Genomic DNA, 57,769 nt, shown 5'->3' with positions numbered 1-57,769 from the left:
TTGCAGTCCAAGGGTATGAAAATGTAAATGCAGACTTCTAAGCAGAAATAATTTTAAATAGATTGGGAAATGATAAACAAATAAAGTTGTCCATGAAAAAAAATGCAAAAATTATAGAAAGCAGGAGTGAATTTCTCCATCCTAAGAGCAATTTCCACAGGGGGAAGTAGCTATCTTTGTATTTGGTTTTTGCACCCAGAACGGGGCATATTTTAGATGAAACTCTCTGGAGTTGAAATTCATTCTGACCTTGACCCATCAAAGCACATACGTGGGGGATAACATTTTTTTTCATCTAAAACCAAATGTTTTTCATGAATCTCCAGTTTATGGATTCCCTTGATTTGTTCCCTTGAGGGACAAGGTGACAAATCGGGACAAGTTGAAATGTTCCACTTTCCAATTGATGTCTTCTCCATCTTCAAGATGGGAGGGAAAAGCCACTAAGGATGTGAAAGAGGAGAGATGTAGGAGAATGAGTGGCAGGACTTGGGGGTGGAGTTAAAAGAGGGATCAGCCTAGAATCCCTGTGTAGCCACAAGCGACGTCCAACCTCCCTTGAATTCCTTTGACCCGTATCTAACGCCAAGCAGATGCTAACTGTTAGTTGAGAAGATTCCTATGCACAGGCATGAGTAGTAATAAATCAGTTTAATTGGACCTTCATATCTGAAACTAGGCTTTCCTGCCTAATAAGGGGATAAGGGATGTAACCCTAGCATTTCCCTAGAGCAGTGATGGTGAACCTTTTAGAGACCGAGTGCCCAAACTGCAACCCAAAACCCACTTATGCATCGTCGGGTGCCAGGTGGGTGTGGCCCATTGGCTGGGCGTGGCCCATTGGGTGGATGTGGCCATTGGGTGGGTGTGGCCAATTGGGTGGGTGTGGCTGCGGTGGTAACGGCAGACTGGGTGAGACTAAAAAGTTCAATCAATCAATTCCAACTTTACGAGATCTTTTTTTTCCCCGCGAGAAGTTGAAATTGACTGATTGATTGAACCATTTATTTTTTTTTGCAAACGGCGGCGGAGGCCTAAAGCGGAAAGGTTTTATAAAACCCAGCTGAAGGCCTAGGACTGGGGCGACGGCGCTCATGCCCACAGAGAGGGCTCTGCGTGCCACCTGTGGCACATGTGCCATAGGTTCGCCACCACTGCCCTAGACCAGTGTTTCTCAACCTTGACAACTTTAAGGCATGTGGACTTCAACTCCCAGAATTCCACAGCCAGCTATGCTGGCTGTGGAATTCTGGGAGTTGAAGTTCACATGCCTTAAAGTTGTCAAGGTTGAGAAACACTGCCCTAGGCCCTTATATTTACGTTTTATTGCCTTCATTTTGCAGAAACCTTTCCTCTCGGAAGAACAACGAGTGGACTACGTTCAGGTAGACGAGCAAAGAACTCAAGCTCTGCAAAACACGAAACAGGAATGGACAGATGAGAGGCAATCCAAAGTGTGAAGAAGAGAAGGCACGGATTGGTCCCTTGGTTAGGTTTTTTTTTTTTTTTTTGCACACCGAAATCAGGTCATTTGAACGACGGAGCAGAGCCTGGAATTGCTGCAGAGCAAAAGTCTGACGGCTGCTTTCCTCCTGCCGTGAGGATGGAGTAACGGAAGAAGTGGGTCAGCTGTAAAAAGACTGGGACGCGGCGGATCGTAACGGCGTCCCTTCGTCGTTTCCTTCACTGCTTCTGCCAGTTTAGGATCCGAATGGTACCCATTTTAAGACCCGAACTTGGCTTTTTTGGACACGAACGGGAACAAAAGCCTCGCAGTGTCAATATTAAACACTGTAGTTACTTGTGACTGTTTTTTTTTCTCTACATCCTGGCTACTTAACAGAAGCTACATCTATTACAGCAGCTGGTACTGATCGATGCTAGGAAAATAAGGGCTAAATATTAGAAGTTAGGGAAAGCAACTTTGGTGGGCGGGGAAAGTTTAGGTTTTTTTTTTATATATAAAATGTTTGCCATTTTCTTGACTAAATCCGAGAGTGTAAATACAGTGCTACTTCTTTTTGCCAGTGGAACTCGTCTTTGGAGAGTAAGATCCATCCATTTGTTTGTAAGAGCCCTGGCGGTGCAGCGGTGAGAATGCAGTATTGCAGGCTGACTCTGCCCACAGTCTGGAGTTCGATCCTGACCCGCTCAAGGTTGACTCAGCCTTCCATCCTTCCGAGGTCAGCAAAATGAGGACCCAGATTGTTGGGGGCAAATTGCTGACTCTGTAAACTGCTTAGAGAGGGCTGTGAAGCGGTATATGCGTCTAAGTGCTATTGCTATTGCTATTGTCTCCTCACTTGGGCAAAATTGCCTTAAATTGAACATAAGCTGTATTCAGAGGCTTCCGCGTTGTCCCTTTCGAGAGAAACGAAGGGAAACTGTTGAGCTATTTTTGTAACTCCGTCATGCTTGGAGACCACCAAAAGGCTGTGTCTGTGCTGCAGGGAAGACAATGCCAGCCAGTTTCTGAATTCCAGTCGGCAAAATCCTACTGGATTTCTGCAGGGAAGTATTTGGTCAAAAAAAAAATCACAACGAGGGCTATGATTGTGTGTAGAAAGTCTTGTCCCTTTTTAATGTGCATTGTACCTCCCACTTGATTTTTCTTTTTTTCTTTTTCTTTTTTGACCCCCGGCAGATATTCCTGGATCAGTACTTGAGATTTTGTTCCTTTGTTGAGTGTCACTAATGCTAAGAATTCTTGCAATGAACCTGACTGAAACATTTAGCATTAAACTATTTACTTCCGATTTAGTGTTCCCGTAATCAAATAAACAGAAATATGAATTCTTCGATATTTTTTGGGGAATAGCTAGTTCGCTAAATTCCTCTCCTCTCCTCCTCCCTCTCCTTTCCTCCTCTCCTCTCCTCTCCTCCCTCTCCCACTCCTTCTTTCCTCCTCTTCTCTCCTCCTCCCTCTCATTTTTCCTCCTGTCCTCTCTTCTCCTCTCCTTCTTTCCTCCTTTCCTTTCATCTCTTCTCCTCCCTCTCCTCCTCCCTCTCTCCTCCTCTCTTCTCCTCTTTCCTCCTCTCCCCTCTCCTTCCTCCTCCCTCTCCCTTTCTTTCCCTCTCCCTCTCCCTCTCCTCCTCTTTCCTCTCCCCTCTCCCTCCCTCCTCTCCTCCCTCCCACTCCTTCTTTCCTCTCCTTTCCTCCTCCCTCTCCTCTTTCCTCCTCCCTCTCATTTTTCCTCCTCTCCTTCTTTCCTCCTCTCCTCTCCTCCTCCCTTTTTTCCTCCTCTCCTCTCCCTTTCCTCCTCTCCTCCTCCCTCTCCCTTTTCTCCTCTCCTCCTTTCTTCTCCTCTCCTCTCCCCTCTCCTCTCCTCCTCCCTCTCCTTTTCTCCTCTCCTCTCCTCCTCTTCTCCTCCCTCTCCCTCTCCTTCCCTCCTTTCCCCTCCCCTCCCCTCATGCTTACAACCCTCCCAGCATCCCACAGTCACATGATCAAAACTCGAGAGCTTGGCAGCTGGCATGTATTTATGATTGTTGTAGCATCTCGGGGTCTAGTGCTCGCCATCTGCAACCTTCTCAGCTGGCTTCCAACAAACGACGTTAATGAAGGGAGCCGGATTCGCTAAACAACCGCCTGATTCATTTAACGGCTGCAGTGTTTTGTTTAACAACCATGGCAAAAAAAAAAGGTAAAATTAGGTGCGGCTCACTTAAAAATGGCCCTGCTTAGCAACGATCATTTTGATCCCAATCGTGGGCCTACGTGGAGGACATCAACCGAAACGCACTGCACAAACCATTGTTAGAAATTCACTAAGAGGTGGGGTGCATGGTAGGAAGTCAGATGGCTTCCATATGTGTTTTTCTGGAGGCATAAGAGGAAAGGTAGCTCATTTCTGGCAGTCGTCGGGTGCCATGACTGTTCCTCACACTTACGAACGTTGCAGCAACCCCGCAGTCCCGTGATCAAAATTCAGGAGCTTGATAACCGGCAGGTATTAAAATGGTGGCAGCATCACCATTTGTGACCTATCCTCTCTTTAGCATGAATAGAACAGCATAACAGAGTTGGAAGGGACCTTGGAGGTCATCTAGTCCAACCCCCTGCTCAGGCAGGAAACCCTATACCATTTCAGAGAAATGGCTGTCCAGTCTCTTCTTAAAGACTTCCAGTGTTGGAGCATTCACCGCTTCTGGAGGCAGGTGGTTCCCCTGATTCATTGTTCTCACTGTCAGGAAGTTTCTCCTTAGTTCCAAGTTGCTTCTCTCCTTGGTCAGTTTCCATCTTTAAGTCCAAAGAGAATCAGAAAGTTGCATCTGGTTTACATATTTACAATTGAAAGAAAGATTTAAATCAGACAAAAAAGAGTTACGGGTCAGATTTTTGGCGAAAAATGAGATGGAAATCCTACTGTGCGATAGTGATGAGCATATCATTGCCAAAGTCTATAAAGTGTTATCGAATTTGAATTTAGAGAATGAATATGTAAAGCAGTGCATGCTTCAGTGGTCAAGGAGCTTTGGACATAATGTAAGCTTGAACATTGGGCGGATACGTGGACAAAAAGTTTAAAAATTACCCCTAAATTATAACTTAAAAGAAAACTTTTGATGTCAGGGAATGCATAAAGGTACTTCAAATGAATGTTGTAAATGCAAAAGGAAAGGGGGCACCTTTTATCACTTACGGTGGGCATGTGACAAAGCAAGGAAATATTGGAGTAGGAGTCACAACTACACAATTCACTTAATAACTGCAGTGATTCACTTAACAACTGTGGCAAAAGGATCCTAAAATGGAGCATGGCTCACTTGCTTAGAAATGTTGGCCTGATTTGCGGTCATAAGACAAGGACCACCTATACCGTATTAACATTTTCAGAAATATTTTGAGACTCCTCATATCTCAGCCTGAAAGTTCAAGAATAAAAAAAAACAGTGAAACGTTCGGCTTTATTCGGCAATCGGAGGCCGCTAGCAAAACTTTCAAATACGTGCTTTCTTTTGTGTTAGTGTTTCCTTTAACATTCGTACCGCAAAAAGGGAGAACAAAGCTGCTTGAGCTCAGGGTATTTATTTTAACCAGTCAAGCAAGTTTTTTTTTCTTCCTGATGTATATTTTGCTTTGTACATCAGGAAAGTAGAAGCATTGGGCATAATACGGAATGAGGAAGGAAGGGGACAAGAGAAATGTGAGCCGAACTGCACATTTTGTAAAGCGCAATCTTGCAGTTTGGGTTGTCACTCTGGCAGAAGGCAACACGCGAAGAGAGTCTTCTCATTAGGGAGAAAATTTAAGCAAAATATATAATGACCACTAAAGTTGCTTTCTTGCCTTTGTTGTTCTCAATAGGGGCTTAAAAGTTTTCCAGGTCGACCCTGCTGGTCTCATTGGGCTACCTGGATTTCTGGTATCATCCTCTTTTTGGTTATTAATTATATTCTGAATTATCTCCCATCACAGCTAGCTGAGAATGTATGAAATGGCTACTGATTGTTATCTACAACGGTTGCTGTCCGAGAGAGGATGACTGCTTTATTAATTCAGTGTTGATCCTTCAAGTTGGTCCAGAGATAATAACAGAATTGGACGGGACCTAGTCCAACCTCCTGCTCAGGCAGGAAACCTTATACTGTTTCAGACAAATGGTTGTCTAGTGTCTTCTTAAAAACTTCGTGTTGGAGGATGCACAATTTCTGGAGGCAAGGAGAACTTAAGGAGAAATTTCCTGACAGTGAGAACAATTAATCAGTGGAACGGCTTGCCTCCAGAAGTTGTGGGTGCTCCAACACTGAAGGTTTTCAAGAAGAGATTGGACAACCATTTGTCTGAAATGGTATAGGGCCTCCTGCTGGAGCAGGGGGTTGGACTAGAAGACCTCCAATGTCCCTTCCAACTCTGTTATTGTGTTAGACAAGGCAAAAATAAACCTTTGTCCAGTTTACAACTAATCTCCAGAAATGGATCTTCTGAAATGTAAAAAATGTTGGCAATGTGAACAAACAACTTTGTCTTTATCACAGGATTTAAGAGCTTTTTCTTAAGCCAATGCTGGCGAGAAGGGATAGGGAAGGCGTTGCCTTCATGCCTTATGTGCAAGCTTCCTTTGATCCGATTGTGAAGTTGTGGTTGGGTTGCTTCACAATGATTAGGAAGAGCCATGGCCAAGTCCAACCAGGAAGCACTCTTTACGGGTAATTTTGAGCTAGCCGCTATGTGGTTTATTGAATAAGCACAATTGGCTGGAGTTACCCATCCCATCCACAAGGGCTGGCTCACAGAGCCATTACATGAAACCAAAAAAACCACATTATTGCTTACTTTGAACAGCCAAGGCTGAGGCAATAGATAAATCCCAAAAACAAATACATGAAATTCATGAAACCAGATATAACCTAGTCGTGCATATATTGAACTGAATGGTAATTAAAATGGACCGTTGCGCAAAAATCAGTAGGAGTCATATAACATACGCAGTCGTAAAACGTGGTTTATAACAATGACAGGTTTTACAAACCGTAACTTGGTTTGCTAAATTATATATTTAGCAATCAAGGAGAGAACCAACCTAGAACTTCCTGAGAATGAGAGTAATTTCCTGAGAGTGAGAACAATTGATCAGTGCTTGCTTTCAGAAGTTGTGGGTGCTCCATCACTGGAGGGTTTTAAGAAGAGATTGGACAGCCAGTTGTCCAGAATTGTACAGGGTCTCCTGCTTGAGCAGGGGATTGGACTAGATCTCCAAGGTCCCTTCCAACTCTGTTATTGTTATTCTGTTATTTCCTCTTGTTATTGCACTAGCAAATACAACTTGTTTATTACTTCTGGCTCTTTCTGGGGATTGTACTCAAAACTGTTAGGGATTGTCTGTGGCCCTAAAATGTCAGTTTGCATGTTTCTGTCCAAGGAGACAAACATCGTCACAGGCAGACAGGAAGGACCATCATGCCCCAGAGCAGATCAAGGAATAATGCATTTGAACCTGTCCTGAAGTGTCTTTAAAAAGTTGCACTTGTTGACTTGAAGGGAAGGGGAACTAACTGCAAAATACATTTTTTGACAACTGTATGTCTTCAGCAAATAATGCTGCAATCAGGATCTAACTCAGCGGCCAAGTGAAGATGTCTTTAGCTGACTTCTGCTCTGGTTAAGGTTTAGCAATACAATTGCTCAACTGCTGCCTGCTGAAATGTTCACTTCCTTTTCCCTTGCACAACGAGAGGTAGGGGAACAAACCAAATATCTAACAGATCCATGTTAGTTAATCCCGGAGAGACCAACAATATGCCTGTAATATAATCAACACAAAAACAAACTCTGTGAAGCTCCCAAGAACGGTGCTGTGTAATCGGTCAAGGTGATGGACCAGGAGTAGAAGACCCAAGTCAAGTGCATTTTCAATTGTGCAAGCTCCCTAAGTGACTTGGGTGTGGTGAAATGTAGTCTGGATTCCCAAGAGGGAGGGGCTGTCTCCCTGAGGGGAAAGAGGCAGCAGAGCTTGGGAAGATCTGGTTTGCAGGAAGAGGGCAAAGGTGGACCCTCCCTAGCAATTGAGAGTACATCTATAGTTATATCTATAGCAGGGGTAGTCAACCTTGGCTCTTTTATGACTCGTGGACTTCAACACCCAGAATTCCTGAGCCAGCTAAGCTGGCTCAGGAATTCTGGGAATTGAAGTCCACGAGTCATAAAAGAGCCAAGGTTGACTACCCCTGATCTATAGTTATGCTGATAGTTGCTTTAGTCTGGAAAGATTTTGTCCGTAGGTGAACAATAATAAAGACAAATACATCGATGAAGATTCTCAAGTCATCCAGGTAAAGTTGTCTGAAGGTTGAGTCATGGCAATTGGGCTTATAGGTCCAGTTGCCATGACTCAATCTTCAGACAACAATAAACTACTTGGAAGTAACTCCACGTGTCATTCTTGGGCAGTCACAATCTCTGAACTCAATATGGTGATTGTTGGAATAGAAGGAAGGAATCTGATCCCCCATAAGACCCTTGGATGGCCAGACTATAAACCTAATAAACAGATAAAATAGGTGTGTCTACAGGTTTCACACTGCTTACATAAAGAGCCAAACTACAGTGAAAGTAGCCTTGAGTTGTATTTTGCTCACTGGGTCCACATCATCCATTTGTTTCCTGGTTCCACCCTAGCTATGTTTTCATATTGGGAAACATCATAAGGAAAACATCTACGTTTTTCTCATTCTCATTTCATCTGATAGAAGGTAAATAATTTTAATTTCCTCCACTTACCAACAATAGCATTTCAATAAAATATTAATAGAAGGGAGGGAAACATCTTGTTTTTCATATTTCCAGTGGCAATAATGTAATTAGGATTAGTAGAGTCTCTGGTACAGATTATGCTTGTCCAATTCTCAGAGACTGCCTGGATAATCCTTGCAGGATTTTTGGCAAGAATTTTCAGATGGGGTCAAAGGTCATTTGCTTCCTTCCTAAGGCAGAGAGAAAGTGACCGGCCCAAAGTTATCCAGCTGGCTTTATGCCTAACTAGAACACATGGTCTCCCAATTTCTAGCCTGGTGCCTTATCCATTATACATCACATGCCTGTTATTAACAAGCAATGCAAATAAAACCCTTGTTCCATTCTTCTGTTTTCAAGTTTACTGCTCAGAAAAGAACTGCACAGTTCAGAAAAATGAGCGAACTCTTATTTTTGATGAGCTTTCTCCCTATTTCACATGCAGCTGTTAAGAAAATGCTGTAAAGCAAAGCAGTGCCGTTCATTGTGTCTTCCATAAGAACCACCAATTTGTTTTGCAAGATCCTGTTTCATTGCTGTCTCCAGAGATGCTAAAGGCAGCACTTTAATGTAAAATGTAGAGAATGCAGCTAGTCTACACATCCTTTTGAAATAAAAAAAGATTTACATTTTGTTACGCAGTCACTAAAGAAGTGGTAAAGAAAAAAAACTGCAATTACCGGAAGAAGAAGAGACACAACACAAATACAAATTTGAATATCCCAACATATTCCTGATATGATCACCTTGAAAAATTAAATGCAAGCTAATTTTTTTTTTAAAAAAGGCATTGACAGTTCTTCTGTTGTTTTCTCTTTTGTGGTAAGAAATAGACAATGGAAACAGAATGTGTAGGTTATAAATTGAAGATTTGGGGGGTCTCGTTTAAAATTCTCCAAAGGACAAAAGCAATTGTAACATAAAATCCTTGCTCAGACATTATCTTTTGAGTTTCTGTTGGTTGACATATGACACAAGGCAACTAAGTGCATTAGCCATGAAATCAGTAATTGTTTTTGCATCAAAGATGTTTTCTTTTAGGAGCAGAAACAAATTATATCTGAGTTCATTTCTGGGATTATTTGATCCAAACAGAGAAGAGTCTTCCCATTACTTCCCCACACACGGCTGCTCTCGTGAAGCTACTGTTGAGAATATCAGTTGAAGAACACAACTTGCTCTAAAACTGTTAAGTTTCACCAAATTTCTCCCTGAAGTTGACTTACTTGTAAGTTCGTGGTCAACCATCATATACTATAAAGCTCACAATATATAGAGAATTATGATTATGAAACTATATGTTGTTTGGGCAGCAATTACTCAGCATAGAGTCACAGCAGGTGGCAGTATCTAGCTAGCCCTGGTGATTTGGTGAAAGCTAAACAGCATTAGATCTGATTAAAATTTGGACAGATAAAAGCCATAGCTGTAAAGCCCACTAGGAAGTCAATATATAATTCTGAAGACACATTCTGATTTCCAAGGTTTTCCCTCTGGTCCAGCCAATAGTTTATAATTTGGCACTTCTTGAGAAAATCAACAAGGTATTGTTTTTTCTTCTTCTGTAAACTGCATGTGGCTATAATTTCTTGCACCACTCTACAATTGATTTCCTTCCTTCTTTCCTTCTCCACCCATAGTGCTTTCCATGGTTAAGCATTCATGGTTCAGCTGACAATCAATTTCAAAGTTGAGCTGACCTTAGCCAACAGTCTGTCTGTCCTCCATCCATCTTGGGAAAAAATGCTTTTGAAAAGTAACATTCAGGTGTGGGTTACTTTTTTTTTCCATCCAGTTTTACGCCAAAACTGTTGCTGTTATCATTAAACTGCAACTAAATTAGGGGAAAATACGTCCAGGAATGTGTTCTTTAAAAAAAACTGCAAACGAACCTGCTTTTTTTATCCCCTGATGTTGTCTAACTCTCTGGGCCCTAAGAACATTACATTTTAAATCATTCTCCAAAGGGGCAGTGGTCAGCCTTTTTCCAACTTTAGATTAAAACGATTTTTTGAGGGGGGGGGTTGGTCTTTTGTTTTGCTTCACAGTTAAAGATTCTGATGAACAGTTTCACAGCCAAACAAAAAGATCCTATTCTTGCCCAGGGTGTACTGAAGTCAGCTTTTCCCAGATGCAGTTGGAGTCTGGAAGCCTGGTCAAAGCAATCATTGTATTCTCAATACAAGCATTTGTGGGCGATTGGCACCAGCACTGTCACCAATAACCCGTCCTTGCACAGGAGCCAAAACCAAATGGGATGAAGCTGAATTCACTGTACTGTACTGAGGCTCATCTGGATGGCCAGCAACAGGCCTCTCCAACTTGCTGTTTGAGCTGGCCTTAGCCAACAGTTTATCTATACATCATTTATATTTTCTTTTTTTCTTTCTTTCTTTTTCTTTCTTTCTTTCTTTCTTTCTTTCTTTTTCTTTATCTATCTATCTATCTATCTATCTATCTATCTATCTATCTATCTATCTATCTATCTATCTATCTATCTATCTATCATCCCATTGCCAGGAGTTCGATCCTGACCACCTCAAGATTGACTCAGCTTTCCATCCTTCCGAGGCCGGTAAAATGAGGACCCAGATTGTTGGGGCAAATAGGCTGACACTGTAAACCATTTAAGAGAGGGCTGTAAAATGTTGTGAACCAGTATATAAGTCTAAGTGCTACTGCTATTATCTATCTATCTATCTATCTATCTATCTATCTATCTATCTATCTATCTATCTATCTATCTATCTATCTATCTATCTATCTATCCAATCTTTCTATCCAATCTTTCTATCCAATCTTTCTATCTTTCTATCTATCTATCTATCATTTATCTATCTATATTATCTTAGCTTAAAACCGTGGTGGCGAACCTATGGCACGTGTGCCACAGGTGGCCTGCAGAGCCCTCTCTGTGGGCACACGCGCCGTCGCCCCAGTCCTAGGCCTTCAGCTGGGTTTTATAAAACCTTTTCGCTTAAAAAAAAGTTCAATCAATCAATTTCACAAAATTGGGATTAACTTTTTAGTCCCACCCAGTCTGCCGTTACCACCGCACCCATGCCCACCCAATGAGACACGCCCACTCAATTGGCAACACCCACTCAATGGGCCATGTCTACCCGGCACCTGACGATACATAAGTGGGTTTTGGGTTGCAGTTTGGGCATTTGGTCTCTAAAAGGTTCGCCATCACTGGCCTAAAGGTAAACGTTTCTCCTGTCCAGTTGTGTCGGAGTCTGGAGTGGTGTTCATCTATTTCTTAGCCCCGAAAGGAGCCAGCATTGTCCAAGGACACTTCCATGATCATGTAGCCAGCATAATTGTACGCTGAGGTGTGTGTGGAATGCTGTTACTTACTTTCCCACCAAAGTGGTACCTATTTAAACACTCGCATCTGCATGCTTTTGAACAAGGTGGGTAGGAGCAGGGGCAAGTAATGGGAGCTTACCCTGTTGCGTGGTGTTCAGGTATCAAATCTGGACTATTAGCTTTCAGTTGACAAAATGGCTCAGTATCTTTAACCACTGAGCCATCGTCCCCCCCCTCTCTACCCACCCACCTACATAAAATCTGCACAAAAGAGGCAAGGAGTTAAAAATTCAACCTGAAAAGTGAATTAAAAGGCTGGGGGCTGCCTTCAGGATGCTAACCACCCCCAAGGGGGGTTCTTCTGAGCTCCCCACGAAGCTGCAGCAGAGCCGCATTTGCGGAAGGCCGGGAGAGCGCCAGATTGGCTCAGCCAGGCAGATCCTACGGGAGACACTCAGCATTAGCATTACTAACGCCACTAATGATCATTGATCCCTTTCCTCCCCCCCCCCAGCAGCTAAAAGGTGAAACACAAGATCCTTTCGCCTTCATCAGCATACCTAACTGCATGCACACACACCACAGACCTGGCTTGAATATAGCAGAGCCTATTTTAGCCGGGCAGGTTTTGCAACCCGACCGGGCGCGCAGCTGGAACCCAGGCCGACTTAAGGACTCCCCCGAAGCCCCCCCCCATTGCATGCAAAGTGGCCATCTTTTCCCTTCCCTCGGCGTTGCTGTGGCCTTCCGATTTCGCCTTGCTGGAGAAGACTCCTGCGAGTCCCCTGGACTGCAAGGCGTTCAAACCGGTCAGTCCTAGAGGAGATCAACCCCGACTGCTCTTTAGAAGGCCAGATCCTGAAGTTGAAACTCAAGGACTTTGGCCACCTAATGAGAAGGAAGGACTCACTGGAGAAGAGCCTGATGCTGGGAAAGATGGAGGGCAAGAGAAGAAGGGGACGACAGAGAATGAGGGGGCTGGATGGAGTCACTGAAGCACTACTGAGCTTCAATGGACTCCAGAAGATGGTAGAGGACAGGAAGGCCTGGAGGAACGTTGTCCATGGGGTCGCGGTGGGTCGGACACCACTTCGCAACTAACAACAACAACGTGCAATCTATTGCACTTCCCCCCCCCCCTCTTCCAAAGGGGGCTCTTCGGATTCCCTGCACAGAAACGGCTCCACCAACAAAGGACGGCTGGCCTTCCTCTCCTCCAACCGGGCGTGCAAAGGCAGCCGCCCAGAAGGGCCAGCCCGTCCCTACCCAACCCACCCCCGTCCCCGCGGCAGGGGCGATCCCAGCCAGGCGCCCCCCGAACACCCCCGGGGCTGGATGCCCAGATCCCAGGAGCCGGAGACCCGCCCGGCTCGGAGAAGCTTTGCAGCAGCCCGCGGCCCAGCTGCGCGCCGTCTCGCCTCCTCCGAGGCCGCGGGGACCCCCCAACCCGTCCCGGGTGGCGGCGCGGCGACCGCAAAGCGGCCCGAAGCGAAGCGCCAGCAGTCTTGCAAGCCAGCGCCTGGCTCCGCCCCCTGGGGGCGCGCGCGGGGCGTGGCCGAGGCGGGAGGGGCGTGGCCGGCGGCGGCGAGGCGTCGCGGCCCGCCGGTCACGTGACGCGCCGCCATTTTGTCTGGAGCGGGCGCGGGCCTCTGAGGTGAGGAGGCAGCGGGGGCGGCGGCGCCGACAGGCCGGACGGGGCGGAGGTCTGGCCGGCCGGAGAGCCGCGTCGTCGTCGCCGTCGCCCGCGAGAGCGAGAGCGAGAGAGCGAGAAGAAGGCGAGAGGCCGGAGGGGAATCGCGCACCGGGGCGTCCCTGTCGGCTCAGCCCGGGCTGCACGGCGGCTGGGCCGGGCTTGGTGGCGCTCCGCCCCGCGGCCTGCCTGCCTGCCTGCCGCCGCTCCTCCTCCTCCTCCTCCTGCCCTGCGCCTCTGCCGAGGGCCGTCGGGGAAGTCCTCCGCTGCTGAGGGGCCGCCGGAGCCGAGCTGGGCAGGGAGCGCCGCCGCCGCCGTCATGTCGGGCCAGTCGATCACCGACCGGATCACGGCGGCGCAGCACAGCGTCACCGGCTCGGCCATCGCCAAGGCCGTCTGCAAGGCCACCACCCACGAAGTCATGGGCCCCAAGAAGAAGCACCTCGACTGTGAGTGCGGGGAGGGGAGGGGGGGCGCCCAACACGCGTGTGCATTCCCACGTTCTTCCCGCTTCCTCTTTCTCTCTGCCCGCGTCGGGACCCCAGGGGTGGGTTTTCCACAGTTCACTCTCCGATTTTCCCCAGGATTGGGTGGGAACCCCCGCCCGGAGGGGCGCTTCCTCCTGACCGGACTAACCCAGGGCTTAGCCAGGCCCAGCGGCCGGGTTCGGGCCTCTTGGGCCCGTGTCCACAACAGTGGGGCCTGGGGGCTTGGACTGGGGGGGCTCTGGAAAAGCTGTGGTTGGGCAGAGCCCCACCCCCTGGATGGGCCCAGTGGGTTAAAGGCATTAATGGCTGGGCTGCACAGACTGACAGAACCGCTTAGATGGATTCCCCCGAAGCCCCCCACTGATATTGCCCCCCAATATTATTGCCTGTTCACCGCCCTGAGTCCCGTAAGGGAGATAGGGCGGTATATAAATTTAAATAATAAATAAATAAATAAATTTGGAGGGGGGGGAGAATCAAACGCACTTGGCCAATTTTGCAGGAAGGATTCAGATTTAGTGCGTAACAAACAGAGAGAGGATTTCGTTTTCCTCTTTTTACTCCCCCCCTGGAAGCGTAAAATCCCTTCGCCCTTGTGTCAGATGGTGATGGTTCCCCCTGATGTCATGACCTGCCACTCTTTGTAAGTGGGCATCTGTAACCTCTCTGTCCTGGGTTGTTGGCATCCTAGGTTGTGCTGGGGGGGGGGGTGTTTGGCAACCCCTGTCTGGATTGTTGGCATCCCTTCCTTGGGCTGCATTGTCAGTTGAGGGATACAATCTCTATTGCAGCAGTTGTCAAAAAAAGTATCTGGGTACTGAGCTACGCACAATAGGCCATCTTTTCAGATCCATCCTCCAAATCACAATCTCTTGTCAGATTTAACATGTCTACCTACCTACCTGCCTTGGGAAGTAGTGTATGTGTTTGGCAAGCAGAAGTTTTCATTTTAATTGTCAGCTAAAGAAAAGAGTGGAGGGAAGCATCAGGTGATAAGAAAGACGCCTGGAGTCCTGAAAAGCTGATACCAGTTATTGAGGATCAGATAGTGCTCTGGGTTAAATGGAAAAATCAATAGCATTGGGTTGATCAGATGGCTTCCAGTCCTTATCTTTCTTGGATCAGCAGGTGCAAAGGTGACCAGCAAGACTGCTTCACAGCTGGGGACAACAAAGGAGGTGCAGTTTGCCAGACATGGTCCATTAGATTTGCTGAAGCCACTTTTGGTATAAAACTGTGAGAAAGCATGATTAAACGAACGAGTTGTTGCCACTTTAAATGAGTCCTGACCAGCCTTTATAGAAGGTTAAAGAGAAGATATGAATCAAGTTCAATGTTTCTGTCTTACAGGATCGGTAATATTCCGCTGCCCTTTAGAAGAACAACTACCTATGTTAGGTTAATGGGAACGGAGAATTGCTGTTTTGGCTTTGTTTAAAAAAGACAACACCAAAATATATAAGACAGAGCAAGAGTTTTATTTCCTGAGCTTGTTTGTTTCCTCCCGTCTCTTTGTGGTACAAATAAACATGCCTCTTCCAAGTAACTCAGAGTTAAAATAAGTCTTCTGTGAGAGATCAAGTAAGCACTGTCAAGTGACTCTTGTCCTAATACATCTGCCTCCAAATAAAGGACATTCTTGACCTAATGAACTGAGGTCTAAAGCTTTCTATTAACAGGTCAACCAGATAAGATAAGGTAGTGTGGTTCTGTGCTCTCAGAGCTCAACAATATAAATAATTTCAGTTGTTCTGCCTTGCTTTTTATATAGCAGTTAAAATGGCCTTCTTGGAAGAAGAGTTTTTATTTTGTGTTAGAAGATTGCTGGAAAAAGAGAAGTTTCTTGGAATCAATATGGAATTACTAAAGCCATTATTATAGATGCACAGTCAGCCAGATGTTTTTGTCCACCTGTTGAGTTTTTCCCCAGGACAGTGTGATAGATGACAGACATTGTTGTTTAATAATCTTAAAGCTTTCAGCACAGGATGTAAGCTGTTCCAAATAAATCTTCCATTGGCAATTCTGATGGTGATTTTGTGAATGCTGATGGTATTCAAGTGGTGTTTCAGATGTTTTGGGATTGCACCCAAGTCACCTATTGGTACTGTTTTTGCTTTACCATAGTCTTCTACTTCGGTTTGCAATTCTTTTTGTATTTTGGGATTTTTCTCCAGTTTTTTTTTCTTCTGCTGTTTTCAGGAACCGCCACATCCACTATCCAGACTTTTTTTTTTGTCTTAGCAGTTGTTAAGTCTCTTATGTGGCATATGCTTATCTGTTTGATTTCTAAAGTCCCAGTGCCCTTTGGCTTTTTCATTTTCTATTACTTTTTCTACTTTGTGTTCTCACCAGTTCTTGCAGGCAAGTAGTATTTCTGGCAGATATTCCAATGCATCTTTGTTGCTACCTTTCTTATTCGGTTCTTTGTAACAAATCTGAGTGATGATCTTGCATTATTTTATTATAGTTGGTTGCAGTCAGATTCATATTTATACTGGATTTGGCATTTTTATCCACTTATCACTATTATTATTTTACAAAAGCTTGATTCTCATTGCATTCAGGCAGTTATCTTGACAGCATTAAGAAAGTGGCTTAACCTTGCTTTAATCCAGAATGTTTTTGCTTATTTCCTAAGGTAGCCAACAGCCTGGGATTCCCTAGTGGCCCCATTCAGATGCTAACTGGGGCCAACCCTGCTTAGCTTCTAGGATTAAGCAAAGACAACTAGTAAGCCAAAGATCCGAGCCCAATAATATTTCTTTGCAATTTAGTAAACAACACAGATAATACATTATTGACTAATCAGGAATCTTCTAGTTGCTCTTTGGAATTGTGCTGATATTAAATGCAGTCCCAGGGCATGTACTTTTATTGAAACTTTCACTGTTTCTTTCCATCTGTATGTTCCTGTTATAATGGAGCAAAAATTACAGTGCAGCATTAAGTTTGCATCACTTCTACTTTCTAAAGCAGTATTTATTTCATAGGACAAAACGAATGTCATTCTCATGTTTTATTCTGCAAAAAGGCACAGTGGTAAAACATCTACCTTTACATTTGATGTTGCACATAGAAATGTGTATACTTTTATTTGTATTTATTTAAGGCTTTATATTTCTTTTGAGATAATTCTACCTGTTCTATACTCTCTTAGCAACAAGTTTACTTTGTCACCAAAGCATGCATGCATCACCTGCAGTCGGAATTAGCAGTGCTAATATGAGATTGTCATTTCCTAACCTTTCAGCTTGCCTGACTGTTGTTCACTGTAGAATTGTGGTTGTTGTAATAGAAGATGCTAGTCTTCTACATATACCGTGGGTGTACTGTTTACTCTGGATAATATCTGTTCCTATATCTATTTAAGACGTACATGATAATGTTTATTTACTTTGACTCAGAAAGATAAGAAAGATATCAATGCTGTTTAGTTCTAGAAGGAAAATTGTTGTAGGAGCAGCAAAATCTTGTGGCATTTAAAAACTTCTTGCTTCTTCAAATTCTTAAAATGCTTGGCTATTTCATCTCCATTAACTACATCCTCAAGATAGTTTTCATTTATAGTCTGTAGATTTTGTATGTCTTCTGGTTTTTACTTCCTATTCAGATGTCAGCTTAAAATCAGTAAACTCAATTGTACAAGGAAATTAGGAAGTGACAACAGGTTGCTCAATAACATTGAAAATAACAATATTTTTAAAAAGGAAATAGATTTAATCTATTGCAGCACATAGAGTTGTTCAAATGAGTTCCACTACATTCAAATAGCCATTTAAGCATTATGTCTGTGCCATAGTGCAAAGAAAGAATTAAATCCAAGAAGGCATATGAAATGCTTGTTTGATTTTTGTTCAACATGGTAGGAAAAATCTATACAATGCTGCTTAATTCACCCTGTTTCTTTTGTTTGGAAAATGTCTCATTTAATGGTGAGAATGTAAGGGAAGCTGATTTTTGGAAATTATATGATGTTGAATATCATCATTGGATGTTCGCAGTACAAAAAGGTTAACAAATGCTGCCATGCAGGGTTCTTATACATGCTGTATACTTATGTTTAAAAAAATGTTATGTACTGCTGCTTTTGTTGTGTTGAATTCCTTTTGCGGCACATGGATAGAATAATATATTTTTTTTAAAAAGCATTGCAGTGCTGCATTTAAATTTTCCCTCTTCTCTAACAATAGCTAGGATTTACGAACATTTATGAACATTCCTTCATTCAAAATTTTTACAGCAATAAAGATTATTAAAAGAGCATATTGGGGATAAGTGAAAAGTAATATAATTTAAGAGCGGAAAGTAGGTTTCGATCAGAAGACAAATACAATTCAGAATGCTTCAGTTCAATTCACTTCAGGTCATAGACTTTCAGACTATATATTTACTAGCTCTTATGCACATTAAGTATTGCTTCTGCATATTATATGTGCATTGATTTAAAGCAAGGGATTTATTATTTATAGCAGGGAAAAGTCTGATTAAACTGTTACATTATTTCTTAGTCGGTAGTTCACACTAGTTGCTTGAAATTACATTATTTATATGTTGTTTCATTCTTACCTCTTTGTTGAATTGTTTACATTTCAAACTATCAGTTTTCTCTAGGATTAGTATCCTAGCATTAATTATGAGAATATAGAAGCCAGTAGTGCAGGCATGTATTTGTTAAATTGTATTATGATTCAGTATGGTGATAAATCACAGTGACTCCCTTCACGTATTAGGCCAAACCAAATTAATTATGTCTTACGTGATATATATGAACTTGTCCATTAGGTGGGTTTACATATCATACTAATGCATAATGTGGTTTCTTAACATTTCAATTGTGCAAACCCTGACATTGTTATTTGGCACAATATAGGAGTTTAATCACTGTGGTTCAGCTGAAGGTGGGCCAAAGAACAAAATAACAATACTGTACTGTGCTTTATATTGTGGAGTGTCTGCTACCTCTCAATTTGAGTGATTTAGAGTATTTATGTTTATAGTATGATCAATATAGAAGCACACACTCAAACTTAGTGCTGAGTGCTTGTCTTTAGGATCATTGCTTAGGCATGTCAATTTTTCCTAGCCAGTCTTTAGAACTTTAAAACATTTTCAGCTATCCTTATCGCTACTCTTATAACTTCCACTTGTAAAACTTTTATCCCAACACAGAAAACTATTTTAAACCATAATCCCTCCCCGCCACAGCCCCATCCTTTCAGTGGATAACACTGACTGCACATTTTTAAAGGTTAAGAGTGTGTGTGTGCGTTCCTATCTTTCTAGGTCTGTTAAAAAGTGTGTTATTCTTAGAATAAGGGCATTTTAGTACCCAGTCATAGCTTTGCTGAAGTCCTATATTTTTCCATATTGTTAGCAATTCTCGCTTTAATTCTGGGCAAGATCAGAAATGAGTATTACGATCTCTAAAACCTCTCTAGAAATTAAGGTGATCTACTGTGATCTCTTTCAGATGTCTTAGAATCTCACAGAACTGTTCTTTTTATTTTTAATCAACACTTACATGTTTTATGGATATCTATTAACTATTGCCCACTAAACTATCCCTAGTTTGGTTTTCACCTGCCTTAGCATGATATTTCAATTTGGCATGGCAGTTAAAATGCCTAATACAGTCAAATGAGCAAATCCCCTGACTTTGTTCTGGGTGATAAGGAAATTTCTATGTAAATATTAAGCAGAATTATAACATTTTGCATCTTTCAAAAAAACGATGCACCTTTAAGCTACTTACATGGGATGTGTGTGTGAAGAAGATGGGCACATAACTATAAACCTTGTCTTTTCTGCAGATGTGCAGAGTGAGCTATATAAATATTCTAATTTCCCCCCCCCCCCCAAAAAAACACAACCCTGTGAGATAGATTTGACTGAAACATAGTGGCTATGTTTGATCTGAGCTATAGTTTACTAATTAACATTTCTGGATTTTGTGCGCACACTGAGCTAGAAATTAAATACCAGTCTGAATTCACACAATATATACTAGGCTAAAAACCTGGCTTGCCCTATCAGTGATTCAGGCAGTAGTGCAGACACAGCCAGTGACTAGCCCATAGTGACCCAGTGTACTTACCCAGTTGAAGGTTGTAAATTATACTGCAACAGAGATGGATTCTGCTTTTTTTTTAAAAAATAAAATGTTAACTCAGATTTATGGCTTGATTAAAAACTGTTTAGAAACCATGCGGCTTAGGAATGTAGTTCAGGCTAGCTGTCAGGTTCTAGATAGGCATTTTTCACAATTTCTTATCTGCTAGATGTGATGTTCACTAATCAATAATGAATTTTCAGTACAGAAGGTTTTATTTCATATTGTGATTGTGAATATCGGGCAGTTATGTTGATTTATTATAACAGCATTCTTGCTGGCAGTTTATCTTCACTTGCCAATAGTGGCTTTAGCTACACAGCAAAGTTTTTAAACAGTTTTTAAATAATAGCTCTCATTCTGTAGATTGCTTTCACTTGAGAATAAAAGCTTCAAATTGATTCAATATCAAATGAGCCAACTTCACTCTGGTGCAGGCAGTGCAAACCAGCATATTCTAAGGAGATCAAGGCTAGAGGATAGCTTGATATTATGAGCCAGATGCTGGACAACAACACCAGCAATGCTGTATCTGGGGGTATAGTTACCACACCTCCCAGACAGTGGGTGTGGTAGACTTGCTGCTTCTTGTGATGGCTTGCTTCTGTTTGACATGGATTGGGTTTTGCACGCAGTAGAGCCAAGTGGTGGTCCCTAAACATTAGTTATACCTCAGGATTATCAGTAGTGCAGAAAAGTCTGCAGATTTATAGCTTGCATTTGGTAACAGAAGAGATCAGAATTGGATCATATCTTTAATTACTCATAGGCATGCTGGGACAGGAAAACTACTGGATTCTTTTTGAAAACAAGTTATGATTATGAGTATCTCTAAAGTGGATTCAGAAGTTACTACTGCTTTGTGACGTAGAGGGCATGGCTGAGTTAGATTGCAGTTTTGCTTTTCAGAGTGCTCCATCTTGTTCCTTCTTGAAATCGCATCATAATTGGTGAATTAGGATTCAGACTTCACATTCTTTACCATCATTTTATGGTTCTATGCCTATTACCTTTAATATAAGCCTTCATTCTCACTTAATTGGTTCACTGATTTTTTTCCAGGTTTAGCTTCAGTCTAGTGTGTAGATGACTGTTATTAAAAGCCCATCGAAGCAACAGATATAAAATGTATAATAATGGACAGTCTTTGTCAAAAAGACTGAAAAAATAGTGAATCAAAATCCCGGAAATAAAAGAGATTCCTTACTTGTTGCAGAAACCTGTTTTCTAGAAAAAATTATCAGGCCTTTTTATCAGATTTTAGATGGAGTCTTAAGAGGCAGCATTTCATAAATATGCTGTTTTAGTGCAGCTTCTTGTAATGCACAAAGGCAATACAAAATTATCATTGTAATGCAAAAAATATGTTAGGATCTGAAATGAATGCAGTGAATTACACTGTTATTGCAGTAGAAATATGGGGGGGGGGTTTCCCCTAAAGTCCTGTTTGCACATCTAGGGCAAATGAAGGAATGCAATATAGATAGATATAATGCTGGGAAATCCAAAGGGCCACTTTGAATAACCACAGCATTCATATAATCAGCAGCTAATTGAGTGATCCTTTATGAACAGAGGGGAAAAAATCCAGCTATTACTTTACATCTTGGAACTATAATTTAGGGTGTCCAGTTTGAACAAAATCATAGCTATCAGATAATGGTTATCTTTTCTCATTTGTGGTCTTGAAGCACCAAATAGAAGGCTCAAACTCCAATTTGCTGGGATTTTGTGCAGATCAGCAATGTATTTATGTTTATTTTATAATTGCCGTAAAATAATATATGTTTAATATATTTATACAGTTTCTGAAATAACTACTGTTTTTCTTGGGAGGATTTCCCCCCCCCCCATGTTTGCTTGGAGCATTCCATCCAGTATCAAGTACAGATATAGTTTCTTGTTCCAATTATATGTATGTGAATGAATTGAAGGATAGGCTAAATTCAAAGTAGAACGTGAGTTGGGAAGAGATGGAACCCTACTACTCTTCTACATTTGATTTGCAAGGGCTCATATTTGTATATTGATCCCTTAAGATCAGATGTTAAGAAGAGTGGCTACTACAGAAATTCCTTATTGTGCTTTGCCCTCTATGACAGACATGTCAAACACAAGGCCCGGGGCCCGGATGCGGCCCGTGAAGTGGTTTCATGTGGCCCGCAAAGCCATCCTGGAAACAGTGAGGGAACGGCCCCCGCTGCCTTGGTCCTGGCCCAGGCCGGCCGGGAGCCAATGTACAATTTTGTGGTGGCCATCTATGCTGAAACACATTCAGTCTTAGCTCCACAAGGCCATCCAGAAACAGTGAGGAACCAGCCCCTGCCGCGTCGGCCCCGCCCCCTGGGTGCATGCTGGGGAGGTGTCCCTCTTTGTGAGGAATGAAGAAATGGACCATGCCTTGGCACTTGCCCTGGTCCCACCCCCTTCTGCCAGAGACCCTCAGATCTGTCCCACTCCTGCCCAGGCCCCCACAGGCATCCTTGACGCGAATGATGTAGAGCTGGCCACACCCACCCAGTAGGCGACACCCACTCCATCCACCCCCACTCAGTAGGCTGCACCCACCCTGGCCACACCCACCCGCCCCCCAAGGGCAACCGCAATGCTGATGCGGCCCTCAATGAAATTGAGTTTGACACCCCTGCTCTATGATGACCAAGAACATTTAGAGGGCATCAGTGGGCCTGTACTTTCTCTGAAGGACAGGAATATTATCAATCACTTCTATGGTGCAGACTTGTCTGTAGATTGTGAAGAATTACTGTACGTGCTATGCCTGGTCATGTTGATAAAGTAGCTGCAGAAGATGGACAAAGATTAAGTTCATCTGCATCTACATTTTGGGCAGGACCATTTGCAGAAATGAAGTGTTTAATTATTATATTACCCAATTACTGAGTTGGCAAGCTATTCCTTTGTGATTTCCCATGAACAGCAGTATCAAGAAAATTCATGTAGGAAATTGTGGTTTAGAAAATAAGGAGTAGGGAATTTCTAGAAAAATGGTGACTTTTAGAGGCCTGAGCAAACTGGGAATATTTGAGTTTGGATGATAACCGGCTGGGTCACACGAGAGGAAGAAAGTGAAATAATATTAAGAGAAATAAAATCCGGGTGATGTTTATAGTTTCAGAGAAATGCTAAATTTGAATGCTTGCATATCCTGCTTGTTCACAGTGACAAAAATTCCAGGTGAGGAAAAGTGAAACAATATATTGTTTTACAACCTGAATCATTTGATGAAAATAGGGAATATTGAATAACAAGGGGAAAATGGGAGACTTTCTAATATTATTCATGCCTGCTCAGGTTCTGGTAAAAGTGCTAACTGGATCTTACCGTGTTTCCCCAAAAATAAGATCTGGTCTTATTTTTTTTGCCTCCAATAGAGGCACCAGGTCTTAGTTTTTGGTGGTGTCTTTTCCATGGTCTCACCTCACCACGGCAGCACTGACAGCCCTGCCCAGTCGGCCCACTTCTTCTGTGGCCGAAGGAAATGCCTCTGCAGCTGAGAATAGAGCTCCGGATTGATGCGCGTGGTGCCCCCCCGGCCTGCATTTCACCATCAAAGACCTTTCCAGAAGGCCTCCGACAGCGAAATGCAAGCCAGGGGGGCGGTGCAGAAGAAGTGGGCGCACGATGCAGGCGTTGATTCATGGGAGGCCTGGCTGCAATGGTACGGGGCGCGTGGGGCAGCTCCATCCCCCCACCCCTACCCTAGCTTGATTTTTAGACATGCACCTTGCCCCCAAACTAGGGCTTAGATTAGGCCTATCCCCAAAAATCAGGCTAGGGTTTATTTTCAGGGTAGGTCTTACTTTCGGACAAACACAGTAGTTTGACTGTAGGACTATTAGACCATTGAACTGAAGGCCAGTAGTATTAAACATTTGCTCTACTGTCACATTGCCTGCCTGTCTGCTCTCTCTTCAGCTCTTTGGGTTTCCTGTGTGCTACCAGGAAAAAAAACTGAGCTGCGAATCTTTGGGCCAACCTCCTCCTATTCATTTTCTGTGCATTTTTCTCAGCTGGTTTATCAGGTTACTTACTGCATGCTTTCTCTCCTCATCCTTGTCTTGTCATTTACAAAGTAACACAGTTCTCTTATTTTTCCTATAAAGTAGTCTGTTAGGCCAGTTTTAGGTTATTCCAAGGTAAAATCACTATAAACTAACAAATATTTATTAAGGAATGGGGTTTTTTTAGGCACATTGGAGATTTAATGCTATAATTTGTTTGAATTTAAGATGGCTGACTTTGTTGCAACAAGCTGATATTTATGTGTAAAACGAATGTAGACAATCCAGCACTATTTGTATTTTCTCACTGCTTGTATAACTAGTGAAGACGTTTGGGGTTGTGCTGTTTCTCTGCACAAGTCTTTCAAACCTGCCCAACTGCTTGCCACAATTATTTTTCTCTCTCTATTTTTTTTCAGCATATTCAAAATGTTAGCGAATAGTCCAAGAGTTTTGAAGTACTGGAAGAGACTCCAGTCTTTCTCCCTCCCTCCAGTTTTGGCTAGATACATCATTTTAGGCTTTTGTCTACGTGTCAGTAATGATAGCCTCTATTTCTAATCCTGTCATGCTCTAAACATAATTTGCCACTTCTGATTTGGTAAAACTTTTCTTTTAGATGTATACACATCAGTTCCTGTTTGTAAAGGATGGATAGATGTGTCTGATTCAGCAAGCTTGCTGCATCATTTTTACTAGAGAATAAAACCGGTGCTGCAAAAGAAAGTTGCTTGATACTAAAGATGTGGAATCATGATGAAACATTTAGAAAGTGTTTGATGTAATTTCCCCAGCTAATGTGTGAAACGTGAAGAACACAGTCAGTCCTTGTTTAGCCATCGCAATCTTGGGGAAGGGAGAGGCAATTCGATAGTTAAGCAAAGCAGTCACTAAGTGAAACTACAACTGCTTTTGATGTTGCTACAGCTTTCCTTTGTTTTACAGACCTGCAAAGGTCATAACTATGAGGAATGATCGTATAAAGTTACTTTTTTATCACTGTTGTAACTGCTAAATGAGGACTACTTGCAGTCGGTTGAATATGAGAATGAATTTTAGGATTCCAGAATACTTTTGAGCATATCCCTCTTTTTGAGCTTTTATTGGTATAAAAAGGGTGAGATGGGTGGCAAACAAATTTGGTAAATGAATACATATTTATTAAAACACCTTGTTTCTTGAATTTCAGATTTAATTCAATGCACAAATGAGATGAATGTGAATATTCCACAGTTAGCAGACACGCTTTTTGAGAGGACGGCAAACAGTAGCTGGGTAGTAGTGTTCAAAGCTCTAATTACAACACACCACCTCATGATGTATGGAAATGAGGTAAGAAAGCAGCATTTTGCAATACATTTCAAAAGGGGAGGGTTTTCAAAATCAGTGCCTGGTGAATTTCCCAAAGACGGCATGCCAGAGGCTTCAAAAACCAGGAGGAATTGCGTATGTAGCTCCTTATTAGAAAGCAAATACTGGCATAGAAAGTTATTTTATTAGTCCCCCCCCCCCCCCAGAAATTAGCAAATGTGTTAAATGAAGTACTTATCCTGCATTGTGAGATTCTGGCCTGACAGGTTTTATTTTTGCCCTTAAAGGTTCCAAGGATTCTATTGCCCACTTGCCATTTTAACAACATTGTGCCTGTTAGCATTTGACTGTTTCAAACTTCTTGGGGAATCTGAATGAGAATGAGTTGAATACACATCCCAAGCTCACTTTGTGGTGGAATTGAACAATGCACTCTCCATTGTTGTCTAGTTAACAGTCCTTTATCCCCAAAGTGTGTGTATATGCTATTTTTAGAAGACATGTTTGTCATAAAATCTATCAGCTCCACTCTTAGCATGCAAAAATATCTCCCCCTGATTTGAAAAACAGAGTGGAATTTGCTTTACAGATTTTTACAGGACCGAGGCAATTCTGCCTCAAATCCTGAAGTGGTTTATAGTGTTCAGTCATGCAGGAAGCTAATAGAATGGAAACTAAAGCTAAAAAAATATCCCATATCTTAGAATGGGAAGAATCCCAAAGGACAATGAGATAATAACTTGTTAGTCGTGTCAGCTTGCGGCAATTAAAGCATTAGGAGTAAAACGTCTTTGCCTTGGATTTGTACCAGGTCTATTTTCCTACTATGCGTAGATGTAAATCTTGCTTAATTGTCGTGAGAATAATCTCACAATAGTATAGCACATAGTATAAAGAATAGTATTCTTTATAATCATCATATGATGAAAGGCATGCAAAATGAGCAATCTGCAGTGGTATAATATTTGAGTTTTGCTTCCATTTCCCTTTTCCATGGAACCATTTGTAAATCAGAGTTGCTATGAAATACATTGCATATCAGTTTCTCTTACATCATTCTGCTCCAGTTTTATCTCTCTGGTTAGTGATTGCAAAATTGTAACTATTAATAGATATAATTGGCTTGCCTTAGTAAAAACAAGAAATAGTTCTTGTTTATGTGATCAAGGAACTACAGGTGGTCCTTGACGTACAACAGTTCGCTTAGTGACTGTTTAAAGTTACAACGGCACTGAAAAAAGTGACTTATAACCATTTTTCATAGTTACAACTTTTGCAGCATCCCCATGATCATGTGATAGAAATTCAGACAGCAGTTGGTTCTTACTTACGACTATTGCAGTGTCCCAAGTCATGTGATCACTTTTTGCAACCTTCTGATAAGCAAAATCAATAGGGAAGCCAGATTCACTTAACAACTGTGGTAAGAAATGTCATAAAATGGGGCTAAACTCACTTAACAAATTCTCATTTGACAACATAAATTTTGCGCTCAATTGTCATAAGTTGAGGACTATCTGTATTTCATGTGTCACTTGCTTAGAAATTAGCAGTATAAAATATTTCTATAGAAAGATAATAATCTGCAGAAAGATAATAAAGATAATCTGAATTCTGATTCATTTGTTCACAGCGCTTTATTCAATACTTGGCATCTCGAAATACATTATTTAATCTCAACAACTATCTGGATAAAAGTGCCATGCAGGGTAAGGATTCTTTTTCTTTTAAAAATAAGTTTGAATTTATATTCTGTGTTTAAATTGAATCATATTTGATTAGCCTGTTACGTCTCTTTATCTTAGTGAGGTTTTTGTTATTGATAATGAAAAGAGTGATTCTTCAGATGATTGGGGTTTTAAAAGTGAGCATCGAATTTGGAATGGTCAAGCCCTCTAACTTGAGGAAAAGAATTTTTTTAGGGCCAGGCACAGCATCCTTCCATCCTTGCCTTTGTGAAATTGAGACAAGTCAACATTTTTTTACTGTAGCTTTTATAAGGATCTTTGAAAAGACATGATAATCCCTCTTTTATTACTTAAGTGCACCTGGGGAACAGACAATTTTTTACAGTCACTTTTTACTTTCAGTCTCAATCTATGAAACCACCTACACACTAAACAAATTTATTGTAGTGTCAATTCAGTTGAGGCAACAATTAACATGAAACATGCCTTTTCTTTTTAACTGATGGGTTTTATTTGCTTGTTTATTGCTGATCTCTATAAATCAAGAATTTGATTTGAATTGTACGCAGCTTGTCAGAGTGTCAATTACTAAAATACCCGCTTATTGATGATTCACAAGCTGAATAATAAGGACATAAATTGTTCTAAACAAACTCCTCAAAATGTTGTTGGCTTTTATTTAACGAGGTAATACTGCCATTCATAGGAACTACATCAATTAGCTAATGCCAAGAGGTTTGCAAGTTGAAACAGCTGGAAGATGGATATTCCAAGGAACCGAAATTAATTTGGATCCCAATACATTCAGAAGAATTGTTATAAGAAGGTTTTGGTGGAGATATGGCCAATTGACTATGGCCCTCTGAAAGGGGAGCGAATGACCAAGCCAGAGACCAACAAACAGATCAATAGATAAGTTCCTTGGAACCTCTATAAATAAAGAGAGAACAGAAGATCTCCCACATGTGTTCTTGATGGCTGCTTCATGTTAGGAGATCCTAGGACAGTGGTGGCAAACCTATGGCACGTGTGCCAGAGGCGGCACTCAGAGCCCTCTCTGTGGGCACGCGCGCCATGCCCCTGAGATGACAACTGACCCTCTTCAACCAGCTGTCCGCTAACTTGCCGAGGTCCCACATGGCCAGATGCATCCCAGCACAGCTGGTTTCCCTCCCCCCCGTCCCATCCCTCCTGGCCTCGCATGCTCTCCTTTTCCCGGGCACGACCCACTGCATCGCCTCCTCAGCTGTTGGTCAGCCGTCCAGCTCAGAGGCGGCTTCTCTGAACTACTGGCGGTGGGCTGCGGAGCCCCAGAGTGCGCCGGTCGAGAGGCCGGCAGGCTGTGGCTGCTGACGGATGCTGTCGGCCCCCATGTGCTCACTGGAATCTGTGTGTGGGGGCCGATGGTGTCAGGCAGCAGCCGCCCCAGCCCCTGCCTCGCCTTGCACCCCCGCTCTGCCTTGCCTCACCTCGCCTCACCCCGCAGGACTCCTGCCCACCGCCCCAACTGCCAGAGACACCCTGAATCTCCCCCAACCCTGCCCAGCCCCCACAGGCGTCCCTCCCCACAAGCAATATCGAGGTGACCACACCCACTTGCCCACGCCCACCCAGGGGGCCACGCCCACCTGGCACCCGGCAATAAATAAATGGGTTTTGGGTTGCAGTTTGGGCACTCGGTCTCTAAAACGTTCGCCATCACCGTCCTAGGACAGTACTTTCCTATGAGTTTGAGCACCAGGAGACAATGGTGTTAGCCATCTTGCTTGCAACTGCAGTGGAGATTTTTAAAGGACACTCGGCAAACTTCATTTTCTAATCAATTTCAGAAATTGCTTAGTAACTACTTCTTTATTCTAGATCTTTAGAATAACTGTCTACCTTTAATGCTGAACAAAAAGAACATTTTAATCATAAGCTTAAGAATTTAAAGAATCTGAAAGAAATAGCAAAAAGCTAAATAAGATTTTGATCTTAGAAACTTATAAACAGAGTAAGGGTCCAAATAAAATTGGAACAGCGAAGTTTGTACAAGAGTTTGGAATTATGAAGAACATATACCTTCTCGTGGGGAATAAATCCTGTTTCGGTTTTTACAAGATTAACAAAGAATTTCATGATTTCAAAAACTGGACACTGGAACGAACTAAAGATTTGGGGTGTACGAAAGATACGTAGGTTTTTGAGATGGTGGAAAACATAATGAGAATAGAAATATTGAAGGAGACTTGAAGAATGGAATCAGAAAATAGCAGCCATAATATCAACAAGCTAAGAAATTATGTTGGCTTCTATAGATAGACTACAGATGTAAAAGATGTTATTGAAGCAATGTCAGATATAGAATAAATTTGAAGACATAGAAAATGGTTTAAAAAAATAATTTAAACTGACAGGCGAAGGAGAACGATTTAGGAAAGGATGTTTCACTGGATCTACAAAAGAAATTGGCTGAGTCTTTAAAATTTAAAAGGGAAGTGCAAATGACAAACCAAGAGAGTGACTTGAATAAAATTTTCCTACTGGATTTACAGAAGAGGCTTCTTAAAGTCTTGAAGAATTCTGTGTAATGGGACAAAGAAAAAAAATGAAGAGAAATTAAATTCTATGACAATATTTGAATGAACTAAAGATTAAAATTGTTACAATTGAAATGAATTAATATAAATTTGGTTTATTTGAATAAGGTTAAAACACAATATTTTGTTACTTGTGGCTATCTTTTATGAACTTTCTGCTGACACCAGGATTGAAAAGATACTTTATGTATTTGCTTATAGTTAAGATGTAGGTGGAAGAATTAAATGTAACTTTAGAAAGGATGAAGAATTACTAAATTGTTTATACTTGTGATGAAGTTGTAAAGCAACTTTTTTATGTTTCTTTTTCTTTATTCTGACTTCCTATTTCCCTTGCACTTTTTACTCCTAATTTCTTTCCTTTCTTTAGCTTGTGTTACATCTGGCTATTATAATAAAAATTCTAAATTATATATGTATATATAAAACAATACAGAAGAAGACTTATAAGGATGTAAAAATAAAAAAAATGTCTAACTGAAAATTTCTTTATTTTCAGGCTATGATATGTCTACCTTCATCAGACGATATAGCAGATACTTGAACGAAAAAGCACTTTCTTATAGACTTGTAGCAGTTGATTTCACCAAAATGAAAAGAGGGTAAGGGTCACTTAGATTTTCACGCTTTTGTGTTTGGAGGGCAGAAGTTGAACGGAACCAGCTTAAACGAAATACTGTACATAGAGAAGAAAAAGAAAAATCCAATTTGCTACATCGATTTAAAGTATCTACAATACTTTTTCCAGTTAACTTTTTCTGCATTTTGAACATAGCTATAACATTAATAGGAAATATTCCTTAAAGAGATTCAATGGTGTGATTTGAAAATTGAAAAAAAATCCCATTCTTTGCCTATTTTTTTCTATGTGATTTCAGAAGACATACTCAAGTATGTCTGATAGTGAGAACAATTAACCAGTGGAACAAGCTGCCTCCAGAAGCGGTGAATGCTCCAATACTGGAAGTTTTTAAGAAGAGACTGGACAGCCAGTTTGTCCGAAATGGTGTAGGGTTTCCTGCCTGAGCAGGGGGTTGGACTAGATGACCTCCAAGGTCCCTTCCAACTTTATTATTATTATTATTATTATTATTATTATTATTATTATTATTATTATTATTAACATGTGCAGAAAGGAGCAGTTTTATTAGAATCTGACGCATAGGTTGTGATTTTGTTGCGCTACATGTGTTATTCTGATAAACCTTTAAAATGTATTTTTCGTTATGTCTTTGAAGGATTGATGGTGTGATGAGGACAATGAATACTGAAAAACTTTTGAAAACCTTGCCAATTATTCAGAATCAGCTGGATGCACTTCTTGATTTTGATGTAAGCCTAGGAATTGCTCTTTACTGCTATAAAACAGAGTTGGACTTTTCCAAGGGAATGAGGGAATGTTTTTACTTCCTCGTGTTTTAACTCTTTTCCATTTTTGCCGTTTTCTGTGCAGGCAAACCCAAATGAACTAACCAATGGCGTAATCAATGCTGCCTTCATGCTCCTCTTTAAAGATTCCATTAGGCTTTTTGCAGCCTATAACGAGGGGATCATTAACCTGTTAGGTATGTGACATGAAAATAATTTAAAGTGGAGACATGTAAACCTACGTACGAGGTTTTCTAGATATTTTCCATGTTCAACTTCTCCTTCATTTCTTTATATTCTAACCTGTTTATTATTTTGTCTTATTTCACAATTTGTTTCTGTCACACACATGTATCCCTTGGCCATCACATAATAGTTTTGCTTATGCTCCTTTCTGCTGCATTCTTTTCCAACATCCATATACAGCTTCCTCTGCCTCGTATCCATAATGTTAGAAATTGCTTTCTTAAAAAAAAAACACTGATATTGTACAGCTTTGGCCATCTGTGATGTTGAAATGTTCCATAATACTTCAGCAGGTTAACTAGTTCGCAGAGAAAACACACTTCACTTACCAAAATCAACAGCTACAGAATTTTCTAGAGTTGCAATCTGTACTGTTTGTTGTTTCCTGGTATTAAAATAGTCTGAATTTTGGAAGTGGGAGAGGGGATAAATTGACAAAAGCATAAACAACATGGTAAACCACGTGTGAACCTACTAATTACGTTGAATGAAATTAAGACTTAAATTATGCATACCACATTAAGATCTGATGGTTTGGAGGAGATAGAAACTTTGTATATCAATATAGACTGAATTCTTAAAGTATTCTGAATGTAGATACAACTCGGTGGGACCATCCTAATCCTCATAGTAATGATAAAATTGTGGAAATTTGCATTCATCCATAACTATGAAAAAGAACTTGTGTGGTTCAGAAGATGCCGTAGAATTAGTAAAAATCTCATTAAATTTCACTAAAGGCTCCTTGGGAATAAATTAGTTGACATTTCCTTTCGTTGTCTAAGATTTATAATAAAGTTTAAAATGGAAATTAAATAATAAGAATTCAAATGTTAATTTAGATTCTGTTCATCTAAATTCTCACCCACAATTGAATTTAGGATCCATCTGCTGTTTTTTTTAATAACTTCATTGTATTCCACAGGTTAGAAATGTTTTTAAGAATGTTAATATGTATTTTTCAAAGACGTTTGTCAGCTTGCATAATTAATGTTCTAGTAGCCTTACCGTAATCCCTCGGAGATACAAAGGCAAAGCTTTTTCTAATATTGCTATTATTAATTTGTGGTCTGACAGAGATAAAAGCCTTTTCTAAAGCTTTTCATTTACAGGCGGTTTTTATTTGTCCTCAATAATAGCACGTGAGAGCTTATAACCCCATAATTAAAAAAGGCAGATTCTTATATGTTAATTATGTGTTAATCTCTTGGTTAGGATGTATTTTACTTTCTCAACCTATTAAACTTCTAATAAGATAATGGATTTTTGGAGCCCTTTTATTTACAATATATTTTCTTTGAATTTTATGCTTCAGAAAAATATTTTGATATGAAGAAGAACCAGTGCAAAGAAGGTCTGGATATTTACAAAAAGTTTTTAGCCAGAATGACCAAACTATCAGAATTCCTCAAAGTGGCAGAGGTAAATAAATCCAGTCACATCAGCAGTATTTCATTTAGCTTTTCTGTACTGGTACAGTAATAAGTGCATGATTGTAGTTCTTGCCCCATAATTTCCTGCAAATGTAGGTTTTATGTGGTGGTTGAATGTAAATGTCGCCTAAACCGTTTACATTTTAAAGGGATATTTTGAACGTCTGATTTCTATTAATTGTAGTTAAGACATGTCTGTGCTGAGGTATTTACTGAAGTTGTTTTTCCAAGTAGTGTCAAAAATTCTCACAAGCTATTTTTGCTCTTTCTGGTATTTGAAATGGATCAACACTTAATATTAAAATTTTCTGTGGAAGTGGCATTTAGAATTGTACCAGTTCAGAAAGCAGTCCGTGTCCTCCCTGGTCCCTTAGCTTTATGTAGACATTCAGGTCCACAGTTCTTTATTTTCATTGCCACTGCATGTAGTAATGTACATTTTTTCCCTTTTTTGTGAACCCAGCAAGTTGGAATTGATCAGGGTGACATTCCAGATCTTACTCAGGTCAGTGTACATTTCATATTAATTTAATCCCAATCCTTTGTGCATTTGTGCTTTAACAGTGAGTGCTCCATTCTGTACATTCTGAGAATTCATTTTCTTCCATATATATTATATATGGAAATAAGTGTCATTTTTTTTCCTGTGACCTGTGTTGTGTTTGATCAGTAACAAGTTGTTTTAAGTATTTTCATGAGCTGCTCTGTAGATATTGTTAACTAAATATTGAGGGATATTGCCATATACCAGACTGTTTTGCTAAAACTTCTGCTGTGCCTGAGAGAACTCCTTTATTAAAATACAAGCATCTTCTCCAATTTCATCAGCTTGAGGACAGTGCATTAACAATTCCCTCCCCTGATTAACAAAGGGGGAGAGGTTGTAGTTCAGTGGTTAGGCCAAGGGTAGGCAACCTTGGCTCTTTTATGACTCGTGGACTTCAACTCCCAGAATTCCTGAGCCAGCATACCTATGCTGGCTCAGGAATTCTGGGAGTTGAAGTCCACGAGTCATAAAAGAGCCAAGGTTGCCTACCCCTGGGTTAGGCCATACAATTGAGTTGCATAGATTCATAGCTTCAGTTCTCTCTTTTAAGAAATGCTCATGGGAAATGTTTCTATTGAAATTCTTGATAACTGATGCCGAATAAACTATATAATGTATGTTACTGTGTCTTTCAGGTAGATGATAGATCTAAAATTTCTTAATGTTCATTCTGTGACCTTATGGGTATTAATGCATTGGGCTGAAGAAACTTCTTAGATGAGAAGCGAGACATTTTCAAGGAAAAAAACCAAGAAAGTCCAGTTGCCTTTTGAAAAGCACCTTTGGGATGATTCTAATGTTAATGTTCCCGTACTGGGAATTGTTTTAGTTTGGCTGAGAGAGAACAGGCTTAAAATGAACCCCGACAAGACAGAGTGGCTGTGGGAGAGCTTTTGTTCGGCTGTTAGAGATTCTCCACTTTTTTGTTCTGAATAGGGTAATACTTTCCATCCAAGACTGGCGCACAATTTAGGAGTCCTCGTGGACTCAAAATTCCTGTTCAGTGAGCACATGGTAGCTACAGCCAAAAGAGTCATTGCACTGATTCATCTGGGCAGCAATTGTGCCCTTTCTTGGACCGCATGTCCCTTGTCACAGGCACTCATCTTGTGCTGTGCTCTCATGTGGCTGCCCTTGAAGACCACTCAGAAGCTACAGATGGTCCAGAATGGAGCAGCACCAGCCATTATGGAAGCATCTCGATATGCCCATGCAATACCTCTGCTAGGAAAGCTGCACTAGTTATCATTGAGCTTCTGCGTGCAGTTCAAGGTGCTGATTATTATCGCCTATAAAACCTTTCGTGGCATAGGGGGGCTATGGCTATCTCTGCCATCAGTTATGTCTACTCCACGGGTGTCAAACTCGCTCTGCGTCATGACGCATCGTGACTTTTTTCGCATTGCCGGAGCTGGGATGGGCGCGGCCTCTGCATGATGCAACTGGCCCGTGGGCCGGCAGTTTGACACCCCTGGTCTACTCCATAGTATCTGAGAAAGTGAGTGTGTTTCGTGTCTCATCTGTTAAGTAACCTTATCTGATGTATGAAGCCCCAACTACTCTGCTACAGTGTCAACCCCTGGAATAACATCCACCAGGCAGTGGCACTGTTTTGAACCTGTAAGTCTTTAAACAAGGGTTTAACAGCTTTGGCAACTGGAAGATGTGTGGTCTTCAACTCCCAGCATGGTTGGCTGGGGTATTCTGGGAGTTGGTCCACACATCTTCAAGTTGCCAAGGTTGGGAAACCCTGCATTAAACAATCTCTGAAAACCTTTTTTTCCTCCCCAACTTTGGCATAGGTAGGGTGTACCTATCTGGTATATAGTGTTTGTTTCATTTGGGCATGTCTGTTCTCTCCATTATACTTATATTTATTTTTGGCTTTAGGTGTTGTATCTGTTTTTAATCTGTACAATGTACAGGGTCAGTGTTGAGTTGGGTAGTCTTATAAATCTAAGTGATTAAAAGTATAACAATAACTTTATCTTTACTTGGAAAAAAATGTAAGATTCAGTGCCCCAAATCTCCTGTTTTCAAGATAGTGTTAGGTGGACAAGGCAGGACCTTAAACTTTACATTTTGGAGGGCATTTTCTTTCATGGTGCTAATACAGGGCTAGACAGATGAGCTGACAGTCTAATTGTGTCTAAGGTAGCATTAGATGTTTGTGTGAAAAGTTGTACAGAATTAGCACAACAGAGTGATTCTATAGACCGGGAATCTCCAAACGTGGCAATTTTAAGACTTGTAGACTTCAACTCCCATGCTGGCTAGAGAATTCTGGGAGTTGAAGTCCACAAGTCTTAAAAAGTTGCCAAGTTTGGAGACCTCTGCTATAGACAGTATGAGAAATTCTTGCTAGCCAGCTTGTAACTTTGATCATTCAGATGCAGTAGTAGTTACTTAGTTCCATCGAATGCCTCTGTAGATTCCTATCATTTGAGTCCATCTGTCACTATGCTGACACAGTGCTTTAGTTTTTTCTGCCTCTTTGCCTGTGCCACCAACTCCCATCTTACCCCTTTTCCTTCCTGTTTGCACAGTTGCTATTTAGCTCTTTTTTTATTACTTTGCTGTTCAGTTTATCCAAGAATCATTTGGCTTGCATTATCTGCAGATTGCCATGTCAGCAATTTGGGGCTTCTTATCTGTGTTAAACACTAGGAGAAGGAAGTTATGTCTCTAGATGGCTAGATGTTTGCTAGCACAATATTCAGTGAAAGCTGAGACTTTTTAAAAATTACAGTACTCCCCAGGGTACCATCAATTTGTGATGTGTGGAATTTAACATGATGGAAAAGGGAAACAGGTGTGGTTAACGCCTTAATAGAGCCCTGTTTGAATTATGGGGGATTAAGCAAAATGTGGTAAGGAAAATAAAAAATATTAGCCTTGGGCACACTTCATTGGATAAGTTGCCTTTAGATTGCTTTGAAATATATAGAAATAAGGTCAAAATAGAAAAGATTCTTTTTTTTTTTTTTNAACAATCCATCTTCTCCATATTGATAAAAATTGTTCATTCGAATGATTCTTCAAGTAAGCCGAAATCTTTGCCATTTCAGCAAGATACGAAACTTTCAATCTCCAGTCTCCCATCGTAGGCAGAATTGGGCTCTTCCAATTTTGGGCTATTAGCAATCGGGCAGCAGATAAACAATAAAGCATCAAATTTATTTCTTTTACATCTAAATCTTGCGCAATACCTAGAAGAAACAACTGTGGAAGGAAAATAATCCTTTTTTTTAAAAATCTGCTGTAAGTTCCACCATAATTGTACCCAAAAAAATAGAAAAGATTCTTTATCCCATACTCTGTGTTTGAAAGTCATGCCACCTCTAGATTTTACTTCGTTTGATCGATCAGAACACCCATTTAATAAGAATTTGTAAGCTACAGTTCACTCGATATAAATCAATACATTCATTCTCTTACAGCATCCTGTTCTGAGTTCACAATTTGTAAATGATCTTTCTCTTACCTCTGAATCTTTACAAAATTGTTTCCCTATAGATATGTGTAACTGGGATATTGGGCCAGGCCAATTTTTAGACAGGAAAAACACCTGCAGGAAGTGACACTTAAGTTGCTGAAAAATAGCTCCTTTGCTTTCTCCTCCAAGTGCCTCTAATAAAGAAAACAGACCATAGGATCAAGTTGTGTGAGCATTCGACCCAAACTAGCATCCCCTGATGTGACCGTAATACTTAATCTGGCCAGGGGGTCCAGTTAAAATCCGTGCTTTCCATAACTATACAGCAAGGAAAGTTGAGCAACAGAAAAGATTGTATTAACGATAAGGGTAGTCCTCAACCTATGACCACAACGGGGCCCAAAATTTCTCTTCTTAAGCGAAATATTTGTTAAGTGAGTTCCCCCCCCCCATTTGCAACCTTTCTTGCCACCGTTGTTAAATGAATCACTGTATTTGTTAAGTTAGTAACCCAGTTGTTAAGTCTGGATTTCCCCTTAACTTTGCTTGTTGGAAGATCACAAAATGTGATCCCGTGACCTTGGGGACACAGTAATAGTTATAAATATGAACCAAAGTTGCCAAGCATCTGAATTTTGATCATATGACTACAGGGATGCTGCAACGGTTGTGTGAAAAGCGGTCAGATCACTTTCCTCAGTGCCGTTGTAACTTTGAACGATAATTAAAATTGTAGCTAAATGAACTGTCGTAAGTTGAGGACTACTTGCGCTGTATTTGGGAACTCTAGTTTTCTCCACAAAAACCGGGACATCCACTTGCCAGGGCCAGCCTTTCTCAACCATGGCAACTTTAAGATATGTGGATTTCAACTCCACATTGGCTAGGGAACTCCGGAAGTTGAAGTCCACCCATTTTCATATTGCCAAAGTTGAGAAGAGCTGGTCTAGAACAGACATGTCAAACACAAGGCCTGGGGGCCGGATGCGGCCCACAAAGTGGTTTCATGTGGCCTGCGAAGCCATCCTGGAAACAGTGAGGGAACGGCCCCCGCTGCCTTGGCCCTGGCCCAGGCCGGCCGGGAGCCAATGTACAATTTTGTGGTGGCCATCTTGGCACTTGCCCCGGTGGACCATGCCTTGGCACTTGCCCCGGTCCCACCCCCTTCTGCCAGAGACCCTCAGATCTGTCCCACTCCTGCCCAGGCCCTCACAGGCACCCTTGAAGCAAACGATGTAGAACTGGCCACGCCCACCCAGTAGGCCACACCCACTCCATTCACGCCCACCCAGTAGGATGTACCCATTCTGTCCACACCCATTTGGCCTCCCAAGGGCATCCGCAATGCTGATGCGGCCCTCAGTGAAATTGAGTTTGACACCCCTGGTCTAGAAGATAACAGAAATTGTCAATATAATATTCTACAAGAATCTTAAACACCTTGCTGATCTGACTAAAAATGGTGCAGGAAAACCCCCGAAAGCTTGGGAAGCTGCTGCGATTTAGAATAAATGATTTTTGGCTTGATGCCCTATAGCCTGACCTATAGTCTGATACAGTCTGTGTGTTTTTAGCGGTTATTTGCTTCCTGTTATACAGAAGACCACGTTTGGATTATTTTTTCTCTTGTCTGGTGCAAGCGAGATAAAAGGCTAAATTGGGAGTATGTGTTAGAAATGGAGGTTCTCGTCCATTCGTCTGTTCTTGCCATCATATTTTGGAATAAAATGTGTCTCTCTAGCGTTCAGAGCAGAAAATGCAAGTAGAGGAAGAAAAATGAATTTTAGAATCCGATTTGCATTTGATGAGATTTTTAACTTTAGGCTCCCAGCAGTCTGCTTGAAGCCCTGGAGCAGCATCTGGCTTCTTTGGAAGGAAAGAAGACCAAGGAAGTTTCAGCTGCCAGCAGGTAATTGCCCGAGGCTTGAAGTTGGCTTGTACGTGTCATCTGGGAGCATTGGTCAATGTCTAGCACCGTGGTGGCGAACCTATGGCACGGCTGCCACAGGGGGCACATAGAGCCCTCTCTGTGGGCACGCGCGTCGTCACCCCAGTCCTAGGCCTTCAGCTGGGTTTTATAAAACCTTTTCGCTTTAGGCCTCCGCCGGCTGTGTGCAAAAAAAAATAAAAATGGTTCAATCAATCAATTTCAACTTCTCGTGGGGGAAAAAAAGATCTCACAAAGTTGGAATTGATTGATTGAACTTTTTAGTCCCACCCAGTCTGCCTTTACCACCGCAGCCATGCCCACCCAATGGGCCACGCCCACCCAACTGGCCACACCCACCCAATGGGCCACGCCCACCCGGCACCCGACGATACATAAGTGGGTTTTGGGTTGCAGTCTGGGCACTCGGTCTCTAAAAAGTTCGCCATCACTGGTCTAGCACTTGCTAGAGGAATAGTTGTAAGTCAACGATCACCTGTATCTTAATATTTCCATTTCAGATTATTTATTCATGTAACTCAGGTAGCCATCCCACCTGTCCAGTCACTTGGAGATCTCTGCCCATATTTGCAGATACTCTTAAACATCTTTATTTGATTGGTTAAGTACGTGAAGGATTGCAGTCTGAATGCCTCTGCATCTCTTTTTTTTCTCCTCATTGACTTGAGAATGTTTAATTGTATAACAACAGGTCCGTTCTCTTTCTTGGTAGTCCCCTGCCCCCAAGAAAATAGACTGTTTTTTCTCTGGGCAGTTGGTTCAACCCCAGAGCTGCTAAATAAATGTCTTTGTGTCTGTGTGTTTTCTCTAAAATTCAGAGCAAGTACTCTCTCCAGTGCCGTTTCCACCCTGGCCAACACAGGAATGTCCTTCAGTAAAATGGATGAAAGAGAGAAACAGCAGGCCTTGGAGGAGGAGCAAGCGAGACTGCAGGCTCTGAAGGTATTAACTCTTGCGTTGGTAGACATAATAGCAGTAGCATTTAGCTTGTGAACACCCCCCATAGCACTTTACAGCAGGGGTAGTCAACCTTGGCTCTTTTATGACTCGTGGACTTCAACTCCCAGAATTCCTGAGCCAGCATAGCTGGCTCAGGAATTCTGGGAGTTGAAGTCCACGAGTCATAAAAGAGCCAAGGTTGACTACCCCTGCTTTACAGTATTCTCTGAGTGGTTTAAAATGTCGGCCTATGGCCCCCAACAATCTGGGTCCTCCTTTTACTGACCTCAGAAGGATGGAAGGCTGAGTCAACCTTGAGCCCCATCTGGATCAAACTCCAGGCTGTGGAGCAGAGTCAGCCTGCAATGCTGCACTTTAATCTCTGTGCCACCAGGGCTAAGTAGCTCTGACCTGTAGAAGCTGCTTTTGTTGCTGCTGCTGCTGCTGCCACTTATTAATTTTACATGCCACCTATCTCTGAGCACTTGCAGTAGCAATCTCTCCTACATCCCTAAGAAAAGCTTCCTTAATTTCAGCCATTAGATCAAGCTTTGCTGAGAAAAGGATCACTTCCTTGCTTTTACCATTTTGTCTGAACGATACCCCCCACCCCCGGTTAATGGACATTTGGGGGAGTTACTGCAGTCACATGGTGTCATCTTAATCTCTGTGTATCATACAATATGTCTTAGGCAGCCTTGATTCATGAGTCAACATATTTGGGTTCCATTGATATCAATGAGGGGAGAGTCACATAGATTCTTGACTCTTTTCCATTGAAAAGAGGTTTGGCTAGGTCATCAGCTTGTAAAAATCATATAAACCATGCAAAAATTCCATTGCCTTCTGTGGAAAAAGTTGAGCAATCTGTTGACTTATTTTGCTGGATCGTCCTGTCACAAGACAGCGATGTGGGTTAATTTCCGCATGATAATGAAGTTTCACTTCTGGTGTATTTAACCTTTTTTTGTGCGAGGAAGGCTAATGCAGCATCTACTGTCATTTTCTTCTTTTCTTTTTTTCTTTTTTTTTTCTTTTTTTCTTTTTTCCTTTTTTGGTAGGAACAGCGATTGAGAGAGATTTCTGTAGTTTCCAATTCTACTTCCACTTCTGCTTCTCCAAGCACTTTATCTGGAAAGAGCGTGAACACCAATCCTGCCGTTGACCTCTTTGCAGCCCCCGCCCCAACTACCAATAGGTAGGCAGGGGCTTATATTTTTAGTCATGGAAAAGCTACTAACAGGAGGGTGAATATTCATAATCTGCTTGTTTATTTGTTTTGCATTGGAAAATTAACCCAGCCTGGTGTTGGGGGGGTTTCTGGGAGCTGAGATGGGGAGGAGTCAGTCGGGGAAACATGTGGTTGCAGTCAGGACAGGCCATGGAGGATATGATGAGAGGCTCAGAGCCGGGGTCCCTCCTTCCAGTTCTCAGTCCTCCTCCCCAGGGCATCAAAAATGTCAAATCTCTGGAACCCCGGGGTTTTCACTGTGATTGTGAAATGTCAGATCTCTCTTAATGTGTGAAATTGACTTCATTTGTGATTAGTTGTGAGTGAGGGGGAGACTTGGTTTGCATCACTCAAATCTGTGTGGGGGAGAAGGGGGGGTGTTCTTGTGGGGTTTGGGTTTGGCATTGGCTGCAATCGTAGGGTGGGAACATCTGTTGTCATCCATGAGATTCTGCGGGCATCTAGAAGGATAAAGAGATGTGAGACCCTGTTTATGTGGCTGGGCTTGAAGGATCCGTTGGATTCCTTGCTTGTGTCCTGCTCCCTCTGATGCTCAGCAACACACCCTTTCATCCCCTTTCAAGGGTGGAATTGGGGCTTCCATAGTGCTTGTGCTGGAGATTCCAATCTGCCTTCCTTCTCCGAGGTGGTCTGAAGCTATGCGGGAGTTAATGACACCATGATAATACCTGATTCGTCTTTTGTGTGTCTTGGACAAGATACAACATGACCTGAAAATGTTTGTGGGGTGGGGAAGACTGACCTTCACTCCTTGCCATGGACAGATTTCTGTGAACATTTATGGGTGAACCCCTCTATACAGTGAGAAAAGACCTATTAAATCAGTGTTTCTCAACCTTGACAATTTTAAGGCATGTGGACTTCAACTCCTAGAATTCCACAGCCAGCAATGCTGGCTGTGGAATTCTGGGAGTTGAAGTCCAGATGCCTTAAAAATGTCAAGGTTGAGAAACACTGCATTAAATCTATCTGTCCCAGGTGCCTAATGGATCTTGAGAATTTTCAGAAGATGCTGATGGGCAGCTCAAACAAACTTTCTTCATTTTTTCAGGACACTGTGAATAAAAGGGAGTTATTTTGTTGCCAGCTTTGCTTAAAGAGAGAGAGAGAGAGAGAGAGAGAGAGAGAGAGAGAGAGAGAGAGAGAGAGAGAGAGAGAGAGAGAGAGAGAGAGAGAGAGAGAGAGACTCGGATATTTTGATACTCAAAATGAATCAACAGTGGGGTTGAAATGGAATTGATTCTTGCTAAGATTTAAATATTGTATTGCAGTAAATAAAGTCTCTTGAACTATTTCGTAAACAAATCTTGTGGAGATGCTTGTTAGATACCTCATTCAGTTTTCCACTGTTCTGGAAGATTTAAGTTTCAGCTTCAGCTCCCTCAGATATACAGACAATAAGTATGATTTTTTGCATAACTGGTATTCTTGAAACTTTCAGCATGCCCAACCTTTCTACCGATCTCTTCGATCTTCAACCTGCATTTGTTCCTACGGTACAAAGTACTCCAGCCATAGCAACGTCAGCAAGCAGTGCCTGGGGAGGTAAGTAGCTTTTGTACCTGAAGAGAACAGTGATGTTACTTGGAATTTTTTCCTCTGTCAATTTACCTTGAACCACCTGAGCACACAACTAAGCCTCTGTTGCCATGCAACTCAGGTATCTCTTCCTTCCACTAGCAGCTGCAGCGGAGAACTAGTAGCTAACAGTCTGGAAGAGAGCTGCTTCTGCATAGAATATATCACATTAACTTTGCTGTCTTTCTTGCTTGGCCTGTTTACACACACTGGCTATTTTGTGATACTGTTATTTCCTTCTGGGTGGTTTGATTTGAACATAAACTTGAGTGAAATGAGGAGACTTAAGAAGTGCGTTCTTCAGAATTTGAAGTGTAACTGGATCTAATTGGGAGAAGGGTTTTTAGCATAAGAAGGACTTCTATTGTCATTTCAGCTTATCTTAATTAAATAGAGTAGTGTGGAATAATACTTTAAAATTATAGATTTGAAGTGGGAGAGTCTGGTTTAGGTCCCTGTTCGAGCACAAAGCGAACGGTGGTTGTGGACCAGTCACTTCCTCTCAATCTAACCTGGATTGTTGTTGGACAAAATTAGGGGAGACTGTTATGTATGCTGTCTTGAGCTCCCGGAAGAAAGGTGGGATGTACATTGAATAATTCAGTACATTATGATTTGAATGCTTTAGGTTACTAGCATTCTGATTACGCTAAAAAGGGTTCATGTACCTATTCCTACATACATTGCCGTTTCTCAGTTGCCTATGCAGAAACAAATTCAAGTGGTGTTCTGCCAGCAAAGTTGAATTTCTGATTGCCAGTCTGAATTGCTTCAAGTGCAAAGTGCAGATAAAATTTTCAAGCCCCCTCTCCCGGCATCACACATTCTGTAGCAAATTCGGACCACTTTTACACATCAGACAAAGCCCTATGTGGTTGCTCGACTTAATGCAGTATATGAGCCTAGCCATTGTGATACTTAAATCATGTTTTGCAGCTTAGCACGACATGTGAACAGAACCCTCGGTGTCCCAGATTTTCAAGAGTTTGGCGGTTAAGATGTGCTTACAATTGAGTGCCACGCAGGGTTTCCTCTTTCTTCAATTCTGCACATAATTAAATCTGCTGAGGCAGCAGCAGAACATTTGACTCGGATGCTTCACCCCGATTCTCCAGATACGTACAAGTAATAGTCCTGATAAAGATCTCAGAGTTTCTCTACTGCACAATTTTCCAGCTTGTGCATTTGCTTTTATATGTGGATAAGAATTCTGTGAGCGACAGGCTCTTCCCGATCTTCCATCACTTAAAAGCCAAGCAAGAGAATTACAACAATCATTTTCAATCTTGGCACCATAATAAAATGGTCTAAGCCTTTGAGGAAAGTGGCTGTCCAGAGTCACCTTGTAGGGGAGATGGACGGCATAAAAATTTAATGAGTAAATAAAAATAAATATTTTAGGATGAAGTTGGTGGCTCCCAAAATCAGTTAACTATACTAAAAGCCTAAAGCAGGGGTCTTCAAACGTGGCCCTTTTATGACTTGTGGACTTCAACTCCCAGAATTCTGGCTCAGGAATTCTGGGAGTTGAAATCCACAAGTCATAAAAGGGCCACGTTTGAAGACCCCTGGCCTAAAGGGATAAATGATCTCAGAATTCTGCTGTCAGAGTTAATCTCTGGAGAACAACAGCAAGAAAACTGGTATGAGTTGCAAACAAATTTAAGTTGGTTGAGACTCAGATTTCTCTTTTTAAAAACAAACAAATTATAACTTTGCTTTTCTGTATTATCCTTCCCTGACTTGGAAACTTCCAGATGTATTGGTTTGCAGCTCCAAGAAAACCAATTAGCATGTTGGTACACATCTGGAGGGCATCCATTTGGGGGGGAAATATCCCTCATCTGTGAATTCTGCAGACTGTGACTATGCTTTCTCTCCTGAATACCACTTGTCTTCTGGTTTTTCTTCTTTCCCTTTCTTGTTATCTAACGCTGTCACCTGAAAGGACATTTCTCATCGACAAACGGTTGTGTTGGGTCTCCACCCCATCTGGATGTCTTTGATATGAAGCCAGTTGAAGAAGCTGTAAAAAGTACAACTCCTTTTGTGAGCTCCACCTTTGGCTCCAAACAAACAGTGGAACTATTTAGTGGTAAAAAAAAACAAAAACATTATCTAATTTCTTTTCCCACCAGTAGAAATTGTAACTGGTTCTGATATATGTATTTCAGTTGAAATTCAGTCTCTGCCTAAGTTTCCACTCAAAAATACGTTGCCATTCTATTTCATTCAACGAATGATTATGGTGATTTTCATTTGGGCGGCAAGTGGCATAATTCTATGAAAAGTGCATGTTTCGTGTTTGATATGTTTTTATAATCAGTAGAATACATTGGGATGCCTTTCATTTACTTCTACATTCTGCACTTAAATGTTGCCTGCCCTTGCTTAGTTTCATCTTTTGCTATCTGCCAAGATGAGTGTAGTGGTCCTTCATTTTCTCCTCTGGTTTTGGGGTCCTTGTAATAGTTTTTGTTGTTCTTTTAGGCTGCAAGTCTGTTTAATTCTGTCAATCTGACCAATATTTTGCTAGGCTACCCTCTTCATTCTGCATCACAGAAAACAACCTCTTCAACAATCAATGTGGACTTCGATGCTGTCTTTGGTGGAAAATCAACTGTAAATGATTTTGGAACTACAACAGGTAAAGTTCTTTTTCTCTCTCCTCATGTCTTTTTTAAAGCTTAGCTTAGCTTTTAGCTTTACGCTTCTCTAAATAATGTAATTTATTAAAAAGCCTTGCTGGAAGATCACCTGCTCTTAAGAGGAGAGGTTTATAATATCTAAACAATTTGCCCATTGACTAATAATATCTCCCATCTTGTACCTTGACAGTGATTCCCTTTTGTAAAGATGTAAAACACGACTTAATAGCTTTACAGAACTTGTTTTGGAATTTAAAAGCTGTGCTGGTATATTCCTATCGTAGCTTGTTAAGCTGTGTTGTGAATGAACCTTGTCTGCTTTTACATGGCCACTTCATATCAGAGAAAAAGTCAAGAAGTCACATTAGCCCTTTTAAATCATGGTATCCTATCCTGTCTTTGAAAGCCATAAACCAGCTTCTTCTATGTTCTATGTATTGCCTGTGCATGACCTTAGTTCTTAATGAGTTACCCTTAATTTTCAGATGATGTATTACAACCAACAGTATCTGCACAAAATCAGAGAGGAAATGTAATTGGGCCACAAAGTGGAAAGATTTTGGCCAATGACCTGGACTCCTCACTTGCTAATCTAGTAGGAAGTAAGTACAAAACTTTTTTTTCAACGTAATTCCATATTTTTATATAAAGGAATCCCCATTTTTTAAAATTAAATTATTTTCATGGGTTTTCTTACAGATCTTGGATTTGGAGGGACACCACCCAAAAAGTGAGAAAACCTACACATTTTTATCTTGAAATAATTGCTTTATATATTGATAAACAGCCCTTATAATTGATACTTTTAAGTCGGCTTTCCACAGCCTGATCCACTGCAGCAGAACAATTATAAGAAGTCAGCAGTTGAAGAAGCTTGCTACATTTTGTTGAAACAAGAGACATTGTAATGTTTCATGTTAGTAAACAATATAGTTTGTTTACCCAAAGTAATGCCTGTGAATATACTCAAACATTTACAGCCTGTGAAAAGCACACAGTCATTTGCTTGCTATCAAGTTTCTGTTCTAATTGCTCAAACAGATCTCATAATCAGAAGATTACCCAGTTGAATAGCATTGTTTGAACAGTGAAAATAAAAAGTTTCGGAATTTGGGGGGGTATTTTAACCTTGAGGGGGAAAAAATACGTTCAAGCATTAACACAGTAAAGGCCTCAGATGTAATACAGGTAGTCCTCAACTTACAACAGTTTGTTTAGTGACTGTTCAAAGTTGCAACGGCACTGAAAAATGTGACTTTACGACTGTTTTTCACAGTTACGACCTTTGTAGCATCCCCATGATTATGTGATCAAAATTCAGGTGCTTGGAAAGTAGTTCGTATTTACGACCGTTGCTGTGTCCCAAGGTCATGTGACCCCCTTTTGCAACCTTCTGACAAGCAGAGTCAATGGGAAGCCAGATTCGCTTAAGAACCATGCTGCTAATTTATCAACTGCAACGATTCATTTAACAACGGTGGCAAGAAAGGTTGTAAAATGGGGCAAAACTCACTTAATGTCTCATCCAGTTCCTTTCCAAGCAAAATGTGTATTAAAACAAAGTGACATTTTTAATATCTTAGATTTTTTAGAAAATCTAAGGTTTGATGCAGTGGTTAAAGTGTGCTGGTTTTGAAACTAGGAGAATGAATTCTAGCCCAATCAATTCATTAAATCTTTTTTATGGTCCTAGACCAACATAAGAAGGATGGAATACAGACAATTTTAAAAGCTAAAAAAATACAGTAAATATAAAATACATAGAGCTAAAAACATTTTAAAATGCTAAAACATTATTATAAAAAAACATTGTATTCAACTCTTCTTATGCTATAGTCTGTGTCTGTAATAAGGTTTTGATTGAGTTCTAGTCCCACCTTAGGCATGAAAGCTTGCTGGATGACTTTGGGCCAATCCTGTTCTCTCAACTCAACCCACCTCACAGGGCTTTGATTGGAAGAAGGGGTATTAGGTGTGTTTGCCACCTTGAGTTATTTATAAAAACAGTAAAGGTGGACTAAAAATCAAATGAACCAATCAATCTGAGGAATGTTAGCAGTTGTTCAGAGGTTTTTGTGACTTGCCCCTAATTGTAATGATGAGAATATGGCAGAAGCCCTGATAGGTTGCTGAATAAAACTGCTTTGTTGTACAATTCCCTTTAGATCTGATATGCAGTGGAATCAGCCTACAGAGAAGAAACTTACTGGGGGTAACAACTGGCAAGCAAAAACAAGCACCTCAACTACGTGGAACACCGTTCCTGTACCTCCTGCTCCACAGATGGTATGGACATTCTTGTAAACAATAGCTTAACGTGTGCTGACATTTTTATTTTTATAAAATTTTAATTTTTAAATTTCAATTTAAATTAGCATTTATTTATTTTAATTTTTACTTTTAAAATGTGAAGTTTGCATTTCTCAAACTATTGTCATGGCGACTTTGAAATTAAAGGGCTGATGTGAAATGACAGAACAGTGTTTCTCAGCCTTCGCCATATTATGAAGGGTGCACTTCAGCTTCCAAAATTCCCCAGCCAGCATGAAGTCTACCCATTATAAAATCGCCAAGATTGAGAAACACCATAATAGCATGTGAAGACTATTAAGATTTGGACTTGAAATAAATGTGCTATTATTTACAAGATTGTCCATTTTGTAAATAAATTAGATGTAGTAATAGCAATCAGAGAGCAAGAAGCACTATGCTTTCATAATGGTGTAATATACTACATAGTGTCCTTCAAAGGATGTGGTTGTGACTTGTGTCATGTCATTTGCTACCATCCTTGAATGCGTATAGCAGCTAAGGTACTTTCAGAAGAAAAGTCTACGTATTTGCAGTATGCTTAATGTTGGCCAGAATGCAGAGAGCTAATTGTTTTTCGTAAAACTACCACTCTTCTTGTATCATAAACTACTTTTGACATTTTTTTGAGATTTACAGTACCGTCAACTGTAATTTGGTATTAAATGGATGAACCTTGGACTTATCTCTTTCCTTCCCCATTTCTGTGCTATGATCCAGTTATGTTCTTCAGTCAGCCTTATTAAAATATAATATCTTTTAACTAACTTGTTTGGTGTTTTCAGAAAAGGTAACACTGTGGTCAGATGTTACATGCAGACTGTTTTGTTCTTCCGTCATAGGTACCTGCTCCAGTAACCTACCCAGTAAATACACCTCAAGTGCCTGTGTATGGAATGGTAAGTTACTTAGGGTTGATAAGTTTATGTTTATATGGTAGAGATACCCTCTCCTCCCCCCAGTTTTAATATCGCATTCTCTAAGATTATGTAGAGAAGGAGTGGCAGAACGAGGAGTGCACTTAAAAGAGGAATCAGCCTAAAATATCTTTGTAGCCTTAAATGGATTAAATCCAACCCTCTTTGAATTCATTTAACTTTTATCTAGTGTCAAAATAATGCTAAACATTAGCTGAGTAGATTCCTGTGCATAGGTATGAGCAATAAATCAGTTTAATTGTAATTTCATGTGTGGTCCTAGTCTTTTGCACCTGATAGCTTAACATGTTCTACATTGGGTAGCATCTGCTTACTCAGGAAGTTTATGCAAGATTCATAATCTTTATATTAAGCACATGCCATATTTGGACAATAAACCTGCATAATAGAAAACTAACATACTCTCTGTGCTGGGATTTTTTAATAAAATAACATTAGAGCTGGGTACATTTGAAACATTTAGAAGACATGCTTTTGGTCTTGCATAATTCCTAAATGAGAAACGAATATTAAATATTTTCTGATTATCCCATAATGAGTAAAGGTGGCAGAGAAGTTTGAATGTATAAATATTGAATATTGTTGAGCCATGTTGATTACCCAATCTTGACTGAATCCCAGATATATAGAACTATTTATTTATTTGTGTGGAAAGCCATCTCCGCAAGTGATTCTGGGCAACAAACCATCTTAAAACCAGTTAAAAACAAATTGCATCACGAATATAAAGATGCTAGCTCATCCAGGAGACCAGATCCTTCACACATTTGGGGGCCTTGTCAGTCAGGTTGGGGCCATCCTAATACCTGGAGGGGAAATGTTCCAGGTGCTAAGACAGAAAAGGCACACCTCCTGGGCCCTGCCAACCAGCATTCCTTAACCAACCCAGAGCATCCCCACTCTGCCAGACCGTTGGGTGGAAACAACTGGGAAAAGATGATCCCTCAAGTAACCCAAGCTAGGAAGGGCTTTAAGATGACAACCAGCATCTTGAATTGCATCCAGAAGCATGCTGGCAACCACTGCAGCTCTCGACTTAATGGCGATTTATTTGTTGAGTAACCAACATCATTTTCTACCTGCTCCATCCTGTGCTAGTTGAAGCTTCTGAATGCAGTTTAAGGGCATTATGAGATACAACCAACACAGCTAAATAATTCTGGGTACAGTCTAAGATTCAGCCAGGATTGATAGGTGGTCATCATGACTATGTTGGGAATACGAGTATACCCCCAATCTAATTTTTCAAATAAACTTAACTAAAATACAACTTGGTTCTACTTCGTTAGACTAGAAAAGAAAATGAACATGACAGTTGCTAGAGTTTGGCATCACTCTCCCTGAACAACTAGTAAGAAGAGCTGCTAGTTTTTTCTTACGCAGTGGTGGCCTGCTAAGGTTGTCACCTTTAGTGAATGCAGATATAGCATCTGTTCCAGGAGTTGTCCAGAGATGGTCCTTCTTTGGAAAATCCTCATGGTGTCTCCTGAATGGAAGATTATGCTGTATAGCAGGGATCTCCAAATTTGGCAACTTTAAGATTTGTGGACTTCAACCCCCAGAATCCCCCAGACCGCATGACCCCTGGCTGGGGAAGACCTGGAGATCCCTGCTGTACACTGTTGTTTGGCTCGCATTTGTGACTGCAGGAAAATGAATTACATTGTGACTTTTCAAGCTGGGAGAGCAGTGAATGACTTTATTCATTCTTCGTTCTACCTTCAGGTACCTACTCAGATTGGAACTGCCCCTATTATGACACCTCAGCCTATGATTTATACCCAGACCGGTCTAAGGCCAAACAATCCTTTTGCACCTATCTCTGGAACACAGGTTTGTGGTGATTTTTTTTTTCCTAAATGAGAATGTGAATGTTAAAATGTTTTGCTACTGGCATTTTGCCACAACCCCTTAAGTGTTCGGTTGATGGGTCTTTAGCTCGTTCAAGTTTTTGGGAAAGATTTTAAATAAGAGTTGGTTAGCACTTCACGGTGAGATTATGAGTGGATTTATAAAAGCAGTACATAGAAGAGGAAAAAGAAACAATAGAATCCTAAGATCCCAGGAGACTCCAGGCGGAGCGAGAGAGAGAAAAACAATAACAAGTTAAAATCCTGCCTTTCACAATGGAGACAGCAAACAAATGATAGCAAGAAGTCAGATTCTATCTGGTTTACAGATTGTGGAGAATTGGGTGAGGAACTGTAAGAAAACAAGTGGAGATGGTAGAAATGAACAAAACACTTCCAATACTTTTAAGGCAAAAAATGGAAAAGGAAACACATAATCAGTAATATGAATAGAAGATGTGAAAAACAGAAAGCAGTGTTGGGTTGTGATAGATCTTGAAGTTGGCCTACAGGCTTGTTTTTCAGGATTTGGCAGGTGAATGTCAAATTCCCAATCATCCAGGTCATGATTGTCCCAAAGGTGCTTTTCAAAAGGCAACTGGACTTTCTTAGCTTGTTTTTCCTTGAAAACATTTGCTTCTCATCCAAGAAGCTTCTTCAATTCTAATAGAGTTAGAACTTATGAAAGTGATATTTAAATTTTTTTTAAAATTGCTATTGTCTTTTTCAGTAGTGGGTCTGTCATCATCTGATGGTGCTAAGAACTACTGCAAGGGCAAAACATGTTAATGTTTGCATCTCTCATTTAACTCAGTTCTCTGAAACTCCCAAATAACTTGAGTATTTTTGCTAATAGCTTTAATTTGACTTTGTTTCTTCTGTTACAGATTCAGTTTATGTAGATCTGCCAAAACAGCAAGATTATTTGACAACCAAATATTGGTAGAGAGAAGATGAAACTTTCAGACTGCAGCCTTTGCCAGAGCTCATACTTGCTCCGCGTATACTATAAAATTAATTTTAATTGCTGTGCTTTAGAGATTCTTTTTATAACAGTCCCTATGGTCTGAAATCATGTATGGGTTTGGATGGGGTCAAAATTGTTTTCCACGAGAAGTTTTAAGTATTTTGAAGCTAAAGGTCATCCAAGTTCAAAAAGAATGTCCTACTTCTTGTTGCTTTTAAAGGCAAGCTTACTTAGGAATCCTTGGAAGGATTTATCTTTAATTTTGAGCCTGTAATAAGCAAGCGGACAGCCTCAAACGTCTATTTATTTTCTCCCCGAAACTAATCACGGGCACTATAGAGCAAAGTTGAGCAATAAACCTTTTAGATACTCTGAAGGACTACCAGAAACAGTAAGTACTAGGACAGGAGTAAATCCCGTATTATGAGTAAAGCTGGTTATCTTGGGAAACCAAGCTGTTTTTCCTCATGTTAGGCTAGCTTCTTCTGATTCATGGATTTTGTACTGTGAGTTTTGAAACGCTGTGAATCAACTTTAATTAAATGGGCCATTAGCATTAATTGAATTGGCCATGAATGGAAAACAAATTAATTGGAATTCAAGCAGAGGGATAGTTTAGCCCAGCTGTAGGGCTACCCTTGGGCCAGGTCAGGGGTGCTGGAATAGCATATTCCTGAGCAGTGTGTGAGATTCTGGTGTGAATGGCCACAGCAGCAATACTTGATGCGAGTAGCATTGTTTTTGACTCTGGTGAGAGTTGACTTCTATCCTGGCTAAAAACAACAACAGCCAGTAAATGGTCAGCCAGGTGTTGTAAGTCTGGGAAGTTGCATTTTTCATTGTGCTTCATCACGTTCCGTGGTGCACTTTAAGAACTGGAAAGGTGGATTTCTGAACGGTCCATCCATGGCGTAGCTTAGTTTTTGTCAACAAGGGAGACAAGGAAAAGATGCCCATAAACTACGTAAGGTAACATTTTTTTAGGGGAAAGAAGTGTAAATAATGTGTAAACCTTTAAGGACAGAATTTCTCCAGAATTGCAGGATTTTTTTTCTTGTTGTTTATCTTTGTAACATTCAAAATATGAATAATTACCAGTTAAAGATAAACAGCTCCAAATTTCTTTGGTATTGAAAAGCTTAAACTATTATTTCTGAAAATATGTGAGAAATTACTGCAGTTTAGGAGAGCATATGTAATGTGATGATGCAGCCTGATGGTCCATAATTTTCAACTCTCCTCCAAAACTGGTGATGATGATGATGATGATGATGATGATGATGATGATGATGATGATAACAATAACAATAATGATAGATTAAATAGTATGGGATTTGACCCAGCTTATTCAGGATGTATTAACAGAGGGAATTGCAAGAAATTAGGATTTAAAATCCCTTTTTAAAATCAAAGAAGAGTTCTAATTAATAGAAGAATTGACTCCTTTATATCACTGCCAGGCTTCTGGTGTTGGGCCCGTTACCACAGCAATAACAGGACAAAGGATATCAAATATTGTTAGTGTGGTTCTTTCGTAGAATTTTCCCCTATTTGGTCACATATTGTTAAAATACGGCAATTGACCTTGCTCTTTCAAGCATTTGCCAAATTGTGGGGTTTGTTCCTAGGAAAAAGGGATTTAACAGCAAAGGGGAAAAAAAAGAAAAAAAACATTTTTGCAGATCAGAATGTCAAATTCAGAAAACCATTTTTTTTCTCTATACGTGTCTTTTGTGTTTGTTAATATTGTGCCAAGAATGTAAAAAAAAAAAGCCTGCTTCAAAAAGGATATACTTGTTTTGTCAAGCTAAACATGATTTTTTAAAGGAAAGAATCATTTTTTACATATGTGTTTGCAATTTGTAACCACTAACTTTGTATGGATTAAATGTGCAAGTGGAAAAAAATGTTTTAGACCAAATCTTCGACATGTACTGACAAAGACGTAAACTGGATGCATGTAATTAAATGTGGAAAGTGAATTTTCAAGGGCTTTTGACTTTAATGTATTCTCCAGATTTGCCCCAAACCAGTATTTATTTTGACCCCATATAATAAGCTGGAGCAATTTATTTGTGGGCTTTGTTTGAATTGATATTTTCATGCATTAATTTAACTAATCCTCATATATAAGATTGTACAAACTTGCCTTCCCATCGATTTTCACTCAATCCAGTTTAGACCGGTATATGTGTTTTGAAATAACATAGGCTTTATAATAAATTAGAAATATTTTATCACAGACATTGTGATCATGTGAAGTTTAACGCCATAATATAAGCAGCAAGCTTTTTAACTCCCAGAGATTATTGTCTAATCATGGAATTATAATGATGTTTAATTTATTATATTTACGGGCTGCAATCTTACAGCAGGGAACATCTTGCAATATCCATCTCATCAGAGAGAGAGAGAGAGGGAGAGAAACTCTCCAGATGAAAGTATGTTCTTATGTTATTGCTTGATATAATATTATGTGTACTTACTGATTTTATTGTAATTATAGTAATTCATAATAATAACCACAATGTTCCCATTGCAACATATTGATGTATAAAATTTCTAATATTTACAAATTCTTCCCTCTATTTAATGTCCAGTACAGTTCATAAAATAGACTTTAATTTCTTTGTAGCTTGTTACTTCCAGCTCAGCCACTGAAGATGCACAACCTATTGTGCCTGCAAAACCTTTAACCAGTTCACACACAACCTGTAACAACCTCTTTCTCAGAAGGTACACATAAGATTGTATTCTCCTCACACCTTTCCTGTGATCTTCTAAATAAACATGGTGTCCAGTTGACCCTGTGAATAACACTGTTCGTGAGCTGCAGTTGATAACATGATGATGTGTTTTTATGCCTTTGAACTGTGTGATTTCTATCAGGCTCTCATCCCATCTTTAACAGGTTTAATTTGAGGCTTCTATTTTTATCATATCCAAGTCCTGGATGTGATTATATTTTAGCTGAGTTTGGACAATAAGCAATTTTGCTTTTGTTCTCTCAAGCAGTGGTCTCTGAACCACAGCTGTCCCTAGTTGTGTATCAGCTGTAAATATTAGCTTTGAAATTGGAAGTAATCTCTAGTATGTAGTTCTCTGGGTGATGTTTAAATCATATTGCTTAGTTACCATACCTTTAATTAGACAAGGTGGGAGTTGTCTGTGTCTCCTGACCAGCCACTGTGTCCTGGAATTGCCCCCTCCCATTAAACTGGCACAAGAATGGACAGTGAAAAAATTGGCATCAGGACACTACACCCTTGGTGGTAGTGCTTGTGACTGAACTGAAGAGCTGACTCTCCAGGACAGGAATTGCATTCATAGAACAGTTTGGCAGAAGTACCCCTGCGTTGAAAAATTGGAGTCTTCCTGTCTCCCTGACGGTGGGTGCAGCACTGCAATTCCTTGCTGCAAGATTGCAAGATCTTTTTTTTAAAAAAAAACCAAGTAGTAGACCTGGGTAAGTGGTCTATGTTCATTTTTATTGCAAGTGTTTCTGCACCTTCGTGCCAGAAATTACCATTGCAGAGGCAACTGTACCATTTTCAACTTCCAGTTGGCTAAAGGTTGTTTACAGTGATTTTTAGTGTTGTTATAGTTGAATGGTCTTGACACGTTGGACAAGTTAAGTGTATATGTTGTGCATACTTAAAACAGTCCCCTCTCCCTGATTTTATATATTTATTTATAGATCGAAGTGAACTTCCTAGAATGTTATCCATCAACTGTATCCCAGCCAAATCCAGGAACACTCCAAGCTGAGACTTAAGCACATGAGCTAACATTGTAACGCACCTGATTTCATATGCCTTAGGTTATCATTAGGGCTGGACAGACCTTCAGAAATAAATCCCAGTAAGTGCTTCGGAGCACAAATGCAACACCTGACTGCAACTCTGTAAAGCACTTGAGTTTGGAGGATTGTGTGGTGGCTCTCTGCTCATGGCCTCAGGAAAAGACGGTGCTGCTTTAAAGAGGGACCAGGAAGTTCCATCTTTGTGCTCCTGAGTGCTCCACAGCAGTGCAGTATATGAACATAATGCATACAAAATTTTAAGGAGAAAAATCATGTTCAGAATTGGCACTTGCCTATCCAGTATTGAACACATCCTTGTAAAATATACTGGTGATGCTAAAGAAGATTAATGTAATGAATGTAATATTTCGCCCATTAACATTTTTATTGCAAATTTTTCTAGTTCTCAAATGTTTGGTATAAGAGAAAGGATGCTTCCTGTTAACGTTCATTTTACACCAGTGGTGAATTTAAGGTTTCTATTTTTAAAAAAAGAAAAGAAAAGAAAAACTAATCCAAAATAAGATGAATTTGCCTGTTTTATGCTACCCGTTATTATTTACTGGGAAATCAACACACTTAAGTCCAGCAGGCCTTATTTGCAAGTAATCTCAGTCTGAAATTGGGACATCCTGGCTTTAGCTGTCAATACTTCTTTTATGAATTGCCAAAATTAAGATAGCAGAAAGAAATGAACTCCCTGAAGATATTCAGAGATAGCATTTATCAAACGTTCTGCCTGTTGCACATATATACACTAATAAGGCCTTGTATGTCAACGTCATTTCTTGTTTCCCCCTTATAATGGTGACATTGGGATTTGGGTTTTTGATTTTTCCAAGAGAAGCAGGATGGATCTGAAGATGGCTAGATGCTTGTTTGGGAACATTTGCACAGCCACAGCTCCGTGTTAAAGCTGTTAGGCAGAGCTGTGGACAATTGGACTGCTGTCTGGCTTTTAGGAAGCTGAGTGAGATTCTAGAAAATGCTGTTGGGCACGCCTAGTGTGTTATTTCAGCACCATGTACAGTGGCAACATAGAATGCTGGGCATGTATGTGGTCTTATAGTCAGTCTTGGCATCCAGAAATGAGGTGACCTAAGATACGCGCTCTCTTGCCTTCCCTCCTATCTCCGTGGGCCATCTTCTAACTACTTTTGCCCCCTCCCCAACAGTTGTTCCCTGATGCTAGAAATTAACTTGGTGTAGAGAAACGTCCTGCAGCTGGTGAACTGCCCAAATACTAACATTTTGGGGCAAAGTTCCTGTGTGTGTCTCCTGATTGGCCTATGGCATGTTGGCATCCCAGTTGAGCTGCCCTTTCTCATCCCACTGTTCTGCCTAGCTGGCCCTACACGAGGGGAAAGCTAGATTTTTGTCATACTTGAAAAAGTCTGTCCTGAATTGAAGGTTCCTTTTTCTAAAGAACACATTTTACAAAGAACAATAAATATTTTTAGTCCTCTGTATATAGTAAGGATAAGTACCATTTTTTAAGGCAAGACTATTTGGGGAGGGGGGGTGTTGAAATGTTATCTTTAAAATTGAATACAGGGTGTACATACAGGAACTGGTTTTGCTTTTGTGGTTTGGTTTGCTCTCTTTTCAGGTGTGGTTTGAGAATTTGTCGGGATATCAGCTTTTGAGTGGAATGCACTGTGGATCAGTGCTTTTATTTGTACATGAAAGGGAATCCTTTTTTTTCCTCAAGTCGTCTACATTTTGAGGATAATGCTGAAATGCTTTGCGTACTGCTCGCTTGTTTCCATTCTAAAGATTATATTTTTGAGTTAGGGAAACTATGTTTTCACTGCAGTTTCTAGAAAATGTTTAGAAATAGAAAGGTTGCTTCTGATTCTGGTGTACTTTGACTTTTTGATTGTCAGGTACCGATTGAAAAACGTATTGTGTCACTCATTTTCTCTATGGCTGTCTGTCACTCATTTTAAATATTGTAATAACTGGTGCAGTCTTTCTTCTCCTTTTGTCCTAGCCTTTCACAGTTGTTTCTGTAGTATTCTCCAAAACTGATAAATCTTTGGGTATATTTGTATTCGTGTATCCAATGGTTGTAGGATTCAGAGCAGGGATGGGGAACTATGGCCCCTTTATGACCTGTGGACTTCAACTCCCAGAATTCCTGAGCCAGCCGTGCAGTATCGTTAAATCTGATTTTGGTTTTTTCCCCCAAAGTGTTTTGCTATGAAAGCCGTAGAAGGCTTGCAGTTTAGCTAAGCTTTAAAGCAGATTTTAGGCCATGTGTCGAGTTGGACTCAAGACTATAGTAGTGGCCTTTGAATCCTGCTGAAAAAGATTGTAATGTGATTCCCATTTAAACAGGTAAGAGTGAAATGAAAGTAACTTCGTCTTCATCTAATCCACCAGGCTGAATTAGTGGAGCCAGACGCCCATCGGCAAGCTTGCAGTGGGGAGCTTTTGAATAGTTTTCAAGATGGTGCTACTTCTCAGCACCCTTTACTGTTCCTCATATTTATGGGGGCTGCTGGGAACTGCTGTTGAGCAACATCTGGAGATCCCCATCTCAGGTACTCTGTTCACTTGGGAAGGCAGGGGCAGCTTCAGCTTTTGTTGCGTATCTGGCAATTGACAACTGTTTGAGCTTCTCTATCTAGATCATGGGTGTCAAACTCGCCACGCCACATGACGTGTTGCAAAGTATTGTGACTTTTTTTGCATTGCCAGAGCTGGGATGATGCAACCAGCCCACAGGCCGGCAGTTTTGACACCCCTGGTCTAGATCAATGTTTCTTAATCTCAGCCACTTGGGAAGACTTCAGCTCTCAGAATTTTCCAGCCTGCTGACTGCCTGGGGAATTCTGGGAGTTGCAGAGTCCAGACATCTTCAAAGTTGCCTTGGTTGAGAAACACTGATCTATTCTAGATGGTTAATGGGCAGAGTTGGAAGGGCACATGAAACAATAAAGGTCACATTTCCTACTTTCATTTTTAAACCGTTGTCAGGTAGAACAGGGTGTGGATTAAGATACTGATAGGGAGTGAGGGGGGCCAGACCTGCCCCACATGCACGTGCAAAAGAGAAAAAAACAATTC

At 40.8% G+C, this 57,769-nt stretch overlaps 2 protein-coding genes across 2 annotated transcripts in view; both read left to right on the top strand.

The window, feature by feature from the left end:
- GAB3 (GRB2 associated binding protein 3) overlaps nt 1-1,491 on the top strand; it is a 125,696-nt gene extending 124,205 nt beyond the window's left edge. Inside the window, exon 9 of the mRNA XM_029287381.1 lies at nt 1,344-1,491. Within this exon, the coding sequence (XP_029143214.1) occupies nt 1,344-1,460 (117 nt within the window). The 3' untranslated portion in view covers nt 1,461-1,491. The remainder of the gene's footprint in view (nt 1-1,343) is intronic.
- Nucleotides 1,492-13,554: 12,063 nt separating this feature from the next.
- On the top strand, nt 13,555-54,327 carry LOC107303182 (phosphatidylinositol-binding clathrin assembly protein). The gene is made up of 20 exons (XM_015832385.1): nt 13,555-13,684; nt 25,047-25,189; nt 26,802-26,877; nt 29,935-30,037; nt 30,674-30,767; nt 30,889-31,000; nt 32,365-32,471; nt 32,946-32,987; nt 38,289-38,374; nt 39,232-39,355; nt 40,414-40,550; nt 42,046-42,149; nt 44,131-44,277; nt 44,719-44,829; nt 45,316-45,432; nt 45,530-45,560; nt 46,996-47,116; nt 47,983-48,039; nt 49,804-49,911; nt 50,816-54,327. The coding sequence occupies exons 1-20, from the start codon at nt 13,555-13,557 to the stop codon at nt 50,828-50,830; spliced, it is 1,965 nt and encodes a 654-aa protein (XP_015687871.1). The 3' UTR covers nt 50,831-54,327.
- The last annotated feature ends 3,442 nt before the right edge of the window (nt 54,328-57,769 follow it).

The sequence above is a fragment of the Protobothrops mucrosquamatus genome, unplaced genomic scaffold (genome assembly GCF_001527695.2).
Source record: "Protobothrops mucrosquamatus isolate PMUCROS unplaced genomic scaffold, P.Mucros_1.0 scaffold_25, whole genome shotgun sequence".
Taxonomy (NCBI): Eukaryota; Metazoa; Chordata; class Lepidosauria; order Squamata; family Viperidae; genus Protobothrops; species Protobothrops mucrosquamatus.
Note: the sequence above shows the minus strand (reverse complement) of the source record. Positions and strands in the feature narration are given on the sequence as shown.

Coding starts and splice junctions, on each gene's coding strand:
- LOC107303182 (XM_015832385.1), top strand. CDS start 13,555: ATGTCGGGCCAGTCGATCACCGACCGGATCACGGCGGCGCAGCACAGC. Junction 32,988..38,288: donor ACATTCCAGATCTTACTCAG/GTCAGTGTACAT, acceptor TTTTAACTTTAG/GCTCCCAGCAGTCTGCTTGA. Junction 45,433..45,529: donor ACTTGCTAATCTAGTAGGAA/GTAAGTACAAAA, acceptor GTTTTCTTACAG/ATCTTGGATTTGGAGGGACA.